The sequence below is a fragment of the Paramisgurnus dabryanus genome, chromosome 5 (genome assembly GCF_030506205.2).
Source record: "Paramisgurnus dabryanus chromosome 5, PD_genome_1.1, whole genome shotgun sequence".
Taxonomy (NCBI): Eukaryota; Metazoa; Chordata; class Actinopteri; order Cypriniformes; family Cobitidae; genus Paramisgurnus; species Paramisgurnus dabryanus.
In genome coordinates, this window is record NC_133341.1 from 2,068,205 (window position 1) to 2,140,293 (window position 72,089).

At 36.0% G+C, this 72,089-nt stretch overlaps 6 long non-coding RNA genes across 6 annotated transcripts; 3 read left to right on the top strand and 3 right to left on the bottom strand.

Moving 5' to 3' along the window:
- The first annotated feature begins 17,227 nt into the window (after nt 1-17,227).
- On the top strand, nt 17,228-19,028 carry LOC135774496 (uncharacterized). The gene is made up of 2 exons (XR_010543700.2): nt 17,228-17,299; nt 17,634-19,028. It is a non-coding gene; the product is annotated as an uncharacterized lncRNA (long non-coding RNA).
- Nucleotides 18,454-20,374, bottom strand: LOC135774495 (uncharacterized). Its single transcript, XR_010543699.1, has 4 exons — nt 20,245-20,374; nt 20,045-20,113; nt 19,835-19,946; nt 18,454-18,974 (listed from the first exon to the last, which is right to left on the bottom strand). It is a non-coding gene; the product is annotated as an uncharacterized lncRNA (long non-coding RNA).
- Nucleotides 20,375-28,343: 7,969 nt separating this feature from the next.
- On the top strand, nt 28,344-29,868 carry LOC135774069 (uncharacterized). Its single transcript, XR_010543623.2, has 4 exons — nt 28,344-28,414; nt 29,077-29,166; nt 29,265-29,342; nt 29,521-29,868. It is a non-coding gene; the product is annotated as an uncharacterized lncRNA (long non-coding RNA).
- A 6,760-nt stretch (nt 29,869-36,628) lies between these two features.
- On the bottom strand, nt 36,629-38,250 carry LOC135774070 (uncharacterized). The gene is made up of 3 exons (XR_010543624.2): nt 38,123-38,250; nt 37,663-37,711; nt 36,629-36,801 (listed from the first exon to the last, which is right to left on the bottom strand). It is a non-coding gene; the product is annotated as an uncharacterized lncRNA (long non-coding RNA).
- Nucleotides 38,251-52,012: 13,762 nt separating this feature from the next.
- On the bottom strand, nt 52,013-58,557 carry LOC135774071 (uncharacterized). Its single transcript, XR_010543625.2, has 4 exons — nt 58,211-58,557; nt 57,899-57,981; nt 57,688-57,742; nt 52,013-52,386 (listed from the first exon to the last, which is right to left on the bottom strand). It is a non-coding gene; the product is annotated as an uncharacterized lncRNA (long non-coding RNA).
- Nucleotides 58,558-61,062: 2,505 nt separating this feature from the next.
- Nucleotides 61,063-64,775, top strand: LOC135774072 (uncharacterized). The gene is made up of 4 exons (XR_010543626.2): nt 61,063-61,149; nt 62,276-62,343; nt 62,727-62,864; nt 64,442-64,775. It is a non-coding gene; the product is annotated as an uncharacterized lncRNA (long non-coding RNA).
- Nucleotides 64,776-72,089: the final 7,314 nt, after the last annotated feature.

Here is a 72,089-nt window from a genome sequence, read left to right on the forward strand (position 1 = left end):
TTAGCTTAAAAGAAGGAAAAAAGAGTCTTGGACCCTGTACATACTAAAGGAACCCAAAAATGAAAATGTTCAAAAACAATTAATATCTCATTATTTGTAATTAAGAAAAAAAAAGACACATGTAAAATCAAATTCAGTCATTTTAAAATTTGTAAAACTTATCATTACTAAAGAATGCAGAAAGAAAGTATATCAATCAAAATAAGTCAGTAATCATGATCAGTAGTAAATATATTGATTAATTAAAGATTAAGATTCAGTGCAGGTAGAGAGATACAACTGTAGTGTAATACAGCAGTAAAAATTCAGAAGTGTAATATATCAGTAATCAAAACATCTAGACAATCTAGTTTTAATAATATAATGGTGATGTGTGTGACTTTAGTGCAACGATTATAATTCCAGTGGCTGCGCAATGATGGACCTTCGTTCTCAGAGGAACCCCTAGCTTTTCCGGTCACCAGGGGCGCTATCTGAGACACTCTTTAGTGCAGTCGTTGAGGTGAAGTTGTGCTCCGATATCTGTGTTTCGTAATACGAGTCTATGTGTATTATATGGTGTATTTCACATCTTTACATTGTCCCCCGTTGTGCAGCCGAGCTAGACAATTTGTCCCCTGGATTTTATATCTAAAAAGACACCAGGACCTACAGTCACCACACAAGAGGGGAAATTAAAGATGAAAACAAAGTTTAAAAACAAAATTTCTCTAACTTCCTGCCTACTCAGGACTAATGATTTGTAACTTATACTGAAAAACAATAAAAGAAATACAATTATAAACTTCCTCCCTTTCTAACCAAACATATCACAAAAAGATGGAAAACAAAGAAACAAAAGAATGTAACATTTTAATCCATAGTTTCATAATTATTGTCAGCTGGTGGTGTGGTGTCAACTAACGATGTAGTATGTATGTTTAGCATTAGGCTGTCAGTACTTTGGCACAGATTTAGTTCTGTTTGCACCTTCATCTTTGCAGCAGCTTTGTCCACCACAGACCTGAGGATAGGTAGAACACAACAGAAGACAAAAAGAAAAAACAGCAAGTGCAAGACAACATGAAATAGCGGTTTTGGTTAGCCAAGCTCCCCAGGAATAAAAGCAAACCATTTATCAATTTTCAAATCAGTACCATCATTAAGTCTTACTTGTTCTATCAGCTTCATTTTATCATCACTATAGTTAATAAATTGATTCTAATTGTAATAGAGATTATTAATTCATTCAGATTTTTTTTGGTTGGGTGTTATCAAAACCAGTGTGAATTCAAATCCAGATTTGAAATTCAGATACAATTTGGTATTCCTCTTGGCTGTTCAATATAATCTATCCAATCATTAAATAATTGGCAATTTGATATGCTCTTTTTACTCTTATGATAAAGGGGTCAGGGCTAAACATACTCATCAGGCTTGTTACCACCCAATTGAGGTACCAACATATTAAGCTAGTCAAAAACAGAAAAACAAATCACTACGGCGAAGCAAAAGATAATCAATCTGTTTTTTTTTTTATGTTCCTAAAGTCAAAACTAAATACTTGGATAAGGCCAGGATAGTGAGCTAGCTAATCTGAACTACAAGATCTCCTGAGTTAAAACCTTCCTAACTTCTGAGAAAGAAAATAACAAACACAGGAAAAAGTCTTCCGGTTCAGCTCACTTACTCACACTTTCTCTGAGCTCGTTTAACTAGACAAATCCAAACTCACTGTTTAATACCAAAAAAATGCAAACATACGAAAGGTTTTCAAACAAATGGGTAGCTCTCCTTTGTAAGGGGCCACAACAGCTCTTAAACAGTCATACCTCAGGCGTCATAGATAATTGGTTTCCGCCCCCTTCCAAATGGACAACCACTACTAGGATAGAGAAAAACCCAAACTACACAAAAATAAAGAGCAGGGGTTTGTAACAAGGTTATATAATTTTCACATTTAAATACTAATGGCCTGGGCTAAGTTAACTAGCACACAAGCATTTTCACTATCTGGGGAGTGTGTATCATAAGGCATTTCTCCCACATATCCAAAAACATTCAGCTACGACAAGGTTTTTTGTTTGTAACAGGAAAAAGTTATAGTCTGGTTTTTACAGGTCTTCCTAGTTAACTGTACTATTGTGAAATTATCTGTGAATATCGTTGTAGCTCACAGATTTAATAACTTCTGACATATCAATTTTGCCAAAACGTATACTGTATTTATCCAAATGTCAAATTGTGATACAATTATTATGGAATTTTTCCCACATTTATTTCCCCTGTTCCATTAGTTCTGTTAAGACAATATCATCTAGTGAGAAATCTTCATCACAATTGGGGCTACAGTTATGTCTCATTGTTATAATATGAATGCTGTAAAATGAAAGTAAGGTACTTAAATTTTGTTGCTTCATCGAATTATGAATGATTGTAGGGATATGCAATCTTTGTTAAATGATCTTCTATCCTATTAAAGCTAAACTTTGTCATGTTTTTTCCTTTGTGGCATAAGAACCTTATTCATGCCTTCTAATTTGCTGGGTCATAATTTCAGTCGTATATGCAATTAATCTTCTCAAATATTTAACCTATGTTTAACAATGTTGTAATTTAGCTCTAGAGGCTTTGTGCCTCCCCCCTCAGATAATTTATTTAATACTTTTATAATCTCTACAGCATGGGTCAAGTGTGGGATAGTAAATTAATAGGTCATCCACATATTGGAATAGCGCATTGTCCAGCACTAGATCTTTTCAAATCTGTTTTTAATAATTAAAAAGGAAATCTTGCAGTAATCTAGAATAAGTGAGTTATTTACCTTCGCATGTAAATGTGAAGTTTCTGCATTTCTCGTCCAGTTAAATACTAAAGAAAGCAGAGCATAAGTCAATTTATTTTAAACATTTTACTTCAGGAGGGATACTCGTTAACAGTGTGTGTGGATCTGGAATTAACTGTGTGCTGGCCAATCTTCAAATACATCATTTATATTTCTCCAATCATGTATAAAAATAAAGCTTTAGCTACAGAAAATATTGGTGTTTTACAATAGCTTGTTGTTTCTACTAAAAACTCCTAATGCCTCAATAGTGCTTCTAACATTCTATTGTTTCCTGTCACAATGGTTACCGTACTCTTGTTCTCTATTTTAATTCTTACGGATTTTGCAATTTTTTGTTAAACTCACATATGTTTTAGCTTTTCCATAAATTAGTCTGAATCAGCTGTTCTATTTCTGATGTTAGGCCTGCCTGTATTTCTGGGATGACTGCCAGAGCATCTCTATCTTATCAGTTGCAACTACTCCTGCCAGAACCATGGTGCACAAAACTTTCTTGTTTCTACTCTCTTCCAAAATGAGCAGTATAGAATTTTACTGCGTTCCCTATTTTATTTTTCATCATATGGCTAAGATCTCAATACTAAATTTATTTGTCTGCAAAATAGTTACATGTGATGTAGAGTGAAAAATCCTTCTTCTTCAAATTGTTTTTTTTATTTATTTTTTTTATCAAGTGTCTATCTGTGAAGCTGTAACTTGGGGCGCTATTCTATATGTGGGGAAATCAGGGGAACTTTCTATCCTTCCTTCTCATTTATTCACTCTTTTTCTAGATCTGTTCTGCATAAGGGGTCATGCATCATAATACAGTAAAAATTCAGACTGTACCTTCTATGTTCATTAATTTGCTCTTTCACAAACTTTTTCCATTTTGTAATTATCATGTATATATTCTATTCTAAATTTTCCTATCCAATATAAGTTTACTTGTGGTGTCATCATTGTAATTTTTCTAATAATTAATGGGTGTGTTTAGAAACTAATATTGCTAAAACTTGTTTGACTTTTGCTTACAGACAGACTGGAGCAGTCAGAGGTGTCATCTGTTTTATTTTATTTATTTTTTTTTTTTTAAATCCTGCTTGTTTTTCAACATTTTCAGTCAGGTGGAGGTGTGTTGTATATTCTGGACTTACGCATGTGTAAGTTGCTCCAGTGTCAGTCATTATAGGTTCAGACTTGCCTTCAACTTCAACCTGCAGAGTCAACAATCTGTCGTCAGCATTTTCAGTTATCAATGGATGTTGGCCCCTCCCGTTAGAATCCTCTGGGCAACCTTAGTAGCTTTGGTCTGGCCCACGCCACAGATTCACTGGACCACACTGTGATTGTTGTTGTCGTTGTGATTGCTGCTGCTGCTATGGGTGGGCCTTACTGTCTCTGGTTTGGCTGCCAGCATTGTTGGTTCAACTGTCCGCCTTGTTGATTCTGCTGTCAGTTTTGTTGATCTTAATTAGAACATGGGTTATTCAGAAATTCACTTCTGAAGTGTCCAGGCTGCCCCAGCATCTTCACAGCCCCAGCATCTATCACGTGATCTTTTTGTTCTGCCCTGTCCTCTGCCTCCTTAGTGTTTCTGTCCATTCCTGCTGTTTTGCTGTTTTGGCTTTGCACAGATAACAATGAGAGTGGCTTGCTGTTCAGCATTTCCCGAGTGGGTTGGGCTGGTGTTGCTATCTGTGTTTGCTGGATGGTGGGGGCAGGTTTGTTGATTAGCACCATTAAAGCTGGTTGTTTCTCCTTCAGAACAGCTTGTGCTTTTTTCTTAGTTTTGCTCACAAAGTCGTCCCGCTGTAACTGTGCCAGCCCCCTCTACATATCTCTCTCTCTGCTGTGGTTGCCTTCAGCTCATTCTTTCGGTGCTGCTTGACTGCATGTGAAACATGATCACAGAACTCCTTGTGTGATTTGCAGTTCAGTTCGACCACATCTTCTAGTTTGGTTTTAACCGGTGGTGGCACAGCTTCCATTATTGCCTTTCTGTACAGTGCAGTTAAAACAAAGTCTTCTTCCGGGTCTTTTTCCAGTTCTCCACACCACCGTTTCAGCTGTTCTTGTATATATGCTGTTGAATTTTCTGTTTCATCAATCAGATCACCTTTCAGCATCTTCGGGTCAATCCGCATGGGGTATTCTCTGTGTATTGTTGTCCACGTGCTCTTCCTGAAGGGGGCAAAGGTCATTTTATCTCTTCTGATGTTGTCAGTTGCAATTCTCAGTCCAGCATCATTCAAAAGTTCATTCAACTTTGTTCCACCGACACACTTTGCCAATAGGGCCTTGATATCTCCTATGGCTGAGACACACCCTGCTGTCTTTTGCTCAAAAGTTTGTATCCATTTTCCGGCTCCTTCATGTATTTCTGGAAGGCGTGCAGCTAGTCCATCAAAATCCTGCGTGGCCCAGGGTTTACATTGTCCTTGTTGTCCGTTTATCAAAATCGGGCACATTGATGTATTTCTGGGTTCTTCAACATAAACATTGTCTCTTGGCATAAATCCATGCAGCTTGCTGTTCTTGTCCAACGTTTACCCAGCATCCAGTCTCAAACTTTAAATCCTTGCACCCTCTCTCTCCATCCTTGAGATACCGGCTGCTTGCTTGAATTTTCCTCTTGCTTGTAGCTTTTACTGGTCTGGTTTCTCCAGCCTGTCTGGTCCCTACTCTACACTTCCTGCCGGTGTTGTATCATTTACTTTTTCTTTATATGTCATTCCTAAATTTGTCCATCCTTAACTTAAGCCTCTGATGTAGGGCTGTGGCTACACTATCATATGCCTTATGTATCTCAGGGGGTGTTAAAACCTTTCCTAATGTTTTGGCTGCATCAGCCTATGTGTTAAGAACTGGGTTGTGGCCTTGGTTTGCTGTCTGTTTTTTTTATTTTTTTTTATTTTTTTTTTATTGGGCTTGTGGGCTCATCTGTGTTTGTGGCGAGTATAGGGGTTTGTAAAAGGGGTTGTGCCTGTGATTGGCCTGGCTCTACTTCTATTCTGCCCTCAAATTGTATGTCACCTGTAATTATTAGTAATTGGCTTTCAGATCCCTCATCCCTAGAGGAGGCCTTTTTTCTTTGTCTGCAACTTTTTATTATCTTCTTTTAGAATCTCTTTATTCTAAATCTATTTACTCTAAATTTTAAAAAGTTAAGTCCCTCCTTTTTTAAATAAATTAAAAACTATTATTTTATTATTATCATTATTATTATTATTATTTTCTCATCTCTTATCTCATATTTTACTCTTAGGGTTTGGAATTTCTATAAATTTTCCACATCCTCACACACTGTTACCTCAAATGTCCCATCCTCTAGCCATTTTGTCCTCAAGTGTTTGGTACGTTTGGTCCATTTGTTTGGAAGTTCTTGTAATCAAATCCGTGCTGATAGGATGTCTGGACTTCAGCCTTTCCAATGATACGGATGCCATGTCTGTAAACACACTTCACCATAATTAGAATTAATTACATAGGTAAATTTGAAAAATGTATTTCTTCAAGGTTCCTCCCTCAAATTCTCCCCCAAATATTCTTATTACACTCTCTCTGTCACAGGCAATCAAAGGCCTACATTCACAATGCACCGGTCTTATTTACCCATATACTCTTATCACGGATTACTTTTAATTATTCATTAATTTATTCATAATATTGTTAATTATTGTTTACTATTATGTAATAACTATTGTATATTCCCTAATACAAAATAAGGGGTGACCAATGAATATATAGACAACTTCACTAACAAATAATATTTCCAAAATATTATTATTTCCAGTTTCAGGCGTACGTGGCCTACTTGATCTCTGAAGGTTTCATGAGCAAACCTTGTCTAAATATTCTATCAACATGAAATTCCACAAAGAATTCTAATTATTACTTGCCAGGTTATCTATGGCCACTTTTTCTCTACTTCTGGTAACTTTTGTACTTCCACTAATTATCTCAGATACCAGTCTATTAATTTATATTACTGCTAAATATTTGCTAAATGCTTTTCCAGAAATTATTGTTAGTATCTCTTATTTCAGTTTGAATTTAAGCATTTCACACTCTTTCTGCTGCTAATAGGGATGTTCTTATCAGTTAATTTTCGCAATGGACAACCGCAGCTTTTTTTTCATACACATTGAGCCCATCCTTTCTCTGCTCTCTTAGTTCTTATCTTTTCACACACACAGTTCTAGCAGGCAAACATTTTCCCACGCTGAATAAGACACAGACATAGAAAAACACTCTCTCATCCATCCAACATTCATATAGAATACACAAACTGATTGCAGTTTTAACACAGTTCACCAAATAAACAATTTGCCTTGATAAAAGCAACACAAAGCAACAAGACAAATTACACATAGATCGTACCAGCGACCACCTGACCTACAGGATTTTATACAGGGTTTTTTCGAGTACCTAGCTCTGGACCCCAAGGCCCGACCTGCCCAAGCAGGGTTTTTTCGAGCACCTAGCTCCGGACCCCAAGGCCCGACCTGCCCAAGCAGGGTTTTTTCGAGCACCAAGCTCCGGACCCCAAGGCCCGACCTGCCCAAGCAGGGTTTTTTCGAGCACCTAGCTCCGGACCCCAAGGCCCGACCTGCCCAAGCAGGGTTTTTTCGAGCACCAAGCTCCGGACCCCAAGGCCCGACACGCCTCTCTTGTGACCTGCCCAAGCAGGGTTTTTTCGAGCACCAAGCTCCGGACCCCAAGGCCCGACACGCCTCTCGCGTGACCTGCCCAAGCAGGGTTTTTTCGAGCACCAAGCTCCGGACCCCAAGGCCCGACACGCCTCTCGCGTGACCTGCCCAAGCAGGGTTTTTTCGAGCACCAAGCTCCGGACCCCAAGGCCCGACACGCCTCTCGCGTGACCTGCCCAAGCAGGGTTTTTTCGAGCACCAAGCTCCGGACCCCAAGGCCCGACACGCCTCTCGCGTGACCTGCCCAAGCAGGGTTTTTTCGAGCACCAAGCTCCGGACCCCAAGGCCCGACACGCCTCTCGCGTGACCTGCCCAAGCAGGGTTTTTTTCGAGCACCAAGCTCCGGACCCCAAGGCCCGACACGCCTCTCGCGTGACCTGCCCAAGCAGGGTTTTTTCGAGCACCAAGCTCCGGACCCCAAGGCCCGACACGCCTCTCGCGTGACCTGCCCAAGCAGGGTTTTTTCGAGCACCAAGCTCGACACCCGCACTCACACACACACCTGTTTGGAATCTGGAACCCTTTTTGCTTTTTCAATTCAATATTTTATCATTATCTTAGTGAAAGCAAATAATTTATATTATAAGTATCAAATTGCTGTGTTCAATTTGGAGAGACCTGGAGTATCAACACCGCTCAGGGCTTACCTTCGGCAGACCACACAAGCACTATACAGAATAAGCAAGTAAATTTATGCTCACCCCTATAGTGGCGCGCCCTTGTGTGACCTGGCCGACCTCTGCCCGTCTGCAGCCCTCCACTCCGTAGCCTCTGTCCAATCACGTCGGGGTCACCAAGTTATGTTGTGGCAAAAAGTCTTAGCTTGTATCTTCATAAGAAAAATACTCAGGAGACAAAGGTTCCAGGTGCCAAACAAAAATTACTTTATTCGCTCGAGCCAACAAAGTGAGACAATCAATACCCCTCAAAGAGGTGCTCAAAGATCATCTGCCCTCCCAACATCTGACTCCATTTTTATACAGTAAGATCAAACACTTCTTATCTGAGATGACGTATATTCTTCTCATTGGTCTCGGTCTGCCACAATTAATTTTATTTGTTTGATGTAGCAAAAGTGCAGCTGCATCCTGCCTCATATCTAAAATGATATATTCTGCTTATTGGTTTTCATGGCCTTGGCCTAGCTTGCACAGATACCTTATTGTTAATGTAGCGAAGTACAGCTGGACGAATTCTCTAATCTAAAATGACGTACTCTTGTTTACCAGTTGTTTCGACCTTGCTTCTCAAGATAATCGTGGCGAGAACAATCGGGGTATAGTCGCAGGATCGCACCTGGACTCTTTTAATTAGGAAACGAAAGTTAACTGAGAAAACGAAAGTTTAACTGGGTGTCTTATAGCCTTGTGTAGAAACAACAGGCCTTAGGCCTAATATAATATTAATACAGCATATGATCAGTAATTTACCCAACAAAAACTACTATATATTCTCTCCATCGTGATGTGTTTTCAAAAACGCGTCAGAAAAATGACTGTTACTTAACGAATACTTTTCATACCATCATGTCATGTCTACATAATGCTTGGAATCTCTTTAAAATGATGTAAGTGAAGTCGTACTTTCTAATACTACATGATTTCACCGTATATGCTGGAAGTGTGGTAATTTTCTTGTGGACTGAATAAAGTCTAAGATTGCCAATTCTGTTTACAACAAAACCCAGCACCATATTTTCATTCTTGACGTGATCTTTATAGGCTACGTATGATTGTTAATTCGACTGGATTGCCACATTGAACTTGAAAGCGCGTTGCGCATATCCGATAGTGCGCGTGCACAGCAAGAGCTTAAACGCCTTCATGATCGCAACTTCGCGTCTTTTTGGTTTAAACGGACAAATGCTCATATGTCAAAATAGCTGTCTTGGTGATTTTCATACTAAACATTTGGTTACTGTACATCTTAAACGAATAAACATTTTATTGCATTCGGTCTTAGCCTAACCTGTTGAAGTCTCTCTGTCATTAAAGTTAATTAAATATCAAAAGAAAAAAGAAAACTTTTGCATCTTCTGTATCTTCGTAAATAAACATCCTTGTGTAGAGCTCTGCTATTTGAAGTAAGTTTAAGGTTTATCATGGAGTTTAGATCTCCTGATCTTTTGCTTCATTAAAGGGATAGTTCACAAAATGAAAATAATTTTTACATCCTTATGTTGTTCTAAACCTGTACGAATTTCTTTTTCTGATGAACACAAAAGAAGATATTTTGATAAATGATGGTATGCACACAGCTGTAACCATTGACTTCCATAGTAGGAATAAAAACAACATGATGGAATTCAATGGATATACCATTAATTGTGTGCTTACCATCATTTATCAAAATATCTTCTTTTGTGTTTATTAAAATAAAATACAGGTTTAGAACAACATAAGGGTGAGTAAATGATGACAGAATTTTCATTTTTGGGTAAATCCCTTTAACAGACAGTAAATCAGATGTAAGAAATACAGTAGAAAGATTTAAAATTCACCCTTATTATGTTTACATCTAATGCGATCAAAAGATTCATTTATGCTTTCTTGATACATGGTTACACGTCATTTTCTTTTATGGACTATGGACCCCCTAAAGTAGCTTTGGCCACCCCCTGGCCACCCCATTAAAAAAATTCTAGTTCCGCCACTGATCCTTACATATGAAATACCCGCACAAAATCATGTAGGTATATTCTTAAAGCGACGTCGGTTTTGTTACACCATAATGTATGAAAAATAAATCAGTATATACTATAAAGATTCACTTTGCTATCATTTCCAACTAATGTTGATTTATTGTGTTGTACGCAAAACATCTGAACTTCAGTCAGCTTTTTGGGGGACTGAGCATTAATTTACTTTTTAAAGATTCCAACATCTAGTTGATTTTGAAAGATTCCGACATCTAATGGATGTTTAACCCTTACCTATACATGTTGCTTGGCTCACTGTAAACCCGGCATGCTTACCGTTATGTTTACCTTTAAATGACAGTGAATAAAATAGCACTTACACATAAAAACAAAAAATGACATCACAGAAAACAGTAACAAACCCACTGCGCAAAGTGACGTCGGAATTACGTCTTTTTCATGTAATTTTTGGACGTCCGAATCCGGTCCATAAAAGGGGTTGTTTTGTAACGCCAGGTGACGTCTTTTTTTGGACGTGTTCTGCACGTCTAAAAATGTTGATAACCGTAGGACCGCCGTGTAAGGAAAAGAGACATGAAAAAAGCGAAAAGACATGATTGCCTCTGCACTTCACCCATCCACCGCACCGAAACCTTTCAGACATTTCCTGCCGGCTGTGGGATTCGAACTCCCGATCTCCGTGTTACAAACAAGTCTCTCTAACCACTCGGCCACATGGCCATATTTTCAGGTCGTATATAAGGCATTCTTATTGCATTCATATCATAAACAATTTAATATGACAATAATATTATGTTAAATTGTTAGTATGGTCATATACTTTTAATATAACGAACTACACATTTAATTACATATTTTTAATGGTACATTTAGATGAATTTTGTACGTAATTCAGAAAGCAGAAAAAAACAGTACTGTAATAATTATATAGACTATTCGTATGTATTAATCATGTTGGTACAATAATGCTGATATTTGTAAATAAACACATTTTTATAGGCCTAATCATGTAATATAGACATAGACCTGTCATAGACGTCCAAATGACGTCCAAAAATTACCCAGTTTAAACGTCAAATGTTGCCCGTAAATATGACGTCCAAATGACGTCCAAAAAATTACCCAGTTTAAACGTCAAATGTTGCCCATAAATATGACGTCCAAATGACGTCCAAAAAATAACCCAGTTTAAACGTCAAATGTTGCCCGTCAATATGACGTCCAAATAGGGTCATGGTGGGACGTCCAAATAGTGGACCTAGTTTGGACGTCGAATACATGTCCAGAATTGGTCATGGACCTACGGACCCAATATAGACATGATCTGCACGTCTATCCGACGTCCTGTGTTTAGTGGGAACCATCTGGTAAATTGTGTGTTGTAGAACAACAAGTGAAATCTATGTGTTAGTTTAGATAAAAAATACCCTGCTTTATTATATACAGCTCCACAAGACAAAACAAAGATCTCACGTAGTCCATCATGTTACACCGGCAGTTTGATTATCGTGACTTCCGTGTCCTTTAGTGCACTAGCGGCATTATGGGAATAGTAGTCATTTTCAAGGCGAATTGAATGCTGTACATGTTAAAGGTGCATTGTGTTACTTTTGAAAAAGATCCTTGACAAAAATGCTAAATAATATACATATCTATATTATCAGTGGTGTATAAGGACCTTACATAATGAACTGAATTGTTTTTATTACCTAAGAACGAGCCATTTTCATGGAAGTCCACGTCATATACAGTAGCCCTAATCGTACAAACTGCTCTACAGAGCATGCTTCACCCCTACGTTGTTTCAGACGATGACATGTCTATCCTGCGATAGCTATCATATGCGTTTTAAAATTGAAGTCTTTTGCAATTTACAATCTCACCACTAGATACCACTAAACTCTACACACACCACCTTTAACTGGCTACTGTTTCCAAGATGCATTACGATCTAAGCCATCGCACTGGGAGAGAGAGTACATCATGAGACATATTATTTGTCATTTTATTAGTTGTTGTTGACACAATTTAATGTAAAGTCTAAGATCTTATTAATTTATAAAAAATAACATCTTAAAGATAACTATTAGGACTCAAACTAAAAACCAGCGTATTAGCTGTGTACATCATGAAACTGATTGTATTTAATGTGTTTTACAAGTTAAGAAAAATTGAAGAGTTCCACATAAGAAGCAAGAAATCCTTTTCCTACGGGTGTGTAGAGCGAAGAGGATAATAGAGAAAATAAAGAAAAATGTGTTTTACCATGAAAGACCTTTCTTACTGACACTTTAATATTCTATAGCTTCATGACTCACACCGCTGACTATGTGATGGGGGGCGTGCGAATTGCTGTGTTTAGAAGGGACGGGTCAGGATTTTTAGGTTTCAAATCAGAGCCTGAAACTTGGAGCTCTTACTACTCAGATACGACGCTCTTGCATGTTCGTATAGCGGCAAATTTGAAGGCTACTTTCAGGAATTCTCCATTAAATTGTTTAAAGCAAAGTTTTTAACATGGCATAGCTCAACTGTGCAGGATTCAAGGAGTTGCAGACGCTATTTTTGAGGAAGGTGCAAGCACGACCGGAAGCTTAACAAAATCAGGGAGAGACTTGTGGACGTACTTTGTGTAAAGTTGTCTACGACGCTGCGGACTCTTGAAAGGAGAGAACAAATGTCACTTGAGCGTGATCACAAACGCAAGATGCCGTACGCGCGCGGTCCTCCAGTTTTTAAAGAAATGCTTTCAGAACACTGCAGGAGTGAGCTTGTTAATCTTTTTTTATGCGGTAATATCTGCAAATGCTGATGTGTGCTTGCTGCAAAATTACTGCGAAACTGATGCCATGCGTGTAACCAACCTCAAGAAAAAAACAGATGTCATGAAAAGTCTGGACAAATCTTTTGATAAGATGGTTCAAGTGTCTGTTAACGCTGATGAACCGATCAATGTGTTCATCAAAAAAGCCCTAGATGCTATGTATGAATGTGATGATGAGGAGGAGTTTGACATTGCTAACATCCTCCTCATGTCTGCATATGTAATAGATGTATGTGTTGCCGTAGCGACAAAGAAGGACCAAATCAATGTGCGTGAAATTGTTGAAATTGCTGCTGACTTTCTGATCGACAAGGGTCTTGGCACATGCATACACTTTCTATTGTATCTAGACAACATCATAACCTTTGGTGATGATTGAAAACAATGCGAGTTCCTGGGACACCTCGTACACCTGAAAACACATTCACTTTTTTCACGACCTACCTTTAAACATTTGAACATGGTCTTTTAATTTTTCTTCACCTTCTTTCCATCTATAGGCTGCTTATTTGATAAGTTCTGGTTTCAGCTCTTAGAAAGTTTGTGATAAACGTTTGTGTGAAATGTTACCACTACATTCGGTCATTTGGACTTGTAAACATCTTGTTCATACAAAGTGTGACACTTGTTATGTTATGTAAAAATAAAGTGACTTGCATCAGTATGAAAAGCTAAATCCGCATGCATGACTTGACACAATTTTGGTGATTTTTACATAGACACGTCAGTTACTTTGCATAACCTATATAACTCTATGAATCCTGTGCTTCAATAACTGAATCATGCCAACATTTTTACTCAAGAATTTTAACTTATCAGGACCATTTTTAAGCACATTACAATATACCTTCATTTATTTACCATTCGTAAAACATGCGTAGTTGCAACACGACCATTCAGTTAGACTTTACATTTCTAGACTGTGTTTTTTCTCAAAGGTTGCTAAATATTTACAGACAACACAATACACCTAAGTGTATCTAAACAATGGCAATCGGGAATACCAACGTTTGCAAACAAGTGTAGTTAAGCATTTTGATTTTTGACATGATTCACAGAAAGCAACAGTGAATCATCAAAACGTTGCTAGTTTTTTAGTTTCCGAAAGTTTAACTTTTTACTTGCAAACAAACCAAGAACGTTATTCATCTGAACACTTTCACCAAAACTATGTCTTTGTTGTATTTATTTAGACAATATTTTGTTTTCATAGTTTTGATCTGTTCATGTTAAATTTCTTCTGTATATCTTCTAAAGACAAATATGGTCATTGTCCTTGGGTTTTTCAGATTTCATAAACCTTTGAAACCTTCTTTGTCTTAATGCCATCAATGTATTTATTACTTATCCGTTATTTGCTATACTGTATGTCATATTTTTGAGTTTACACCATTCATTTTTATAAAAAGTTTCAGAAACTCACATTTACATGGAATTATGATACATTTTACTTTTAATTGTCCCCAGGAGTGAGTGCTGGTTTAACATGAGTAAACTGTAATCATGCCGCAATCCTGAAGGTTTATAAGCCAAACAAGAGTCCTTCAACACCTCACACATCATATTGATTTCGTTTAACTGAAAAACTGTAAAATTATGTACAGACCAGTTCAAATGGTAAAAACAGTAGTAAGAAAACAAATAATGTTTAACTAGTACAATCGTCACTTATAGTTTTGTCATATATTGATGATATGATGTTTTATCTTTCAGGTATTTGTTGAAGTATTTTGGCACAACTGTTTATTCCAATCTTTAAACAGCCATACATGACAAGAGTTTTTTGTTTTTGTCTGAAGCGACATTAAGCATCTTATCTACAACATCGCACTGTAAATTTATAAAAAATTATACAAACCATCCTCAACACAATATACTGAAGATGCTGTAAAGTGTTTAATCACATGGTACTGATATCACATGATACATTTTCAAACAAATTCAAAGTTACATTTCACTATGTTCGCATCACAATTTACAAGCACTTAACAAACATTGTCTGGTTTAGTCTTATTTTTTAAGCGCATTGATACCGTTACACTTAGCATGCACTGCACTTAATGTTGAAAGATTACTCAGTACACGTTGTAATGTTTTAATCACTTGGTACTGATTTTACACGTTTTACATTTTCATAACAATTTATACTCTACTTTTCACCGTCTCCACTGTTTCACAATAACAGATTTAGTAAGTATATACTTCACTATGTTGTGGAGTTGTTTTAGTGCCATTTTTAGAGGTAAGCTGCACATTAACTTGAGTACTGTACTTACTGTGAGTACCGTGTTTTTTGGTATCTGTACTTTACGTTATTATTTTCTAAAGAAAAAAATCCTTTAACAACGGTGTTGTTTAATTGTTGTAGCATTTTTGTACGTAGTTCTCTCAATACATTATGCCTCTGAAGCAACCTACTGAATACACTGACTAGTTTGTAGTCAGTTATCTTTGGAATAACGAGCTTGATGAACGATACACACCCTATAGAAATTAAACAAAAACAAGGTCATTAATAAAGGCATCTCCACTTTTTATTTAAAACTATAAAAGTTACACGATAGAAAAAGTCTTACACTCATTTACATTTGAATGAAAAATATCTTACTGTTCACGTCAATATAATTTAAACAGGTACTTGGGAGTCAAAAGTTGTTACTCTGTATGAGGTTTGAAAGTCAGCGGATGATTTTCGAACACTAATCGGTGATGTCAAAATAGGCAAAGGTGATTATTTGACACAGTGCCTACCAGTGGTCATACTTAATAAAGTCTACTGCAGTTTTCTGAAAAGATTAAACATTTGTTTCATTCTAAATGTTTGTTTGTTTATATCACAGCCTTCAAAACCTAGCCTTTACCCTGTGTAAAGTATGTAAAGTTTAAATTTCTGCTAAAATCTTAAATTGGATATTGTTGGTCTTTCATACCTACAGTTTCTATTATGTTAAGTGCAATGATTTAATTATTTTGCCTGCCAAGTGACTTATGTCAGGTTCAACAATCACAATAGTTACATTGGCACGCAAAACATAGATAGGCTTATTAAGTCAACCCCTTTCATACATGTTTTAATCTTTATCTTGTCAAATAAACACAATATAAAAACCTTTCTTTTATATCATGTTTTTTATTTGAAAAATATTTGTAACTATTAAACAAGTATTTAAATGAACTCAAGTTAGTCCTATAGACCGTTTCATCGGGCGAACTTGCGGTGACGCAATAAGCGTCAGGTCCGAACTTTACTTCCGTTTTCTGTTTATTTAATGTTCTGACTAGTTGCTGATACTGAACCATTAAAGAAATACCTCGTCGAAAATAATGTTTTGGGTTCCTATGTAATCTATGTGTTGTTTATTTTGCTTGTTATATATATAAACTACTTTAAAAGGACTTTGTTGTTATTTATTCTTCGCAGAGTTTACTGGAAGTTATGTGAAGACCACGAAGCCACTTGTTTATGTTGTTACTGCTGAAACCGTCTATACTTGCATGTTAGACCACATAACATTTACATTTCATTATTTAGCAGGAGCAACAGTTGCAATGAAATCAACAAAAGAGCAAAAGTGTTCTGAAATCTATACTCTCAGTTAACTTAACATATTGTAAACCATTTTTATTTATTGATAGGAAAGAATATGTGAGGAAAGAAGAGGTGAAATAGAAATAAGTGCTTAGTATTCCAGGGTCTGGGTACAGTTGAGAGATGTGTCTTTAGTCGGGTTTTGAAGCCGGCAAGCAACTCATGTATGTATGAATAGTGAGTGTAGGTATTGGTTGCGGTTGTCTTAGGCTAACAGCAGAGTTTTGAATTTAATGCGGCAGCTATACCAGGCCAGTGTAAACTGATAATGCTTAGTTCACACTACATGATTTTAAGCCAGATTTAAGCCCGATTTGCAAATCGTTCGCTCGCCGACAGATCAGGGTGTGATCGGGTGCAAATCGCGGGGGATTAGCGGGCGATCGACGTTCGCCAATCTGTTGGTATGAAAGAGCCAACAACGCATCAAAGACGCTCGCAGACGGCTCGCAGACGCGTCGCCGACACCAGAAAAATATCTAGCTTGTTAGATATCTGGAGCTGTCGCGCGACTCGACCTCCTATGATGTCACGACCTACAGCCAATCCGACGAGGGGTTGACGTCACACGGAAAGATGAGCAGCATGACACCAAGAAAACATTGAACTCTGGCATAAATGTCTGTATGACGTTTAACATATATTTACCACAACTGCGCTGAGAAAAAGAAACGGTGGAGAGAAATAGCAAACGCTGTAAAACAGCCAGGTGAGCAAATGTTATTATTACATTATCTTAATGTTATAGGGTAAAATGTAAATTAATTAGTCATATTTCCATATTATAGAAGCTAGCGTAATCCTATTTTGGGATATGTCTGTAAAACATTATAAAGTGTATAATTCTTTTTACTGTAATTCTGTTTATTGTTATATATTGTGTATTAGAGGATATTCAGTTACATTAAAATCTGCCTTTTGTACCAGTCGAAAGAGCTTGTAAACAAAGGAATAAATTCTCATATTTAGTTTGAATAGACAAATAAAATAAAGTGTGGAGGTAAATATTAACTGGAAACATTGCATTTATTTATTGATTTTAGACTTTACTGTTGCACAAGTGGACTCACAAACAACTAGGGATACATTAACTTCATTTGGGAACCATGGCTTTGGAATTGAGGAATATTAAAGACCCAGTTCTCTTATCACATCTCAAAAGAAGCATAATGGTGATGCTATACAACGCCCAGGAGACTGACAGAAGCGGATCAATGTTGTCACCTGAACAACCTACCCTATGCATATATCATGCATGACATGTGCGGTCCGGTCCCGATGTGTTTTTGTTTACAAACTATTGACTTTACTATGTATTACATTTATCAATAAGGTGATTAAACTTGTTGAAGGGTTTAGATTGAATTTCCCAGTGCTGTTTCATGAAATAAATGGTCTATCGAAAGTAATACATTTAATGCAACAAAGTATAAAAGTATAAAACACATTGTCATATTTTACAAAAAACGCCAATATGAATAGTGCTTTATAGCCTTGCATTGTTGTTTGTGCAACTTGAAAACAATGTAGTACATTTGAATGTATATTATGTGGACAGACAAAATATACATTGTTAAAACACGTGCAGTGCACCACATTAACACAATTAAACATTACAAAAATCCCTATGTAGAGCCCTTTTAAGGGCTGGGTGATATATAAATATCGTAATATAATTGTGTGTGATTGGTTGTTAGATTAATCCACATTGAGTAAAAATGCCCAGAGCTTATCATCACAATCCCCATAAATTTTTAGCATGATCAGATATGTTGATGTTTAGCGCCGTAGTATAGAAACATTGTTAATGTTCTGTGAATAATGAGTGTGGATCAAGAAATAAAGTTAGTATAAGGCACTTAATTGCAACATGCAGATTGCCTTTATTTGTTACATTCCTGCACCTTTTGATTTGTATGCAATTAAAATTAATTGAATAATAACACAACAATAAACAGAATACTTAAAACAATGAAAAAGTGAACCACATTGTGTTCTTTACAAATACAGGACTTTAGAACACACAAGAAAACGAATGTCCTAAACTGACAATAACTGGCTTTAATCTGCTGTTTGCAGGGATAACTCTACATCAGTTCCTTTTAAAATGTGTTGAACTTGCCAATAAACACTACACGCTGGTGAGACAAAGTAGTCCCGCATCAGATTGCGTTGCACTTTTGCTGTTGCCATACAATTGCGATGTGAGGTGGTGTTCATCGGTTGAAAAGCACCCGTCCCACGATTCTTCCATTGCCCATCAACCATGTTTTGGTCAGCAGTCTGCTACAGCTGGAGTGGTAGCAAGTACCCCAAAGCAATGTGGAAACTGCCACTTCCTTTCGAAGTCCACGGCTATGCCACTCTCCTTCCGTTGATGGTGTCTAAAACAATAGGACACACCAAATGTCACTGATTAAATTATTATATATTCAAGACTACAGTTTCCAATGGATTTATTTGCATAGTTATATGTAGAACAAACACCTTGGGTCTCATTTATAAAACTGTGTGTAGGATCCTTACTAAAAGTCTATGTATGCACAAAAGCCAAAAATGGCATATGCCAAAAAATATAGACAAAGCAATGTTCCCTTTCTGCAAGTGTGCGTACATTAATTATCTTCTGATCCCACCATGCAAGCCTATTCTCCCATTAAGTTTTTTTTTTTTTTTTAAAGATCACAACATTTGTGTGGTAACTGGCGTACGCATGTTTCCAGAACTGTTTTGTGCATACGCATGCTTTTTAAATGAGACCCCTTCTTACTTAATCCATATAAATAAGTATAAAGATAAACTAGGGACTAAACAACATGTAGAATAACAAATATTAGAATATAAGGTTTGGAAGTAATTTTATATTTATTGCTGTGTTAACATAATTCATGTTTATACACAAAATACTTTAATATACACATAGTGTAAGCTCAGATAAAATTATGAAATTAATGTATACAGGTATGTATAGACATAAAAATAAATATTACTTGTGCTTTTCGGAACTATATCCCTGTTTCTAATAATAGTTTTTACTAAAATACTTTTATCAAAGACAGTCAACTGCTGATGTCCACAATGTTATGGGTGTTCTTTTTTTAAATGAAGTAGTAGATATATATAGATAGATAGATAGATAGATAGATAGATAGCTAGATAGCTAGATAGATAGATAGATAGATAGATAGATAGATAGATAGATAGATAGATAGATAGATAGCTTTATATTTTGTAAAAACCCTACCTTCAAGAAATCGTCCTTTATAACCTGGTACAGAACAGCTATCCAAAACTATTTGTGGGATGGTGCTGGTCCCCCATCCTGGACTTGAACCTGAGGGACTTGAACGTGTCACCTGCATGACACCAAAAAGTTCAAAAACATACCCAGACAGAAAAAAAAACGTAATGACAACATTCAGTTCATATTCGTTTGAAATTAAATCACATAAACCTGTTGCATAGAATCGCAGGGTCAAAGACAAACGCTCTCCAAGTCATGCTTTGCGAAGCCTGTCCTATTCTATTTGAACGATAATTAAATCAAGAAACACAGCTTTTAAACACAGTAGACAACACGTTGATATTTTAAATGTGATCATAGCCAAACATAAGCATGCAGCTATATTTCCTATATAAACAAGCTGTACTCACCTCCAACTCTTAAATCCCTGCTGTCCTCGTGTGGTGTTGATCCACCTCTCCACATACACATCTCTTCATTTTTTTCTTTTGCGGCTTTGCATCGCGCAAACGGTTTGCAGCACGAATTTCTGTCTGAAGTCTATAGACGGTTTCATTGGACGCACGTGATACACGTCTGGATCCGAACCTTACTTCCGGTTTCGTTTTTTTAATGGTCTGACTAGTTACTAAACTGATCTCTTGAACGAATGCCTCGTCAAAAATAACAAATGTTTTGGTTTCCTAGGTAATCTATGTGTTGTTTTTTTGCTTGTTATATAAATAAATTACGTTTAAAGAACTTTGTTGTTATTTATTCTTAGCGGAGTTTACCGGAAGTTACGTGCGGACCGTGACAGCCGCTTGTTTATATTGTTACTGCTGAAACGGTCTATATATACAAACAAAAGTTTTGCGCGTCGTCTTCATTCTTCTTCTGTGGGTTTACTGGTGCGCGTGTTGTTTCGCGTCATTTCCGGTTTGTTTTATCGCGTGATTTTTCGTGACAAAACGTGGTTTGTGGACAAGATAGAATCGCTGGGTGATAGAGTTGTTCTCAACTCGTGTAGTGCGTTACCTCCTGTTGTGGGGCAGTCACGTTATGTCGTGTGGTGTGAACTGATCAACAACGTGAACACTCCTGATTTCACAGAGAGCAAGTCATGTAGTGTGAACCGCACAGTTCGGACCAACGTTTTAAAGTCATGTAGTCTGTACGAGCCTTAAGGAGAGGTGCAACGTGCTCTCTTTGGGTCGTTATGTCACAGCGTGCATTCTTTTGCGAAGCCAAATGTAAATGAGTGTAAGACTTTTTCTATCGTGTAACTTTTATAGTTTAAAATAAAAAGTGGAGATGCCTTTATTTTGTTTAATTTGTGTAATGTGTGTATCGTTCATCAAGCTTGTTATTCCAAAGATAACTAACTTCAAACTAGTCAGTGTATTCAGTAGGTTGCTTCAGAGGCATAATGTATTGAGAGAACTACGTACAAAAATGCTACAACAATTAAACAACACCGTTGTTAAAGGATTTTTTTCTCTAGAAAATAATAAAGTAAAGTACAGATACCAAAAAACACGGTACTCACAGTAAGTACAGTACTCAAGTTAATGTGCAGCTTACCTCTAAAAATGGCACTAAAACAACTCCACAACATAGTGAAGTATATACTTACTAAATCTGTTATTGTGAAACAGTGGAGACGGTGAAAAGTAGAGTATAAATTGTTATGAAAATGTAAAACGTGTAAAATCAGTACCAAGTGATTAAAACATTACAACGTGTACTGAGTAATCTTTCAACATTAAGTGCAGTGCATGCTAAGTGTAACGGTATCAATGCGCTTAAAAAATAAGACTAAACCAGACAATGTTTGTTAAGTGCTTGTAAATTGTGATGCGAACATAGTGAAATGTAACTTTGAATTTGTTTGAAAATGTATCATGTGATATCAGTACCATGTGATTAAACACTTTACAGCATCTTCAGTATATTGTGTTGAGGATGGTTTGTATAATTTTTTATAAATTTACAGTGCGATGTTGTAGATTAGATGCTTAATGTCGCTTCAGACAAAAACAAAAAACTCTTGTCATGTATGGCTGTTTAAAGATTGGAATAAACAGTTGTGCCAAAATACTTCAACAAATACCTGAAAGATAAAACATCATATCATCAATATATGACAAAACTATAAGTGACGATTGTACTAGTTAAACATTATTTGTTTTCTTACTTCTGTTTTTACCATTTGAACTGGTCTGTACATAATTTTACAGTTTTTCAGTTAAACGAAATCAATATGATGTGTGAGGTGTTGAAGGACTCTTGTTTGGCTTATAAACGGCATGATTACAGTTTACTCATGTTAAACCAGCACTCACTCCTGGGGACAATTAAAAGTAAAATGTATCATAATTCCATGTAAATGTGAGTTTCTGAAACTTTCTATAAAAATGAATGGTGTAAACTCAAAAATATGACATACAGTATAGCAAATAACGGATAAGTAATAAATACATTGATGGCATTAAGACAAAGAAGGTTTCAAAGGTTTATGAAATCTGAGAAACCCAAGGACAATGACCATATTTGTCTTTAGAAGATATACAGAAGAAATTTAACATGAACAGATCAAAACTATGAAAACAAAAGATTGTCTAAATAAATACAACAAAGACATAGGTTTGGTGAAAGTGTTCTGGGGCCGTATTCACAAAGAATTTTAAGGCTAAAAGTAGCTCCTAACTGGCGAATTTAGGAGCAACTCCTAAAAATAATGGGCGTGTCACTCCTAACTTTAGGACTCCTAATTTTTTTCACTAAAAGTAATTCACGAAGCATTTTAGCCCTAAAAGTAGCACCTAAGTCTGGGACAGCTTAAAAGAAGTCGAGAGGACTCCTAACTCACTAAGACCTATTCACAAAAGATCTTAAAATGCCTTAGGTGCTGATCCTCCTTAACATGGACAGTTTCACCAACTCAAAAGCATTGCACATAACACTTAAAAGCACACTTTAATGTAAGCATATTGTTTATGACATTTGTTTCATAATTCATTACATTCATGACAAGCAGGAAGTTTTTTACAATTACATGAAACAATAATGAAATTAAATATTTAATATTATAGGCATACCTGTTGCCATGCTAGTATGTTTAAAGGCTGCAATCTCAACCCTCTACTGCGATTGTAATGCATACCACCGCCTCTCGCATTCGTCCGGGGTCCGCGACATAAGCGGGAATGCTGCATTGATCTGCAACAAATCCTCTCCCCAGTGATGCGCGGGTTGATCCGAAATGAGCGGATACATGCGGTCACCGCGGTTACGAGTCATCCAAAAATATATTTTATGATATTCGGGTCGCGTTCCGTCGGGTCATTTGAAATAAAGATGGCAATTAACTATTAAACAATTACTACTTAAAAAAACGGGGCCAGGCCGCCAGGGAGAGGGCGGGTTATTTGAAAACGTTGGTCGGGTGCCAGTTGTTTTGTACATTGACCCGCGCATCACTTTCTCGCATGTCTCAGGCTTAGTTTTGCTTGATATCTCAGTGCCGAATTTCCCTTTTATTACGTGTCTTTTTTCCAGCACCAACTGGGCCAGCAACAGTAACTGATCCTGCATCCATTTGGGCTTTCTTTTTCGTTTTGGCGAGTTCATAATCCACCATCATTTATTTATTACATTATTAGGCAGGCTTCTTTAATATGGGCAACATTTCCTTGCTTTAAGTAGTCTATTTAGGCTAATAGGATGTACATTAATCAAGCAATTGTTAATGCAATGTCGTTTTTTATTATTAGGCAATTGGCGGTTTTCATTTGTATTAGGCTACCTTGATTTAATTTAATTAAATTCACGACTTTTCTTTTATATATGCATTTCGATGGCATTACTATTATTATTTTGTATAGGACACAGACATATTTCGATATTGTAATTCCATGATTTGGTGCGTCTGTGTTATGTTCCGCAAGACAGCCCTGTCATCTAACAACCAATCACCGTGGTCATTGCGAGGCAGCTCGTGCATGAGAATTGACGTCATCCGTAGCAACGAAGACTCACTCTTAGTTTAGGAGTAATCATTTTTCCTTACTAAAAGTAGGTCTGAAAGGCATTGTGAATAACTTTTAAGAGAAAACTCCTAGCTAAAATCTTTTAGTGCGATTTAGGAGTACTCTTAGTGATAAGATAAAATGCTTTGTGAATACGGCCCCAGATGAATAACGTTCTTGGTTTATTTGCAAGTAAAAAGTTAAACTTTCGGAAACTAAAAAACTAGCAACGTTTTGATGATTCACTGTTGCTTTCTGTGAATCATGTCAAAAATCAAAATGCTTAACTACACTTGTTTGCAAACGTCGGTATTCCCGATTGCCATTGTTTAGATACACTTAGGTGTATTGTGTTGTCTGTAAATATTAGCAACCTTTGAGAAAAAACACAGTCTAGAAATGTAAAGTCTAACTGAATGGTAGTGTTGCAACTACGCATGTTTTACGAATGGTAAATATATTGTAATGTGCTTAAAAATGGTCCTGATAAGTTAAAATTCTTGAGTAAAAATGTTGGCATGATTCAGTTATTGAAGCACAGGATTCATAGAGTTATATAGGTTATGCAAAGTAACTGACGTGTCTATGTAAAAATCACCAAAATTGTGTCAAGTCATGCATGCGGATTTAGCTTTTCATACTGATGCAAGTCACTTTTATTTTTACATAACATAACAAGTGTCACACTTTGTATGAACAAGATGTTTACAAGTCCAAATGACCGAATGTAGTGGTAACATTTCACACAAACGTTTATTATGAACTTTCTAAGAGCTGAAACCAGAACTTATCAAATAAGCAGCCTATAGATGGAAAGAAGGTGAAGCAAAATTAAAAGACCATGTTCAAATGTTTAAAGGTAGGTCGTGAAAAAAGTGAATGTGTTTTCAGGTGTACGAGGTGTCCCAGGAACTCGCATTGTTTTCAATCATCACCAAAGGTTATGATGTTGTCTAGATACAATAGAAAGTGTATGCATGTGCCAAGACCCTTGTCGATCAGAAAGTCAGCAGCAATTTCAACAATTTCACGCACATTGATTTGGTCCTTCTTTGTCGCTACGGCAACACATACATCTATTACATATGCAGACATGAGGAGGATGTTAGTGTCACAAGGTGACGATATTTTCAGGGGCGGAACCAAAGTTAAGGAAGTGTTTCCGCCCGGACCGGAAGAGATGGACACCGGAACTTCCGGTAGCGCCGCGAGAGGGAAAATCGGCGAATTGGATGCAGCTGTGTCTAGTTAACAGGAGCGGTTGATGATTGGAGGACACGCTGAGCAGGGCAGTATGTAAGAACAGCTAAAATCACAGTTTGGGGTCGTTGTGTGCAGTGTTGAAGTGCTGCGTTATATCCTCTGGTACGCTGGTTGTGGGCTGTTTATCTCTCTCTCCGGCTGAAGCTTATATGGCTGTGTGGACTTTGTAAACCTTAAGGGTTGAAGAAAGAACGGAAACTTTGGAAACTGGAACACAATAACGAAGAGGAAGCAGAGATAGCGTGAGTGTATATCTGCATGGAAAGTATTGAGATGCATGAAATTGCTGTGTAACCCTGTTAGGGGAAGAGACGCCCTGTGTTGTGTGACCGAGGGCGATCGCTGTGTGAATTAGAACAGAGGACAGTTGGAACAAAGGTTTACAGCATCCGTGAGTATAAAACATTCACTGCATGAAAAGAGCTGTATACGGACAAATACGGGATGGGAAATCTCTGCTAAACTTTAGGTTTGCCAGATTTTCGAGGCAGAGTGCTTGGAAAGGTAATACACCATAGTAAACTCGTTAAACATCCAGAAACCTTACGTTTGTGGATGTATGTAGGAACTGGTGGAAGTTTCCAGGAATCCTTACAGCTGGTTGTGAGGAGGGGTGGGTGTGAGGTGTGAAGGGCTTTTTATATGTTAATGACCCACAGGTAGAGGTGTCTTCTTTGTTTTCAGAGCTGAGTGGGGTGGGGTGGGGGTTAATCATGTCTCTTTAAGACAGCACATACAGTATTGTGGTACATAAAAACTGTGTTTTCTAAATACGTTTACCATTAATATAATTTAATTAGTCTATTTAAGAAACTTAGCATAATTCAAAATATTTTCAATGAACACAATTACCATTTTAATGTGTGAAAATTATGTCTCTGACTCAAGAGAAATGCAACAAATGTTATTTCAGAATATATATTTACAACACTTTGAAAACATGTCTCCAACTGCCCTAGGTCAGAATATTGTGCACGTATCTCTCAATGCTGCATACATCGTTTAAAAGAAGCCATTCAAATGACATCATGTAACACATTTTTGCTAGCTAGGATGTTGATAAATTGGAAACAAAAATATCAATAGACAGGTCCATAATCTAAAAGACAGTCTTTCACATATGAATGCAAAACATGTTGGGTGATACAGACTGACAAACTCGGGTAAACATATCTGCAGATACCTGTCAGCTACTGTACTTTTAATCCAGAGGTGCCCAAAGTTGGCCCACAATAGACCTTTAATTTGGTCCATCATGCCACGTGAGATAAGGAAAAAGAAAACAAAAGTCATTGACGCAGATGCTCGTATTTTTTATTAAACATTTTCTAAAATGTATCATTTTTTTGTTGTATTTTTACATTACAAAATGTAAATTAAAATTAAATGCAAGGGATTAAAGTTATTTTTTTATGTTTCATGCATTCTTGAAGGTGTATAAAATGCATCACGGAAATTTTAACAAGACTGGCAGACTGAAGAGATGGCGGATAGTTCAGACCTTGAAGGGATGCAAGATGCTGTGTTGATTTTTACATCTCTTGAGAAAAAGATGACATAATGTATGTCCTTATAAAACTTCAGACCTGTAAAAAAGACTCTGCTCAGATGTCTTTCTTTAATGATAAGGCTGTACTGAGGTCAGTTTGGCATTGACTCGGGGTGTGGTTTAAACTGAGACTGCGCGAGAGCAGCGGGAGAAGTGGCTTCATATTGCAATTGCAGACCGCAAAGTTTTCCATCTCCGTAACTTTTATAAAAACGGAGCGTTTTTAGATCCTCTGCGTTTTTAGGTCCTTTGTGGATGTATGTAGGAACTGGAATTAATGGACTCGGGTACTATAGGCTAAAAATGAACAGGTTAAAAAGCCTTGGAAAATAAAACTGCATAAGTTATGCATAAACAGAGTAATGTTTGCTTATTTATTTTTAAAATTATAAATTAGGGGTTATCAGGGCAACTTTAATTTTAATATAACACAACAACATTTACTTTTGGCCCACGGCCCTCAGTCAGGTTTGGCCCTTGTAAGGAAAATGTTTGGGCACCAATCAATGTTCTAGTCTATCTGAGGAGGTAACTTTTAGCATATGATAATGCATGCTTGTACAAAGTCAGTCCACATATTAATGTTTGTCTTCAATCAATCAATTTAAATAAAAGAGATGTAGACTTTATAATATAATAAGGGTCAATATATCACAGTGAAAAAAGACATACATGCATTTTTACTTTAACATGAACTAATGCTGAGTTAAGGCATATACTAATCATAAACTATTGAAGAGTCATCATTAACTACAACATGACATGTTTTTCATTGTTAGTTAATGCAATCATTTACAATAAATTAATTAGGCTACATGTCTTAACTCAGTATTAGTTTATATTTACTTATATTTAAGTAAAAATTCATTTAGGTATACGTTAAATGTTTCCAATGATTAGTATGGCAGTTAATCCACTAAACCCAGACATAATTCCTGAGGCATGTTTATACAGAGTTTTGTATTTCATCAAGAAAGTGCTGATTCACAAAGATTTTATATTTAAGAAAATCTGAGCATCATTCAAAATAACTGTTAACATGTTTTTCAACTAAACATGCTTTGTCAACGTAATAAACTTTATAAAAACATTTATTTTAATTTTTTTATTAATTATCAAGTATAAAGAACAATGCATAGTGTGAAAACACGGATTATAAAAAAGTATATTAAGTGCGAGCAGAGGATCAAGAAGAAACAACGCCAAAGGACTTCATTTCCCAGGATGCACCTGCACTCATCTGCCCCCACCCTTCAGGTGCAACCGCTTTACCTATGGGCTTGACGGGAAGATTCAAAATCAAACATGAATCGGGAGAATGTGATAAATGTGGAGAATTAGAAACAGTAATTCATATTATTAATGCGTGTTCTGCATATGAAAGGGAGAGATTTCAGTTAATACAAGAATTACGATGTAGGGGAGTTGAAAATATTTCATTAAAAGTATTGTTAGGAAAAGAGGGTAGGCAATCAAGAATTCAAGAAGTATTATTTAAATATTTGAAAAACATAGGAATAATAAACAGAATTTAGGTTTTAAATAATTTTTTTTTGTTTTTTTTTTGTATTTCTTTCTTCCAAATCTATGCCCACTCCACACTCCAGATCAGTAGGTGGCGGTAATGCACCTTTTCGTTGGTTTGCCAAACCGCCATAAAACACCAGAAGAAGAAGAAGAAGAAGAAGAAGATTCAAAATCACGAACCGTTACTGCATGGACTACTCTCGGTCTCTTTGTTTGCTCATCGACATTACAGTAAGTTTGATTTAATTCATTTGCCTGCATCACGCTGATCGGTTGCCTATTTGTTCATATTATGTTATTTACTATGATTCGTTTTTGTCTTTAAATTCTAACAGTTCTAGTATAAAGCACAAACAGTAAAACTTTAAGGGTATACGTGGTACACAGCGGTAAACATGAGGTTAAAAATACGCGAAGTAACATTCAAACCGGGCTGTTAGAAGAATCAATTTGATGTTTAAATTTTTAAAAACAAAACTTTAAAGAAGCCAAGATGAGACGTTCTTTGCTTAAAACAAACAAAGCAACAGTAACTTGTGTGTTGGAAATGTTAGCAGCTAGCAAGTGTTTCTCTGCTATTTTAAATGATGCAGATGATCTTTTGTTGTTAAAAGCTCATTGCTTTAGTTCTGGTAGATGCTGCTTATTTTTCAAGACTTTGAGAGAACCTAGATGCTAATTGTAACGAAGCTTGGAGTCATAATATATTTTAACGTTATATGTTTGCTGTTCTTCATCTTTTTAAATTTGAAGTCTATTCATGTTTGTGTTTACAGAGGTCATGTACACTGTGGTCAACTTTGTGGTTCAATTTTAAAAATCAAACAGGTTAAATAGTAAACAGATATGTTATGATGTATGTGATTTTTGATTTTTAATTCTGTGTTTGCCAGAGAAATATAATGAAGTAACAGTGGAGGCAAAACATCAGACTGATCCAGACACTGAAGAAATTGATGTCACTGCAATCTGGCCAAAATGATGTAAGTTTAATAATGAAATTATTAAATTAAAGAGGTTAAATGGTTAATAGATGTGTTATGATGTATGTGATTCTATTTTTTTATTCTGTGTTTGATAGACAACTATATTGAACTAGCCTACTGTAATGAAGCTGCAGAACAACAGAGACTCTGAGGACATCAACACAGAAAATGAAGTAAGAAGATGTATATTATGAAGTTCTTTGATCATATATTGTTGTATCTTTGTACAGTTTAATGTAAACTTTCTAAAATGTTCAACTTTAATTATATGTCATTTGATTTGTCGTGTGTATCTGTATATGTGTATTAGTATTATGCCAAATACTTATATGTACTTTTATATTTCCAAAGGGCTCCAAAGAGATGTCTGTCCAGATGAGGGTGCATCAACTTTACCTTTGCTGACAACAGTTAACTTAACTCAAACCATTTAAGGAAATCGGTTGCCTTAACCCATTAAGTTTTAAAAAACATACATTTGAGTACTGTGAACTTAAGTCTTGTGCAATTATGCACTTATATTTAGGTAGTGTGAACTTAAATATAAGTGCATAACTGCATGTGACTCAATTTTTTTAAGTTCACAGTACTCAAATCTATGTGTTTTAAAACTTGAATGGTTTTAAATGTGAGAAATTACAGTGTTACAGTGAGAAATGTTTGAATAATTCCAAGACAGAGCTCTGCTATTGAATCTACACTGCAAAAAATCACTTTCTAATTTAGGATTTTTATCTTGTTTTCAGTAGAAAAACTAAAAATTCTTAAATCAAGATGTATTTTCTTGATGAGCAAAATTACCTAAGAAAATATGTGTAGTTTTTAGACAAAAATATACAATTTAAGTAAATTTGTGCCTAAACAAGCAAAAATATCTTAACAATGGATTGAGAAAATTGTGCTTAAATTAAGTTTTTATGAAAAAAGAAAACGTAAGATTTTTTTCTCACACCATTGGCAGATATTTTTGCTTGTTTTAAGCACAAATTCACTTAATGTGTGTGTGTGTGTGTGTGTGTGTGTGTGTATTTATTTTGTCTAAAACTAGACTTATTTTCTTAGGTCATTTTGTTCATCAAGAAAAAGCATTTTAATTTAAATAATATTTCTACTAAAAACAAGACAATAATACTATGTGAGAGTCATTTTTTGCAGTGTAGGACTGATTTCTTAAAGCAAGATCAATATAGTTGTTGTTTATTTTATTTAGATATTTACTACATTACAGTGGCAGCTGGTGACTTGTTTTTTGTGAGCACTCGATGCGAAGTTTGGCACAACATGTATATAGCCCGTCATTTGTGTGGTTCCCAATTTCAAAATATATGTTCTGCGTGTCGAGTGCGTGTATGTGCATCACGTGTTTTGACTAAACACGTGATGCACATGGTTTACATGAAGCAACAAACACATTTTAAAAACACAAGCAACACACATGACACTCCGAACACTTATTTTGAATTTGCAACTGCCACTGCTACATTACATTGTACTGCTTTGAATGTAGTTTTCATTGTTGCTTTTATTTTGTTTTATTTTACTCTAATATTGCTTTCTCTGTCTGTATATTTATAAGTTTAAATAGTATTGTTTATGTATGCAACTTCTAATATTTATGTGTAATATTATTTTGTGATTGTGACAATTGTGGATTGTTCAGTTTTTTTATTAAATAAACATTTCAAACTCAATTCAAGTTTTTATTTTTTTAAGGTTTTTGGGGGTGTATAGTAGGATATAGTGGGGGGGGGATTGTAGTCCATCTGCATAGCAGGCAAATAACCAATCAAGTCACTAAACTATGAGGGCTTGGGTTGGGCTAAATACAAAGTGTAACCAATCAAATAATCTCAACTGGAAAGTTGTGTCCCAATAGTTGTCAGAGTTTTGGGAGGGAGTTTTAAAAGCAACCAATCAGTGTTGGGATTAAACACCAATGGGGACACTAGAATTGTGCAAAGGTGTGAAATCCCAGTACCTCTGTAGGTGTGAAAATGTCCCCTGACAAAATCTTCAATGGGATTATTTGCCATGGCAACAAATGGCTGCATATACCACAGGAATATCCCCTCAGCAAGATACATCCGAATTGGTATCATTACGGGAGTTTCCTAACTTGGTGGAATTAGAAGTTTACCCTCAGTGGAACTAGTAGATACTTCCGAAAATCAGTGGTGTTTACAGGAGTTTCCTAGTACGGATACACCTCTTTTCATGCGGTGATTGAGTTGAAGGCACACTGTGCAAATAACTTGTTGTTATAGCGATTATCTCTGAGTGAAAGAGGACGGCCCTACCCCTAAATTAGCGTGGTGGGTGAGCCTAAGGAACATTTGCTGGGGCTAGCCACGGCGACACATCTACCGACTGGGCCGTATTAACCATCGCCGAACAGAACCCGGCGAAGTGGAGAAAGGCGGGCGTCCTAAGTGTGCACTGGATTGTGGTGGGTGAGTCTTTGTGCTGTGGAACTTTCACTTTGACGTGGTGCTGTGTATTGCTGTGTATTGCTGTGTGTCTTGTCAGACAAAACCCCCGCCTTCATACGCCTCGTCGAGGGAGAACGAAGAGGCTGACGGTCACAGTGTGGTTATTTAATATATGTTGTGAGCACGCCCCAGGTGGAGAGTAACAGTGTGGTGCCCAGAACGATCCCGGTCCTTGACATCGGAGTGGGTCTAGGAGTGGCGGTGAAGCCTGGAGTAGTACGGTTGTGTGAGTACGATTACGAGTCACTAGTGTGGATCTTGTCATCTGTGTGATACTTACCATTGCAAAAGAGAGAGAGAGAGGGGTAGAAAATCCCGTCTGTCCCGAGGTCTCGTCGAAGGGGCGCCCCTGTCCGGTGTTCGATCGCCTAAGGACGGTGAAGAGAGGGCAGCGCTCGGCCTGGTGAGACAGTACGACGTTTCCCCCTCTCTGCAAACGCTGAGCTTGTCGAGAGGGTCTGTCCCCGACGCCACATGGGAACCGCTTACTCCGGCTGACCTATTGAAGACATCAGTGTCGTAAGTCCGCCATCCCGTGTAACCAAAATTAGTATATTCAGGGATCTACTTGTTAGGAACAAAGAACGTGCTGTGCAAAGTTGGAACGAATGGAACGCCACGAGAGGAACTGTGTGAAACCCGTACATACTGTACGCTGTGTCCAGCAGAGAGGTGAGAGTAAACCAAGTCTAAGTAACTGTGCCTCTGTGTCCCAGCCGCTGTCTGTGGAGAAAGAGAGAGAGAGAGAGAGTGAGCGACACGAAAAGGAACTGTGTGAATCCCGTACTTACTGTACGCTGTGTCTAGCAGAGAGGTGAGAGTAAACCATGTCCAAGTAACTGTGCCTCTGTGTCCCAGCTGCTGCCTGTGGAGGAGAAGAGAGAGGGGGAGAGAGAGAGTGAGCGACACGAAAAGGAACTGTGTGAAACCCGTACTTACTGTACGCTGTGTCCAGCAGAGAGGTGAGAGTAAACCAAGTCCAAGTAACTGTGCCTCTGTGTCCCAGCTGCTGCCTGTGGGGAAAGAGAGAGAGAGAGAGAGAGAGAGAGAGAGAGTGAACGACACGAAAAGGAACCGTGTGAAACCCGTACTTACCGTACGCTGTGGCCGGCAGAGAGGTGAGAGTAAACCAAGTCCAAGTAACTGTGCCTCTGTGTCCCAGCTGCTGCCTGTGGAGGAAGAGAGAGAGAGAGAGAGAGAGTGAGCAACACGACAAGGAACTGTGTGAACCAACCTACTTACTCTGCCGCCTGTGGAGAGGAAAAGAAAGGAGAGAAGAAAAAGGGAAGGAATCTATACTTACCCTACCGTACTCCAAGTGAAGGCGAGAAGAGGTCCTTCACTGCTGGTAGTAGCTGATTCCCGGTGTTCTGCAGCAGCCTGTAGGAAAAGGAGATACCCGTGAGGCAAAGGAACATTGTCATAACCCCCCAGAGCCCGTACGGAGGAAAGACTCCGCAAGGCGAGAAAGGTACGCAGAGGAATACAATAGGCTAAACACTCATCTCGTTTTCATTTCTGCCTCCAGGAGGGAAAGGAGGGCGCCACGGGTAGACAAGACCAGGCAGGAGCCCGAGTCCTACATCCTCGGCCAGCAGTGCCTTGGACCCCTGTTGTCCCCCCCTTTCTTGTTACTCTTCCTGGCCGTGGCCTACCTGGAGGGCAGAGCCGAGAGTACTACTTTTTAAGTGCCCCTTTCCCAACTCCCAAGTTCATTTTAAATATTTAAATAAATAAAGTCTTGTTTTATACTTACCTGTACTCGTTGTTGTCTGGTCATTGGGTTGGCTTTGGGGACCTCCTCGAGGTGGAAATTAGAAAGGGGCGTGGCTTAGCCAAGTAGTAGCCAGCCCCGGGGCGTGACATTAGCAATGTCAAAGTCCTCCTCATCATCACATTCATACATAGCATCTAGGGCTTTTTTGATGAACACATTGATCGGTTCATCGGCGTTAACAGACACTTGAACCATCTAATCAAAAGATTTGTCCAGACTTTTCACGACATCTGTTTTTTTCTTGAGGTTGGTTACACATTTACACATTTACACATTTAATGTAATTGATAAGTGCTTTATTCTTTAAGTTGATGAGTTCTTTCTGAAAGTCTGAAAACTATACTAAACCTAATATACTAATAACCTAAAGTTAAAAGTCTCAGTTTTTAGACGGGTAATGTTTTGTAATATGTGTCTTTTTGTCTTTACTTATGCTGTACTTATTAGTATGATGAAAGCAACGCAATCTGCATTAATGCAGGCCCCTTGTATAAACCCAGTCCTGCTATCGCGGGAGGACTGGACATGCTTTACGAGTTAAAAAACAAAATATCTCGGTCCTCACCCGGGCACTGCCATAACGATTTACGATTCGGAGTGGAAGCATCTCTCAGGAATGCAACTTTAAGGACTACGATCTGTGTAAGTGGCAGAAGACCATATCTTTGTATTGAACAGTTTATTTGAAAAAACATAACTTCTGTTTTGAAAATCAGGTCATCTATACAAAATGCAGAATAGGACATTTAAAAATTACACATCAATTTTTACTCTCTAGAGAAAATCCTACAAAATGTTCATCTTGACAGAATTCATTGTTCTTTATTTTTTTAGATTGTATTTCATCTGCTGCTGTGAGAAACCTTTTTTATTCTGTTGGTACTATTGAAATGGTTTTTTAATCAGTCGAATCCGTGCTTAGTGCTAAGATTTTTAGAGGAAGTTAAATTTAAACATATTTTCTAGTCTTAATTTATTTAATTACAGTTTATTTTCACCATAAATATAGCTTAAGAAACCGGTATGGCTTTTAAAAGAAAAGAAAAAACACTTAATTTCTTTGATCCGTTTACCAAAAAAAATTGTATTTAATGAAACTATTCATCCCCTGATCAAAATAATTTGTAGAGAGGCAGCTTATAATGATGTCACGCATTGCAAAATGGCGCATGTTAAAAGTTAAAGTTTTTTCGTCGCCATAGCGAGATGCTCCACGCTATTTTTCCATTCTCTCACCGGAGTACCGTGCGAGCTGCATGGGCAATCCATGTTTGTGATTTTCGTAACTGTGATTTTCCTGGCTTTTATTATACATATTGGTCCCCACCTTATATAAATTATGATGGGAGCATGGAATGTGTTTTAATGAAGACCACTTGTGTAAACACTGTTTTTATTCTTTTATCGTAGGAGGACATGATTTAACGCGCCCCGAAGATAACCCCGGACGTAAACATGTCAACGCGACGTGGGCGGTCCGGTTAAAAGTTCAATGCTACGTGGGCGGTCGGTTCAAAAGTTCAGAGCAGCGTGGGCGGTCAGTTCAAAAGTTCACGACGTGGGAGGTCCGGTCAAAGGTTAGCCCCTCCCTGGAGGTCAAAGGTTCACGACGTGGGTGGTCCGGTCAAAGGTCACCCCTCCCTCGCAGGTCAAAAGGTCAGCCCCTCCCCTGAGGTCAAAGGTCACCATCAATCATTTTTATGTGACAGTATGTCGCCCATATATACTACTGTCATGCCACCGGGTTGAAGGTTGCTGCTGCCAGCACTTATTCAGCCCCACTTGCGTAATTTGCCGGCTTTAAAAATGTTAGAGCAAGACGCACGGGTTGCTTTTCAAAGCGCTCGCCTGTGAACACGAGTTTAGATTCAGATGCGTCTGTATTTGAGGGCGTTTGCCGCGCGTCTAGATGCGTGACCTGATACGAACGGCCACTTAACACTCTGGGGTCGGCTGCGGCGCGGGCGCCGCAAACTCTTTATTTTTCGATCACTCCCCAAAGAGACTTAGATAACTCTGCTGATTTTTGACATACAGATATGATTTATACATCATTTAAAACGTTAAATTGTCTAGTTTTTTTCTGTCCACTCCCAATAAAAAGAGCATGTTGTGCTTTTCGCAAAATTAAGAAAATAAACATGATGCGCGTTTTGTTCTCTCTCCCTCAGTGAAGTCCTTTCAGAAACACGTCAGAAAAATGAACTGTAACTTAACGAATATTTGTCATATAAACAAAAGATAAATGTCTACATAATGCTTGGAATGTCTGCTTTTGGAAGATGTAAGTGAAATCGAAAACAAATATTGTAATTCGTTGTTAACTGTATTAGAAGAGAGAGATGTACCGTCTTTCTTCTGTTGCTTCATTATCTATAATGAGCCACGCCCCGCTCCATTGAAGAAAAGAGCAGAGATCATCCATATTCATTAGTCAACCCCACAGTCAATGGACATTCCGTCTCTGCAGCCATTCACTGCTGTGTTGAGTTTTAATCCGAGTGCTGGAAACATGACATCTACTTGTTTACTCGTGACTGTAACTACCCTGGTGAAAAAATAGTATGCTAAATATATTTAATTTTGATATACTTAAGTATACTTGCAGTCACACTAATGACCAGTATACTTAAAGTGTGCTATTGATTAGTTTATTTAAAGAGTGCTATTTTGGAACAACTAATTTTGTACTTAATATATTTTAGTTGTATATTAATTGTAACAAAGTACAACTTTAAGTGTATTTAGTGTACTTTTGTGTGCTAAAGTGGAACAACTTTAAGTGTATTTAGTACAATTTAAGTACATGACTGTTTTTGTGCTAAATTCATGCTTGATAAGTGGATTTAGAGTGTGTTTTATTTATGTTAGGAGTACATTACAAATGTATTATGAGTGTCTTGCAAACATACAATCAGTATATCTTAAATAGACTGTTTGCGTACATTCTATATATTTTTGGCCAATCCAAAATTCTAAAAACTGCCCTGGTGAAAAATGAATATGCCAAGTACATTACATTTTGTATACTTTTACATACCTGCAGCTAGATTAGTAATGAGTATACTTCAAGTGCGTTAATAATTAGTTAACTTAAAGAGTGCTATTTTGGGAATAGATTACTTTAGCTGGTAACATAACCAAAATAATTTTTTCCAAATAAATAAAAGCTGATTAAAACAGTCAAAAACAATTCATTTTAAATATATTTAAAATATAGTTTTATTCACAGCATTCAAAGTGTACAGTATTTGCCTAAAAATTGAACAATTACTCATTGAAGAATGTCAAGATGATTGAGTTTACAACGTCTTTCTCTCCCAAATCAACTTTAGTCTGGCAGGTTTTGGTTCAGCCTAAGGAAATCTGAAAAAGAGAGACAATAAGCTCAATTAAAAAGTGTTTAATATTAAAACATTACATTTATTTAAGACTTACTGTATTAAATCTATAGTTTACTGGCAGAGATTGTATAGCAGATATATTTTTACCTAAACTAGAGCTTGACTTAAATGTCATCATATATATTAAGGGGCAGTTTTCCAGACAGGAATTACACTAGTCCTAGACTAAAATAAATGTAAGAGCTGTCCAAACTGAAAACAACTTGCTCTGACATATCTTAAAATACATCAGTGCCCATTGTTTTACATCGTTATGCACATAAGTAATGTTTTTAGTAAGGCATGTTTGTTAAAACTATCCTAATTAAACTAAGGTCTAGTCCTGGATAAAGCTAATCCCTGTCCGGGAAACCACCCCTAAGAGTTTTCATTATAATGACTTGCCTATATGGGCTGCAAAATCCTCCTTACATAAAATACTTCTGCTCCTAAAGAAAGATTTTATTGTATTAAATTTAAATGTAAAAATTGTCAGAAAGAAAATGCAACAAGCAGACAATTGGGTGTTTCCTGGAAAGGGATTATCTTAAAACAGGACTAGGCCTTAGTTTAATTAAGAAATATAACCAGTTTCAAAAAACATGCCTTAATAAAAACATTACCTGTGTGCATTTTGAGGCAAAACAAAGGACACTGGTGTATTTTAAGATATGTCAGTGCAAGTTGTTTTCAGTTTGGACAGCTCTTACATTTATTTTAGTCTAGGACTAGTCTAATCCCTGTCCGGGAAACCGCCTCAATATGTATAACGTTATCTAAACTGAAGCTTGATTTACTACTACGAATGAATTATTATTTATCTTAAGAGTTTAAAATGACTTACCATTAGCTGCAAAGTCCTCCCTACAAATGTCTTTGAAAAACTTTAGCTTCTGAGGAAAGAATGCAGCATCATTAATACTAAATACAGTTAGGTAAAAGCCTTACAACCTCTAAACAGTCAATAAATGGTTAACTTTCACGCTACATTTAAAAAACAGATTTGACTGACGCTACCTTTTTTCATTAACATAATATGCATATAATATACATACACACCAATACATATATTTAACAAAACAATCGGGTGTACTAATTCGATATAACAGGCTGACAGTGCTATCTTTCAAACCTTTAACATTAGCTATAAGCTAAGCTAAGCTACACAGCAGCTTATCACTAATAGCGAGTTAGACACCGCGTTATTGACAACATTTCGCATTCGAAATATGATAGTCTACTGATAAACGTCAGAATGGTCAAACGATAATCAAATATATTAATTTTAAGATATTTTAACGTACCTTGGGACTGAATCCGTCCGTCTTGAACGACTGGTAAAAATCAAAATACGTGCGTCGTGACGTCATCACACACACGTCAGATGCATTATTCAAATCTCAGAATTCACTTTTCTCTGAAATGCATTTACGAAAACTGTTTAAGTTTTGTACAGCTAAAAGCGGTATGCAATTGACTGAAAAACTACAAAAAAAACAAACACTCATATTCCCCTTACGAAAATGAATGTTTTTTTTTTTGTGGTAAAAGTTTAGTAACCATGTTTTTTTTTGGTGTATTGATTATTATTAGCAAAACCACGGTTATTTTGTGGTAAAACACAGTTAATTGGTTTATCCAATGCTTGACTATAGTGAAGTTAAAGTGTACCTTATGTTAATAGTATATTACAAATGTATACATCTACAATATAAAATGTAACTGAACATACTGCTCTCTCGTAATTTTAAGCCCACGTTATTTCTCCATAAAATAATATACATTTGTACACCCCATATACTTTCAAAATGTACTTAAAATATACTGTTTCTAAAGAATACTAAATAATGTATTTTAGAAATATACTGTCAGTGCATTATTATAATGATAACTTTAAGCATACCGATAAAGTATACCTAAAATACATTTTAAAATAAGTTTAAATTTAGTATACTTTAAAAATTACACAAAACTTTAACTTTAAGTATATTTTTCTAAAGTATACTTTTAGAAAATATACTAAAGTATAATTATTTTGAAGTATGTTAAAAGTTTAATTGTAAAAAATACACGCAAATATGTTGTAAGCATACTTTAAATATGTTTAAAGAAAGTACATTCCTTTGTAAGTATATTTGTAATGTACTATTGCAAAGTTAAATATACTTGAAATACAATAAAGTATATTTGTTTTTCACCAGGGTAAAGTTATCTCCAGACGCGAGTGTGACTCGATCGACGTCCAAACGCACACACAAACACACAATACCTCATATTTGAAGCGCTTTGTGGTATCATTATAAAAGATGCGATTGCACACATCACATACTTGTTTACTCGCGCCTAAATCTCCAGACAGACGCGAGTGTGTGTGCTTCGTCAGTGTGACAGGATCGATGTCCGACATATAAATCCTTATTTACTTGCGGATGTGTGTCAGTTTCTCCAGACGCGAGTGTTTTCTTTGTCTTCCGTCAAACAGCTGAGGCGACGGGAACGCACATACACAAACACGCGAGTCAGGAAACTCGACGCGCTTTTTGGTATTCTTATAAAATACGTGATTGCAAACAGTACAATCCTTATTTAGTTGCGTCTAAGCGCATATCTCCGCACAGCAAGTTTATTAAACACAGGATCACTCGCATGTGCACACATTCACTGCTTTCATGATCAACACGTGAGGTAATGGCGGCGGCTGTAAACAAACATTGATAAGTTTATCACGCGTGTCCCTGGTTGTGTTTCTACTATAATGATTACAAAAACACAAATAGGAGTCCAGACAACGATAGGCAGTTGTTCTTTTGAGCTTTTTACTGCACAAAAGTAAACCTCTCGCTGGCCAACCAAACACAAACCCTGTGTTCACTTTATGATGGCCAAACAGTACCTTTACCATGATTAGGCTACTATGGTTTTTAAAAGGTAACTTATACTTGTGATATTAATAGAAAATATATATATAGATAGATAGATAGTGTTGTGGTTTTCTTTTTCCTCCAATGAAACAATCTTCAGTCTTAGGTTTTGATTTCAAGAGATAGACTTTTATTTTCCGGACAAAATAAGAAGCCGAGGCCGCCCTGGTTAATCCCCCCAGAACCAGAGTTCTGGGAGGATTCCCCAAATCAGTCTGAGTCCCTGAGCCAGGCTTGGTAAATATATATGGTCTTTGTCCCCACCCCTCATGGTTACAACAATTATGTTTATTTTCAGGCAAGACCCACATGACATCCCTCAGACCAGTGTCTCTTTTCCTTGACCTATTTGACCCTTGACTATTTGCTAATACTAAAACCCTTTGTGCCCTGAAACATGAATACAGACAGCTGTTCCACACAGATGGCTTTTACAACTCCTAACACAGGTGGCTTTTTAAAACACCTTACACATACGCACCACACAGATGGCTTTTATAAGGCATAGTAAACTACTTCATAATAAAAAGGCATAGTTGGATTATAATGGTAAACTCATGATGCACATTTAAAGATTAAAATAAACTTCTTCATAATCCCCGCTCTGAGGCTTAATTTAGCCTCACTTTTCCTGCTTATTTTAATCCGGAGTGCAGTTTCATAATTCAGCCTTCTCAGTTATTACTAACTTGTGACTAAAGAAAGTCACTATACATTACCAATTACCCAATTATGCCACAGCACTTCGAACTATGGACATTAAGAACAAACTTCTTTCCATTCTCAGTTTGTGTTGAATGTAAAAGTGAAAGAACATAAGTCCTAAACAATTTGTGCGCAGTTGGTTCCGCTCCTGCTATTGGTCATCACCATTATGTAGAATATATAATACAATAAAGTAAAAGTAACCAAAATAAAGACAAAGAAACCCAAAAAGCAAATAAAACAAAAAATGACTAAGCATAAAAACAAAAAGTAAATCATTCATAATACGAAATATTTGTTTCAATACAAATACAGCTTATTCCTCTTCTTCGTCATCATCATCATCATTATCATCGTCGGTACCACAATATTATCTACCAGTTGCAATTCAATACTGTTTTTGTTGATTTCAAATGTTTACATCATCCTAATATTTTAACTTCCATTTGGTTTTCTAACCAGACACCTACACCTCATTTACCCACTAACCTCTAATGAATTCAGTATATGTTATCGTGTATTTCTAATGGCTGCATCTAGTTGTTATCCTAAGATAAATTAATGCCGTATTTGTAAACTTAATAATCTACTTTTTGATTGTAGTACTGTACATAATTTATTTATCCTGTATTTTTATTCTGACAACACTTTATTAACTTCCTTATTTATCTTAATCCTATCCCTTTATCCAATTTGGTATCCATTTAGTTGATCAACAGAATCTACATATAATTTATGATTAATTGTTTTGTTCATCCTTTTATAAGGATTTTAAATAGCCTTTCTTTTGTAATGATTTCCTGTCTCCATCATATTTAAGTACTTTTCTCTCCTTCCTAATGTTAACGAGGTCAAACATTTTCTTTTTCTACCAATCCAAAATAATTCTCCAAACGATATTGTTTGATCTTCAAATATCTTCATTGTATATGTTGCTCTGATTTGATTATAGTCTTCTTCTAATACCATTTCTCTTCTTATTTGTACACCTTAAGCTAGACACTTTGATGTCTTCATAATAGATCTAGAGTTTTTATAGTTGATTTATTCAAAATTCCTATTGAATTTTTCTAAGTCTATAATTCCATAAGGCTTACATTTTCTTGTACTGTATCATTATGAAATCTCTATCCTTCCTTTTTCTTATTTTTAATGTTTTTTTTTAATATACCATTGACACCAATTTCCAAATGGTGGCCTGCAAAATTTTTAAACTCAGATTTTCCCAGATGACCTTAAATATTATCAAGATGAGTTGACCTTAACTTTTTCTCTTAATCCATAAGAATTCTTGTTGAATTTATCACCCTATTTATGTGGACTTGAAGATGTTATTGCATTATTGAAATCTGGTTTAGTTTAGATCATAAAAAGCAACTTTGCAAATATATTTCCTTAACTAAATATTCCCCATTTGTATCATTGTTATCTTTGGGATGTTTCTTATAAAATGTCCACCTTATGTTCTCTGTTCAATGTCTCTGTGTTTTCAGTCTTTCTTTTAGATTCTGTTCCTTTGATATTGTTGCAGATCTTTCACTGGGCCTCGTTTAAGGCAAAAGTCCATCGCCAGGCAGTTTAATTGACTGTAGCCATGCAAATCTTCTGTAGTAATCGGGTTCATTCTTTAATTGACTGTAGCAATGCAAATCTTCTGTAGTAATCAGCTTCGTTCTTTGCAATTCAATTTCTTTTGACAATTTCTCTTTTTCACTTCTTCCTCTCGGTGCTCAAAACTTTGCTCTCCATCCGTCGGTATACTTGAATTGCTTTTACTTTGATTTGGTTTTGATGTTTCTTCTTTCATATCATGGCATTCTTTCTCCTTCTCTCCTTCCTACGAGCTCTGATGCATTGGTTGCTCCTCCCACTTGGACATTCTGGGGTCGCTCTCATCCTTCTGTCTCCCCCAGTTTAGGCCCCTGTGGCCGTGTTTAAGCTTCTCCGATCTGTCGACTCTCAGATAAGCAAGATCATCTTGCACAATGAGGCATGTTGTCTTATCTCCTCCTCCTCCTCCTGCTCCTTTTATTTTCTGTACACAAATAGCTCAATAGATAGACAATTAGTTTCTTTATATAACACTTAACTCCATATTTCCTCAATACACATAGGTCGATCGGCGAATATTTCATGCAGTGTTAAAGGTGTACTTTTGTTAGTTTACATGCTCATTAATACAAGGTAAAACATCAATTCTGTTAAGATTAGTATTTTTACACATTTTCGTTAAGTATGGCTTTGATGATAATTCCTTTTCTATACTTTTTTATCTACCATCCCTTGCAATTATAGATTATAGTCAAATTTTTCTTCGCTCTTATCCGTCAAATCAGTTTTTTAGTTCTTATCACAACTCAGAATCTTCATTCTTATCACAAATCAAATAATAAATTTTCATTCCACTTATCCATGTACATCTATGATAATAATTGACTGAAATTTTTCACTTCTATACAATCTAAAAAGATCTCCTGACACTCTGAGGCCCTTTTTATGTTCCACATCTGTTTGCCCATGCTGGCAAAATCAACTTTTCTCCTGTGAGCCTATTATTCAATGACAACCAATCATTTGATCAACCATTTCGCGTTAATCAACCAGACTAACTTTTCAGCATGTTGCGGTTCATCCATTCTATACCTGTATAATGTTTTTTTTCCTCATAAGTAAATACCTAAATGCAAGTATCTATTTCTTATCCAAATCAGAATTCACAGTAAAAATGTTTATCAAATGGAGAAACACTTGTCAGCAAAGTATGTAGTTTTTGGAACATCAATCTTTTCTTGTCATTAATTGCTCTTAAATCGTAGACTAGATACAAGTTAGATTTATTTGCTTGAAATGCTAAGTTTGTTACAATCATTTGTTATTTCTTTTCCCTATTCTCACAGCTTTTTCTTGTTTACCTATGGTGTTATTTGAATTTATTTATTTTATCTATTTTATTTTATTTTCCTTTCCGCCATAGCTGTTCTATGCCATTTATATTTGCTTTTTAGCTTAGTACCATCATTGGAGTTCTAACTTCCTCTGTAGAATACCAAATTTAAAAACCCCAAATTTTCATTATGCATTTCTTCCTGTCAGATTAATAGGTGTCTGATTTGATTTCAGAAAAGGTAGTCACACCTAACAACATAAGTTCTTAATCAGCCTTTAATTTTGTCTAGCTGATTTTCTCATAAAGATTGTCTGTGTCCCTATAGTATCAAGGTCTTTACTAAACATTGAACGGCTGTTTACTCTTTCCCCTTTTTCACTCAACGGCTTGTATGAAGATGGAAAGTTCAGTGTCCAGTTTTTCTCTTGTCTCCAAGAAAATTATTGTCTTTGAGTCTCCTTCTGGACTCCACTCAGTCTTTTTGGTGTTTCATCCTTGTAATTGTCTCTGACCATATGCAGTGCCCCCTTCACTGCTTGAGTTCAATTATAGTCCCATTCAAATACAATGTGTTCTCAGTCCAGTTTATGAGTTACTCCTCTCTTTGCAACTCCAACACTTTGATGTCCCACACAGTTTTTCATTGTCTGTTTCTTGCCAGCTTTTTAGTCACTTTCTTGAATGTCAAAGGATGAGAGCTTTCAGCCTTTCAAGGTTTACCTTAACCCATTGCAAAATATTGCCTTTCAATTTAAAATAAAATTTATTTTGTGACCACATTCAATTATCAGATGAAGACTCCTCTTCATTTTGTTAAATCTTTTTTCCTTTATATAATTTATCTGTGTCATTCACCTTTTAATACTTTTTCTGTCCTTTTTAATTTTTCATCTTTATTTCCACCTTTAATAACTTGGCCTCTACTCTTTTTTCTCTAATTCTAATTTGTTCTTTCTCTTTCAAAGCTTTGCCTCTGTTTTTCTGCTAGATTTTGTTTGATCTCACAATTCCCTCGAGCTATGGGAGTTGACCTTTACAGGTCAAATCTGGTGACCGTTTGTTTTCCCCTCCCTTTCTTTCTCTCTCTCTCTCTCTCTCTCTCTCTCTCTCTCTCTCTCTCTCTCTCCCTTTGAGCATTTCTTTGTCTGTTAATTATCTCCTCTTATCTTTAATTTAGTTTATATTTTTATTTAGTCATATTTCTTCTCACACAATGCCACATCAAATGTTTCCTCATTTGAACATCCAATTATTCTATTTTCTTATTCCCCACACAACAATTGTTTAATCCTTTTTTTTCCATTAATGTGACTGCCATAATCTTTTCTTTGCAATATAACACACCTTATATTTTATAATTATTTCTCATTTAACCACTTCACAAACTTATTGTTTTTATTTGTCCAATTTATATATTCTCCAAATAATTACTTAAATTTCCAATGTGTCTTTAAAATAAAATGTCCTTTATAATATTTTGTAATGTTTTGTCAAATAGAATCAAATACCATCACCAACATCTGTCCTTTTTTGGACAAGCAATCTTTTCCTTTTGAGCACAATTTTTTATTTTAATCAATCCTTTAAATGAATTATTTAATTTCTAGAAGTAGCTGTATACTTCACTGTAATAACTAATATTTTTGGCTACAATACCTCAGAACCACACTGTCTTCAAATCTAATCTTTAATACCCAGCATTTATAACTGTCTCTTATCCATACCCATATTCACATACTTTCAAACTTTATCCCCTTTTTTATAGTTTTAAACAATCTTCACTCCTGTGACACAACACCTCTCTGTGCTCTCTACAGAGCAACAGAAGAAAGACACACCCACTACTCACTCAGCCCCCACTCTTTCCATCTCAGACATTCACACACAGACTCACTATATTACAGACACGTTACATTCTCACACAAATAAAATAAAATAAAACAACTCTATCTAGACAACCTGGCCAAGTTCATCTTTCCATTACACTTCAGTCGACATGGAAAAGATTCACTTACACAATTTACCAATACGACATGACAAATAAAACAAAAACAATATCTCTCATCAGCCCGGGCCTTTCAAAACAACAAGACAAATAACACATAGATTGTACCTGACCTACAGGATTTAAGTACTCTTCTCTCCGAACCCCAACGTATCTGCCCTGACACGGTAACACTCAGGTTCGTGAAACTTCTCAGGCATTTTCTCAACTTAACATTAAATCTTTATCCAAGCCTCCAACGACAAAAATAAAACTCATTCACACAATAAACCATCATCTGTCCTAGCCCACATTCCTTTTGAAAATGAAACCCTTTGTTCTTATCATTTAATCTAGTAATCTTTAATTTCCCCTTTTTATTCTTAAATTTGGAAGAGCATTTGTGATTTGACCACCCCGAGCTGCTCAGGTGAACAATACAATCTTTAAACAAGCAAAATTGATTGATTAATAGGTGGCCACCTGATTGCATTGCCCATCGAGAAAGTTAGCTGAAGTCTCTGGTTCTGTGCTCTTTTTGATATCCCATCTGGTGTCAATTGTTTGACCAAACCTTAAATTTCAAATGTATGTTTGATAACCTATAAACCAAATTGTTAACCCAACCATTTTTCAGTAATAACCCATTAGCATTTATGTACAACCCTTTATGTATTTAATTGGGCTCTATTTATTTTATTTATTTATTTCCTTAGGGCTCATTCTTCCACACTATAACTCAGTAGTTATTTACCCTACACTCAAAGGATACACTTGCACCCCCCTTAACAACCCGCAGAGACTGCCTAAGGGAAACTCTCTCCCTGCCTGCCAGATGCACGTTCACATTTCTCTCACTAACACACAAACTGCAGCTGCATACATACACACTCAAACACACAGAGTACATATATTTTCATACATAAAACCTTGTATGCCTTAACTCTTGATATCACCTTATATACTCATATCAAATGACCATTACACTTCCATCAACACGGTCGTTAACTAAAACAATAAAATATACCACTTTAAGGCGGTATACTGTCAATTTTGATACACTTTCAACCACACAAAATTGACCTCTGTGCCATCCACTTCCGACCACAAGCACAGACTTCTATGTACCCACAGACATAGGCAACAATTACGCGTTCTCTTCACTTAAAATCTGTTTTCAAGTCGCTGTGATCAACAAAGCCATCCCCCAGTAAGTCAAATAAAGATTCATGCATGCATGCCTTAGTTAGATTGTACCCCTGAAATCAAAACCCAGTTCACATATATGGTTCTTAAATTTAGAAGAGCTTAAATTTCTCACCACTTTGAGCAAATTCTGGCTAAACAACCAAACCTAATTAATAAGCAAAAAGTGCTTACCTTTAGTATATGGCCATGTTGTTTGTGTTGCTCGTCAGGTTCGCCCAGGTTCTGGGAGGATTCCCCAAATCAGTCTGAGTCTCTGAGCCAGGCTTGGTAAATATATATGGTCTTTGTCCCCTCCCCTCATGGTTACAACAATATATTTATTTTCAGGCAAGACCCACATGACATCCCTCAGACCAGTGTCTCTTTTCCTTGACCTATTTGACCCTTGACTATTTGCTAATACTAAAACCCTTTGTGCCCTGAAACATGAATACAGACAGCTGTTCCACACAGATGGCTTTTACAACTCCTAACACAGGTGGCTTTTTAAAACACCTTACACATAAGGCACCACACAGATGGCTTTTATAAGGCATAGTAAACTACTTCATAATAAAAAGGCATAGTTGGATTATAATGGTAAACTCATGATGCACATTTAAAGATTAAAATAAACTTCTTCAATAGATAGATAGATAGATAGATAGATAGATAGATAGATAGATACACACACACACACACACATTATATATATATATAAAAAAATATATAATATATATATATATATATATATATATATATATATATATATATATATATATATATATATATATATATATAATGTGTGTGTGTGTGTGTGTGTGTGTTTACATTATATTGAAAAGTAAACCTTATCATGGTTTTACTACAGAGAAAGTTACATTCCTGTTGAACATCCGCACAAGGCTTATTATGTGGCTCATTATTCAACTCTTTTGTCTCTCAGCTGTCAATCACTGATTATTCAGGGGCTTTCCCGCCTCCACGCATACAGCCTTTCCCAAGCAAAAGTGTCTTAGAAATTGTAAATCAATGTATTGCTTTATGTGATTGAGTAGGCCATATGATTTTCACATCATTTTGAAGAAAAAACTCTAGACTACTAGATCCTATTTTGAAAAGTCTTGGGAAACATGTTTAGAATGAGTTTTGTGGTGTTATATCAGTGACTTAAAAATTTTGCTTTTTCAAAAACCACGCATAAACATTTTTCTCTCAAAAATACAAACATGTATTTACATGTTGATTATATGATATTGTAGCTCAATTTGTGATGAACACAGTGTTATGAGACTTTTGCCATTAATATGTTTTCAAGCAACTAAAAAAAGCACAAATGTCAGTACATGTCAAAACTTCCCCAGGGCCCTAAAAACCCCTTAGACCCCAGAGGGTTAAATGAAAATGAGACAATCGTAATTTTTTAAAATCTAAGTCATAGATGCAATAATGAATGATCTATGAATAGTCATTATTATTCATCGTCTTTTTATAACAAAACACTTATTTGATGCAAAACTCATCAGTTTATTTAAAACGTTTCATATGAATATAATGTTTTCTTAAGTAAAACAAGTCCATTCAATATTTGTTCTTTTATGACACAAGGTATTTGGCAATGTACATGATCCAAGTACTAAAAATTAAGATAAGGATTTTTTATTTTTCCTCCTGTTCCTCTGCATACTTGATAAATCTTGCTTGTGTATTGTATATCAGGAGTTTCTAAACTTTATCAACCCAACAGGTAATCTCAAGACCCATCATTTTTTTTAAATAGAAATATAGGGGAAAACACAAACACATTTGTTCCCTTTTAGTAGCTTTTGAATATGTTTAATTGAATAATATAAAAATACCTTATCATAGGGCTGCAAGATTAGAGCAAAAATCATAATTGTTTACTGTATTTGCATTGATTTGGAAATTATCTATTTAAAAAAATACAATGAATTGCAAGGATGCAGAAAACAGTTCACTATTGCACACTTATGTATAGGCTACTGAGGATTTAACTGTATTATTTTAATATAGTCAGTCATGAACTAAAGTGGGCCGGTCTAAGTCATGAAACTCCAGGGCTGAAAATGAGTCCCACTCCGGCCCTGGGTGGTTTCCATTAGCTTAAGCCAGGACTAGACCTTAGTTTAATTAGGAAATATAATTACACTGTAAAAAAAAAATCTGTAAAAAAACGGTAAATCTCTGGCAGCAAAGTTGCCAGAGAAATTCCGTCAAATTACGGTGTTTTTCAAAATTACATACAAAAACCGTAAAAATACAGAGAATCTTTTACAGTCCTAATTCATTAAATTACAGAATATTACTTGTTATAAAACTGTAGAAAAACAGATAAATTATGTGAAAATACACGAAATACAACTACTTTTCAGGTCAATCCCTGTAAATATACAGCTTTTATTAGTTATTTTATTTAATTGTTCTGTATTTATATAGTAAAATCCTTTTAAAATAACTTAAAAAACTGTATAACGTAATAAGTATGTGAAAATACATGAAAACCATCTACTTTTCAGGTTAATCTCTGTAAATGTACGGCTTTTAATAGTTACTTTATTAAGTTCTCTGTATTTATACAGTAATATTTTTTTAAATACAGTTTATCTTTGTAAAATAATTAAAAAGACCCGTGTAAAAACGTAGCAAGTATGTGAAAATGCACGAAAAACAACTACTTTTCAGGTTAATCTCTGTAAAAGTATGGTTTTTATTAGTCATTTTATTTAAAAGACGTGTATAAAAGCGTAATAAGTATGTGAAAATACATTGTAAAAAAACAGTTTACTCTTAAATATAGCTTATCTTTACAAAACAACTAAGAACAATGTATAAAACCCAATAAGTACATAAAATCAAAGACTAAAATATTACAGAAATATATTTTAACAGAATTATTGGACAATAGAAAAATAATCATAGTATGTTAAAATACCTCAAAAGCTACATACATAATCTGGAAATTAAGGTATTTAGTTGTCGTTATATAAAACAGTCATGTCTACCAACAATAATTTTGTGTTAAAATATAGCTAATCTCATGTATAGTAACTAAGAAATGTTATTTCTTGCAGTAAAATAAAAACTATAAAAATGTAAAGGGTACCTCCTTTAAAACAGAACAGTCATTTAAGTGAATTGTAAACAAAAATGTAATGTTAATTGGACAGTAGAAATACAAGCAAAGTATGAAAAATAGCTACATTATGATAATTAATAAAATAATTGTGTCAAATAAAATTTTTTACTGGCAAAATAAAAACATTTCATTGAGGAAAACATTTCAGGACTTTTCTCCACTCAATGGACTTTAATTGCAACCAAAATGTTGAAGTCCAAATCAATGCAGTTTCATGGGCTGTGCACAGTCGCACCTGAGAAATAGGGTCTTACAGTATCTGAAACGATCTATCATTTTCTAAAATAATAATAATAATAATAATAATAATAATAATAATAATAAACATTTATATACTTTTTAACCACAAATGGTCATCTTGCCTGGCACATTGAAGACCAGTACATTCCGTCATCACGTTGGAAACATTTTAAATAATAATAAAATAAAAAACAAAGATGTTGAAATTGGAGGGAAAATTAGATGGAATTTGCTGCCCTTCCCTGACTTTTTAAATGGAGTACACAGATAAATATATTAGATAAATGACATGACGGGTGACAATTCCAATGTGATGACGTTATGCCTGGCGCATCGCAGACCAGCACAAGCTGAACAATTGTGATAAAAAAAAGTTTATAAAGGTTTTTGTGGGTTTTTTTAGAAAATGACTAAAGAAGATCCTATTCCTCAGCTGGGATTGTGACGTGTACAGCCTCTTGAAACTGCATTAATTTGCTATTGAGGTCCATTGTGTTGAAAAATCCTGAAATGTTTTCCTCAAACTTAAAGCTAGGGTTGGTAATCCTGTTCAGATACATTTTTTATTATACTGGGTGTAATGGTCCTTCTTTCCTGAGAGTAGTCAATACATTATGTGTTCAGAAAACGGAATGAAAACAATCAGACCTCTGTAGCAGCTGGAGGACAGAAAAAACTCCGACCAATCACTGCCATTCGGTGCGTGTGTAAAGAACCAATCAGATGCCTTCATGTCTCGTGGCCCAGCCCCACTGCGCGCGCTGCCCTGCGTGCACTAATCACGTCATCGTTCCCTGAAATATTCAGTCTCACTACACCGAGTAAGCAGGAGTTTGCAGCACCGGCACAATGGAAGATAAAAAGCAGCCAAAACTACCACTGCCAGCTTTGCTGGTAACTGCTCGCCCTAATAAAAAACCTAGAAAAAGAAAATCTGAGGCAGAAAAGGCTGCAACTAAACAGGTACTGGATAAAGCCAGAGGACAAACTCGCGTAAACATCGGTGGAGCATTTGAACGGTGGAGACAACTGAGGGAGCTGAAGGGCCTGAAAAGCGATGCCGAGGTTGCGGTCTTTCTGCTGAACAGGTAATAATTTGTTTTGCTTCGGGTGGATTTGTTATTTCCATTATAAATGTTACGTTAGGCAACCTAGCTATTTTTGTAGCTAGTATTAGCCCAATGCTAACATTAGATTCTCTGTCGGTGTAAATCAGTTGAGTTACAGGTGAATGAGACATGAAGTCGTTTGGTTGATGCCTATAATGTGTTGAAATACTCGGTTTTCCTGTGACCTGCAGCTGACTCCGACTGTGGATGCGCGTTCATGTTTGTGGGGGCGTAGCTTTGGACGGAGTGCTAACGAGAGGCGGTGGAGCTTAGAAGAGGTGCCGTTTTCTAATTTTGCTAGCTCTCAAACATTACCTACCCTAGCTTTAACTTCTTTTACACTAAAGAAAGAAAAGACATGGACATCTTGGATGGCATTGGTGAGTTAAAGGAATAGTCTACTCATTTTCAATATTAAACTATGTTATTACCTTAACTAAGAATTGTTGAATCATCCCTCTATCATCTGTGTGCGTGCACGTAAGTGCTGGAGCGCGCTGCGACACTTTGATAGCATTTAGCTTAGCCCCATTCATTCAATGGTACCATTTAGAGATAAAGTTAGAAGTGACCAAACACATCAACGTTTTTCCTATTTAAGACGAGTAGTTATACAAGCAAGTTTGTTGGTACAAAATAAAATGTAGCGCTTTTCTAAGTGGATTTAAAAGAGGAACTATATTTTATGGCGTAATAGCACTTTTGGGAGTACTTCGACTCTGCGCAGTAACACCCTCCCTCTCCCATTATGAGAGTGAGAAGGGGAGCGAGCTTTTCAGGCGAGTCGAAGTACTCCCAAAAGTGCTATTACGCCATAAAATATAGTTCCTCTTTTAAATCTGCTTAGAAAAGCGCTACTTTTTATTTTGTACCACCAAACTTGGTCGTATAACTACTCGTCTTAAATAGGAAAAACGTTGATGTGTTTGGTCACTTCTAACTTTATCTCTGATTGGTACCATTGAATGAATGGGGCTAAGCTAAATGCTATCGAAGTGTAGCAGCGCGCTCCAGCGCTTACGTGCACGCACACAGATGATAGAGGGATGTATCAACAATTCTTAGTTAAGGTAATAACATAGTTTAATATTGAAAATGAGTAGACTATTCCTTTAATGATCAGGAAATGTTCATTTTGAGGTGAACTAATCCTTTAATAAAGGCCTTCTGAAGCAAATAGATGCATGTGTAAAAACATATAACTTTATAATCTAAATGATCTAGCTTCTGCCAGACGACAGTATGCATTCATATGGTGTCAGAAGAATTGTCCATCTTAGATTACACAGATTTCAGATTAAAAACAGTCTAATATTTCCACACCTGGGTTGCCATGGTCATCCGATGTAGATCCACAAGCACAGGTTTTTCTATAATCTGAAATCACAAAAGGAGGAAATATTTAAAAAAAATTATTAACATTTAGGTTTAGGATTAACTATGAATAACTCTTGCATAGTGCACCTTTAAAGTGTAATGGATTAGTTTAAAGGGACACTCCACTTTTTTTAAAAAATATGCTCATTTTCCGGTTCCCCTAGAGTTAAACATTTGATTCTTACCGTTTTGGAATCCATTCAGCCGATTTCCGGGTCTGGCTTTACCACTTTTAGCATAGCTTAACAATCCATTGAATCTGATTAGTCCATTAGCAATGCATGTTTAAAAAAAAACAAAGAGTTCAAATATTTTTCCTATGTAAAACTTGACTTCTGTAGTTACATCGTGTACTAAGACCAACAGAAAATTAAGTTGTGATTTTCTAACAGATGTGGTTAGCACTATACTCTCATTCTGGTGTAATAATCAACGACTTTGCTGCCGTAACATGGCTGCAGCAGTGATATTACGCAGTGCCCGAAATTAGTGCAAAATCCTTGATTATTACACCAGAATGAGAGTATAGTCCTAACCATATCAGCCTTAAAAAAGCAACTATTAATTTTCCATTGGTCTTAGTAACCTACACAACATAACTTACAGAAGAGTCAAGCTTAGAATAGGAAACATATCGAAACTCTAATTTTTTTAGCGCGATGCTAATGGTGTAATCAGATTAAATGGATTATGCTAAGCTATCCTAAAAGTGGTACAGCCAGACCCAGAGCGTTTAACTCTAGGGGAGCTGGAAAATTAGCATATTTTCAAAAAAGTGGAGTGTCCCTTTATGCATTTTTTTTAATTTCCAAACTCATTATGGAGGAAGCATTGATACCCCTTTTCCACCAAGGGAGAGCTGGTGCTGGTTTGGAGCCAGAGCACTCCCAAAAGTGCTATTACGCCATAAAATATAGTTCCTCTTTTAAATCTGCTTAGAAAAGCGCTACGTTTTATTTTGTACCACCAAACTTGCTCTAAAACTACTCATCTTAAATAGGAAAAACGTTGATGTGTTTGGTCACTTCTAACTTTATCTCTAAATGGTACCTTTGGATAAATGGGGCTAAGCTAAATGCTATCAAAGTGTCGCAGCGCGCTCCAGCGCTTACGTGCACACACACAGATGATAGAGGGATGTATCAACAATTCTTAGTTAAGGTAATAACATAGTTTAATATTGAAAATGAGTAGACTATTCCTTTAAGCATTCTTTAAAATTTCCAAACTCATTAATGGAGGAAACACTTAACCTGTTATTATGATTGATATTAAGGTTTGACCACAATACTGTGGTGAATATATCATTTGATTTAAAGAAAAAAAAAGTTTACTTTAATGATACAAAATAATATAATTATTTGACCACAGGATCACTTAACAGTAGCTACGTTTACATGGACACATTTAGCCTCCTATCATAGTGTTTACATGAACACTTAATGTGATCGGAACGATGTGCATGTTTATATGACACAAGATTTACCTCAGATTTGATCATTTGACATGCGCACATTGCACAAATATAGTTTCACGCTGTTTCAAGATTTGCTTTGTGCCTCACTGATTATAAAGCAGTAGCAAAAACACCCATTCACGTGTGCCCAAAAAGCGTATTTCACTTCACGAGAAAAACACATTACGTTTACACCTGGTATTTAAATCCGTCTCTTTTGTCCACTTTCGACCGCTTCTGTCCTGAATACTGTGAGGGGATGGTCTGTGAGACTGTGGGCGAGTGTCTCTGCTGTCATTCAAACCCGAGCGGGAGTAATTATGAGTTTATATGGACGCAAACTAATATTATGTCGGAGTCCGCTGCTTGTGTTTAAGTAAACATGCTGCACAGTGTTTTGTATATGTATATGTTAGAGCTTTCTCTGAATTTTCAGCGCAATTGATGAAATGGGATCGCGCAACTTTCACACGCTTTCAAAACGAAACTACGGAGATCACCCCAGTGCCGGCGCCAGCCGAGCGCTGATGAGGGGGCGTCTAAAATACCAGAGGGGGCGATCACATGAATGCATATAATTCACCCAGCTAGAAAATACATAGGTTTGGTACAATAAGTTTTAAAGTGTTATAAACAAACATCTCTGTAATACAACCACAAAAACTACAGCTATAGTGAGCAACGTACAGAGAGCTCTGAACAATACAACAACAACAACAAAAAAACGCATACCTAACGTCACATATTAGCACAACACTACTCATTAGAAGTTCAGACCCAGAGGTAGAAATACATTTTACGTAATGGTGGGGGGCAGTGTTGGCAAATAGAGTTGATGGTTTTCAGCCCAAAAACAGTCCAAACGCAACATTTTATCAACATTTTGGTTCAATTTGATCATATAACGTAGTTATTTTAACTGCCACAAGTAATGCACCAAGCTAGCGATTAAGCAGCTAGAGAACCACAATAGCAAAATGGCAATAACTCGTTTACATATACAGCTATGCTGTAGGATAGGCTAATTCAAATTCGTTAATTATAAATTTAACAATGTCTGTTTTTTATCTATTTACTCCTGATAAACAGGTGTGTGAGAGAGAGAGATCGTACAGGCTTACCTTTAACGTTAAATGCAGAACAATAATAGGCTGTTGGTTGTACGTTGACTTGCAAGGATGCTGAAGAACATGAACATCTGAACTTTTCAAAACTGTGTACAGTCTGGCTGAAGTTCATGGTGCCCGAATTTACTTAATGACAGCCGAATATTTGGATCTTTGCACGCACCTGAAATTCTCCGATAATTCATCCACGCCACGGCATTAATTGATGTGTGACAATCCGGAGTCCGGTTTGTAGAACTTCCAATGCTATTTTCCATATATCCATTGCTACAGGGCAGGCCCAGGTCACTCTCACACTCCTGGCTGTAAATTTTTATATAATTTCCCACTTCGACATCTTGATTTCCCTCTGAGACTCAGAACGCGGGCTCATTGTCGGCGTGCCTCAAGCCGTCAACAAACTTGTTCAACTTCAGGCGCGGCTGCAAGAACCAACAACAGCATGACGTCAAAGTACCGCGAGAGCGATTCGAGAAATCATACTAAGTGTCGTTTCGTCTCGCTCTCGCGGCATTTTGACGTCTTCGCCTGATGAATTCGAACAAGCCTATAGGCTATACATGAGTGGGCGTGTGTCACGGTAGAATACATGCACACTTGTTTTTTGTTTTGTTAAATAATTAGACTTTAAAATTCCCTTTAGGAAGACAATACACAAGGCAAACGTGATTTTTAAATAGCGCATTTTATCATTAAAATCCCATTCAACATTAATGGTGATCTGAGGGGGCGGGATAGTGCCAGTGAGGGGGCGACGCCCCCTCACGCCCCCTCGTGGCGCCGGCCCTGGATCACCCCCTTAAGTTGTATCAATGAAAGGCTAAAAATAGAGCTGTTCACCGTATGTTCACGCCAGAAGTAAAAAAAAAAAGACGTAAAACTTGTGTTTAGTATATTAGATTAGATAAATGGGCAGAGAGAAGGCGGTCGCGTGTGGCTGTTCGAACACATTCAACCACATGTGCGTTCCGCAACTCCAAAGAGATCCGATCGAAAGTGGTTCCGACTACCTCTGGATGTGGTTGAAAGTGGTCGAAAGTGGACGAGCTAAAAACGTTTTGAACACCGTTTACACCTGGCATTAACATCGTCCACTTGTGATCCGATCAACGAAAACGCATGTTAATGCCAAGTGTAAACAGCCTCTAAGAAACATCCACTAGAGAAGCAACGTGCATGCACTCGTCAGCCTTGCCCAGGTAAACTGATATTAACTTAGACAATAAAAAATAATAATGAAATGCATGCAAGTAAAGAAAACGGAATACAATATATACATCTCTTATCTTCCTTATAAAACATCACATTAACATTCGTATTAAAGAAGAACTCCAGTCAATTTTAACATTTAGCTCTGTTGTTTGCAGATGTGGAGTGCTGTCCGTACCGAGAACAATGAAAACAATCGCTGTTGCTTACAGTGTTATCCTCCTTTTTAGAATATGCCCCCTGTTTACTGAAACAGGGCCTGGGGCACGTTCAAGTTTAAAACAGTGTGCAACGTTTAGCTACAGTTTCCGGGTTGAACAACATATTTCCTGAAATCGGTGTGCACCGGTATGCAACGCGGTTTGAGATACATTTTCTCTTGTTTGGTGGGTGTGTCATAACTGCAGCAAACACGCGATACTAAAGAGACAGCTCGTACAATGGATTTAAAAAATAACATTTAAAAAGACATAAGGAATGACCTTCTCAGCTACCGTAGTTGCAACTCTTGCATCATTAGAACAGGGTGTTGCAGGGTGCAACGTTTTGTCGGGGCTGAATGCAGCCCTGTTGTAAATGTGCTTTTAGCTTCTTAACACCGTTGAAATGTCATTACAAGTGCCCAGCAATGTGAAGGGATTTATTCTGCTAAGATATGCATAAAAATTATCAGTTGTCGACTCATGCAATCCACAAAAAAACAATTTGCAGTGGTTATGTATGTCCATAAGTTACGGCCTATTTTACTTGCTACATATTCATTACTATAGACATAACCACGGCAATAGCTTTTTTGTGGAATAATTTTTTTTTTTGACATATTGGATCATTCGAATTCAACAATCGATTAATGTGGACTACACTGGAAAACGGGAAGTAAACCGAGGTATGCGAGCTGGCTGAATTAACATCACTTTTATGCATACCTTTCACATATACTGCAGTCATATTTACAGTGTTCACTCAGAAGAAAACACTTTACATTGCTGGGCACTTGTGATAACATTTTCAGGGTGTTAAAGAGGCTAAAAGAACATAACTGGGCCCATTTTAGTCAACTGGGTGCAAATTTTAAAAGAGGATAACACAGTGTAGCCAACAACAATTGCATTAATTGTTCTCTGTACTGACAGCACTCCATTTACAAACAACAAAGCTAAAATGTTAAAATTGACCAAAGGTCTCCTTTAATGCAGTCTAATAGTGTATTATAAGTAACGTTATATAGCAACATTAAATATACTAGATTACATTGAAATATGTTATTAATTCATATTCTTATGATTTAACCTTCTAATGAAACAACTACAATGACATGAGAAACATCCAAATGAAACATTTACTACATTTAGCACCTACCTACATCATGTGCAGGCCTGACCACGTGCGTCACGCACAGCACAAAATATCATTCAAATGGATTCTTAAAACACGATGTACAATGCATGTTTATTAACAGTTAATCAGATCTATTTTCTTTCATAAAAAATAATTAAACAAACAACATACCTGTAAACAGACCAACATCATCAGTGGATCAACGGCTTCTCTCTCACTGTCTGTCCTGAAGACATAGAGCGTACCATTGATTATTATAAGATTATGAAATTCATAATGTGCTTACACTTAAAAACTTCAACACTTCATCACAACCAACACGATCAAATGCTGTTGAGCCCTTGAGCAAAAATAAGCATTTGAACGATAAAACTCAGCATACCAGAGAAACGTCTACGAGAAAAGCACCATCACACGTTGTACATGGAGAAACCCGGGAGATGTTGCACCGATGACGTTCCCACCCTAAACGAAGACCCGAAGAAAAGTTCCCTTAATTCAACGTTATATTCTCTTCCTTGTGAACAATGATATGAACAAAATTGTTTGAGGTTCATTAACCCATTTTAATTATAAAACGGAGTATAACCAGTAAATTCAAGAAAATAATACAATATAGGGAAAAAAACCGATTCAAATAATTCACACCAGTTACAAATGCATACTTTTTATATTGAACTGAAAACACTCTTACCTTCGTTCGAAACGCAGGAGAAAACATATTCCTTATTCCAAAATGCAAATGCAGCTCCATGATATCCGAGGATGGCTCACCTAAGGCAGTGAATCGAAGATATCCGCGCAAACCCGTTGAGGAGACGCATGACATCCGTTTGTGAATTCAAACTTCTAAAACACGTGACCAAATCATTGCTGCTCATTCGACTGTTACGACCTACGACACATTCGACGTTGTGGGCGGGAATTGGCGGCAAATTTGAATCTGTGTCGCACACATACACACACAAACAAGAGATGCATAAAGTGTGCTGTTGAATAAAATTGTGAATGTTAGTTGTATGGAGTTGAAATTAGAATAATGTTATTTTTATTATTCTGTGGAAATATTTTAATCTTTGTCAAAACAAAGTCTGAAAAGGCAACAAAAGTTACAATCACACATATATATACACACACACACACACACACACACACACACACACACACACACACACACACACACACACACACACACACACATACAAAGGTTCTGTTGGGGTTTCTCCTGTAGCCTATGACTGTTGACCCTATACTTCACTACATCATCCACCCTATTTTTCAACATGGACAAATCAATTTCATACAAGATAATTTCATGTATGAGACTTTTCATTAGTCACTAGGTAAACAGCCTGAAAAATAACAAAAGTGTGGTAAACTGTAAAAATTACTTGTGCTTTATGATTATTGTGTGTTTATGATTATGATTACACAAACTGTGTAATCACTTGCTGCACAGGTTAAATTAAAATCTCTGAGAACTGTGGGCAGGATAATTAAGTGTATTAGGGATGCTTTGCCCCATGCATTCATGTCCTGTATAAACTCAGCCCTGGTAGATGGTTTTACACCCCAGAACTTGCCTGAGCTGAAGGTGACCCCTAAAAATGGATGAGTTGTAATATAAACCAGACTGCATTGTTGACAGGGATTTGGTTTTTCATAATGTGGCAAAGAAAAACGTTTGTGTGTAAAATCTGTGCATGTTGGACATTTGCAAGGAAAAACAGATACTAAATGAAGGGATAAAATCTCTATTTGTGAAGAAGTACATCCATCATGGAGAGTATTGTGTAAACATTCTATCTCCAAGCGATGTGGAGATCTTCAGTGTAGAGTTGTATTATAGCCTCAAATAGCTCGGTATCAAAGTTTAATAAGATTGTTCTGTCCTGTAATGCTTATGATGTTTTTCATATGTTTTTTGAATGTCCAAGACTTCCTTTATTTGTAATACTTTATTTGTAAAACTACCCAAAATTGGGGTTTTCATATAACAATACCTTAGTTTATATTAGGATATAAATATAAAAGTTCATGGCAACAACAATGATTCTTGTAATTTTTTATTGGCCAAGCTAAGGCCTAGTCCACACAGACATATTTTTATAACTGGAGTTTTTCCTGCTGCGGTTTAAAGAAAATCCCCTCCACACATGCTCGCTTAAAGAAATCTCTGCCTACATGAACATGGAACAACACGAAATTACACGCTGTCAAGAGCATGCCACACTGGCAGGCGGTGATATTACTCAAATCATAAAGCCACCGTGGCCAATCAGAAGCCTAACACAAGTGACGTTGCAAGGCGGTTTTACTGTCTACACAACAACACTGCACTCGGCGTTTCTTAAAATACACACCCTGGCAGGGGTTTTCAAAAATGTTCAGTTTTAGTGACGTGATACCGCGTGTCTGTGTGGATGAAAGGTGTAAAAAAGTCACGGTTATAAAAATACCCGTGTCCGTGTGAACAAGGCCTAAGTTTGCCATTTTGAAATCCCGCCAGTGCAAAAATGCAGGAAAATAAGGACTAGTCCACATGGACATGGGTATTTCTAACCTGAGTTTTTCCTCCAAACAAATCCTGTTCACACATGCTCAGTTTAAAAGAAATCTCTGTCCACATGAAAAAGCAAAAACACGCTATCAAGCGCTGTCAAGAGCATGCCACACCAGTAGGCGACAATATAACCTCTGATGTCAAATACAGCAGATAATGGTGCACACTCTGACGTCGCAGGGCAAAAACCCTGGTTTAACTGTCTAAATGACAATACTGCATCCATCGTTTTCTTAAAATCCTTACCCTGGCAGGGATTTTCAAAAATGTTTGGTTTTAGTGCCCTGATACTGAATTTTTGCGTGGACAAACGGCCGAACCACGTTTAAAAATGCCACGGCTATAAAAATACTCGGGTCCGTGTGGACTAGGTCTAAGTCTTTAATAGAATCGTGAGTGTCCATTGAGTTTACATATTACAAATACACAGATAATGTTGCTTTGTTTGAATGCAGATGGGGTGTGAGAGAGGCTGACTTTTTAATAATGGTTGTTGTGGATCTTGTATCAAATTTGTCTTAAGCCCTGTTTTCTTTCTCTCTCTCTCTCTCTCTCTCTCTCTCTCTCTCTCTCTCTCTCTCTCTCTCTCTCTCTCTCTCTCTCCTATATAATTTGAAAATTACATTGCTGTAGTTTGCAATGAATTGTGGGAGCATGCTAAATGCAAATTTTACAGTATGTCTGCAATATTGTATTTTTAAAATAGGCTAATATGTAAATGCTACAGGACAACATGTAATGACACTTATTATTTTATTTTATGTATTTATTGAAAATGTCAGCTGTGGTACTAGTTTGGAAATAAAAGCTTTGGCACTTTACAATAACTGCAATAAATGCAGCCTATTAAATGAATTATAAACATGCATGTAGATTCTTTTAATGTACAAATCTTTGTCAAAAATATTTGATAAGAAACACATTTAGACAACATGTGCGTAGCGCAGTACGTGTGATGTCACGACGTCATCAGCAAATTTGCGCGCGGTGCACATGCGCATTGCGAGTATGCGCAGACAGGTGTCTACGGAGTGGAAAGAAGTTGTTGCATCTGATAATTCTTCAATCGTGTAAGTAATATTTTTATTTTGTCACATTGCAAACACAAGACGTTCATCAGAGTTGGGTATTAGCGTTAGTTTCTTTGCTGAATTTATTGGGCGAGTCTATAGCATATAATTTGATGTAATATGCGCGTGTTAGTTTGTTGCACATGGCATGCTGGAAGACAGGGCTCTCAAGTCAAGTCTCACGCATTCACCGTGATACACACGCATTTCAGTCAGTTCACACGCTCACACGCCAAACCTTGTATTTCTCAGGCTGAGAAGTAATAGATAAATTGTCCTGCTTCGAGGTTTTTTGTGTACTCAACTTTACGCAGCGCCGCAAGAACTGACAAAGATGACATCAGAGTACCGCGAGAAATGTTGCGGAAGAGGCTGATTTCAAATCGCTCTCGCGTTACTCTGATGTCATCCATATGTCGTTTCTTGCAGCGCCTCGCCTCATGAAGTCAAGTACCTTGATCAATGACAAGTACAATTCTATAATCTACTCAAAGTGCTCTATTTTCATGTACTAATTTTGTACTTAATATAGCCTACATCTTTTGTTCCTTAGTACATATGAAATATGCTAAAATCTAATTTAAAAATGTATTTAGGTACCACTTGTAATACATTTGAACCCACCCTTACGAAAATTAACCATGGTTTTACTACAGTTAAAACCAAAAAACCATGGTTACTGTAGTTAAACCATGGTAACCACAAAATAACCATGGTTTTGACAACCATGGTTTTCAAAAACCATAGTTAAACCATAGTTAGTGTAGTAAAACCATGGTTTTGCTCATAGTAATCAATAGACCAAAAAACCATGGTTACTACACTTTTACCACAATAAAACCATGGTTAATTTTCGTAAGGGCATCTTTGTATGAAAGATGAGTACAGCTTTACTTAAATTCATTTTGTAATACAAGATTATAGTATGTTAAATGCATTTCACTTCATATTCATGACATCTCAAACACGGAGGAAGATATTTTGAGGAATGTTTGTAACCCAATCTTTAATGAGCCCCATTCACTTCCAAAATAAGAAAAAGAATACTGAGTCCCTTCTAATTGAAGCTGCCATATTTAGTTTTTTTTATGTCCTGTTTATATGAAATATAGTTTAATTTTTTTAGGTAGCAGCAACTGCAGCTTACATGGAATGAGGATTATCGGATTCATCTACACTCACTGATCATCCAAGGTAATTTGGATACAATGAATACAAACTATTTTTTGTTTTCTTTTGTAATGATTAATTTTTTTCTAGTGTTATCTGTTTTTTTGTTGTTGTTTACACAAGGTACATACACTGCAATAAAGAGCTCAAGTAAATAAGTAAATTTACTCTTCGTATAGTCGAATAATCCAAAAAAGATCATTTTAAATTATTTTTTATTCACTTAATTTAGATTGAAGCTAGACAAAATTTCTTGTCATTTTTCTTATCTTATATTCTGCATCTTGATTTAAGAATTTTAATATATTTAGACTGGAAAAAAGACAGAAATACTAAGCTCTTCTTTGCAGTGCATGCCATGAACCATACTGTCACAACCATTATTAATCCAAGTTTAATTTATATAGGTGAATTGATGACCTCAAGCAAATGGATGTTGTTGTCATCTGAAGAGAAGGTTGTCCTGGGCCCATGTTTAGAGGCATTTGGGGCATATCAGACACATATCAGAATCAAGCTGCATGCACACTTGAGTTTATTCAGAGGTAATTCAGAGCATAAACTCTTAACAAATATCTATTGTATACTTGCAAGTTTTTTTGACTTCTAGGTTAAGTTTTTTAGTTAGTGACTTCTTTTTTCAGGGGAGCAAATTCAAAATATGTGTTTGTTGCGTCATGTGAACCATGTGCATCATGTGTATTGTCAAAATGAGTGCCTGCTGAACACGCATCAAAAGGGTTTATGATAAAAGTGCAAACTCTAGAGCAGATACTAATAACTATAACACTACAACCACTGCATTATGGGTTGAAATTAGTCAAAATAACAAATAAATGGACATTTCTCGGCGAACTTGATGCACGTTACAACTGTATTTTACCATGCACAAACAAATGCCATAAGATTTAAATATATGAAATTCAGAATTTAAATGAATGTGTATTGATTTGTACAAATGGAGACATGTATGTGAATAAAAATGTTAATTTTTTTTGTTATGTATTTATATATATCATAATTTGCCCATGCAAAAAAGGAGATGTGCATTTGTGGATCAGGTGACACGCCTGCATTTATCCCGTTCTGTTCATTTGGATTTTGAGATTTCCATTTTGCCGTTTAAAGCATTTTATGAGCCAAATACAAACAACTATCAATGAATGAACCAAACAAATGCGTTTCATTTTGTGTTGGAATTTAATTATGTGCATCAAACAGGATGAATGCACATGCATTGCCTGGTTCACAAATGCACATTAGTGGTTTTGTTTTTGCATGCACAAATTGGGATATTTGTGAATTTCAGTGATTATATTTTTTATTAGTTTATTACAATTTGTGTATGCAAAAACATCAATGTGCATTTGTGAATTAGGCGATGTACATGCATTCATCCTGTTTGGTTAAATACAAACCACGCAACAAAAGTCGCAAAATTTGAATGAACCAAACATGTGAATTTACATGTATCACCTGATTCACAAATGCACATCAGCATTTTTGCATGCACAAATTGTGATATAATGATACAAAATATAATCACTGAAATTCACAAATGTCTCTGTTTGTACAAATCTATGCACATTCATTTGAATATTGAATTTTACGGACACAAAAATGAAATGCATTTGTTTGGTTTATTCATCGATAGTTGTTTATATTTGGCTCATATAATGCTTTACATGGGGAAATGAGTCTCAAAATCCAAATAAACAGAACGGGATAAATGCAGGCGTGTCACCTGAACCACAAATGCACATCTCATTTTTTGCATTTTTATTCACATACATGTCTCCATTTGTATAAATCAATACACATTAATTTAAATTCTGAATTGTATATATTCAAATTTAAGACATTTGTTCGTGGATGGTAAAATACATTTGTACTGTGCATCAAGTTCACCAGTAAATGTGCATCTATTTGTAAATAATTTTCTAATTTCAACCCATACTGCATTGTTATAAACCCAGTATGAATTAAAGGAACTGCCCTGGACAGTTTTTATGTTTGGCAGAACTAAAACTTTAAAATCTTTTTCTAGCAAATTTTATTTTATTGTTTTAGTATATGCTGATTTTTTATAATAAGATCTTCTGGTTGTTGTTTTTTTTAACAGAGAAGTTGTGGGCATCAGTCCGGAAACTGGATCAAAAATTTGCTGCTGGAATGTGAGACAAATAAAGGCATGGAATGAACCCAAATGTATGAACACTGCTACGAAAACTAATGGACTTTGAATGGCTTGCCAGTTAATTCCAATGGAATTGAAGAAGAGACTCTGACAAGATTTTCAAGTTTGTGTTTAATTTAAAAGTTTATCTTCATAGATAAGCAATTTAAAGGTAGGCACAGTTAAAACTATTTCTTGTGTGTTTGTTTAAACTGTAAATTTATGACTGAAGTTTGGTCACTATGTAGTAATGTGTTCCTTTGTGGTTAATTAAATGCTGCAGTGCTAAGTGGTATTCGTTGTTGTATTTCCAAGGCTAAAGCCTTATTTTGTGATCTGCATTGTATTGGAGAGTTTTGGAAACTAATACTTATTATCTTAATGCATTGGAAAGTTTTGGACTATTGAACAATAAATGCATTTGGCTACATCTGTGATTTTCTGTTATTTTAAGTGTTTTAGTTTACATTACATTAAATGATTTACAGCAGTTAAAAAAAATTACAGTAATTTTTTTACAGTGTAGGCTACCATGACACAAGTTGCAGCTCCAAAAACATTTCTTAGTCAAGTTGTATAGCTACAAGCAGCACAAAACCAAAGAAGTGGATTTGATGAAGTCATGTTGTAGTATTGCTGAACAATGTTCACCAGTTAGAGATTGAGGTGGAATGTGAGTTAACAGTGGACGTGGTCTTACTTTGCAGCAAGAGCAAAACCCTAAAAGTTTCAATGCTGAAGAGGGATACATTTAAAACACTATAAATTTACTGATTTATGTAATTTTACTTACATTTCTACAGAAAAATAATCAATAAAACATTTACAGAAATTTTCTGTAAAAATAATTTTTTAATCTGTAAAAATGAACGGCAAATTTCTGTGAAAATTAACGGCAAATGTCTGTGGAAATTAACGGCAAATGTCTGTAAAAATTAACGGCAAATGTCTGTGGAAATTAACGGCAAATGTCTGTGGAAATTAACGGCAAATGTCTGGAAATTAACGGCAAATTTCTGTGAAAATTAACGGCAAATGTCTGTGGAAATTAACGGCAAATGTCTGAATATTAACGGCAAATGTTTGTAAAAATTAACGGCAAATGTTTGTGAAAATTAACGGCAAATTTCTGTGGAAATTAACGGCAAATTTCTGTGGAAATTAACGGCAAATGTCTGTGAAAATGAACGGCAAATGTCTGTGAAAATTAACGGCAAATTTCTGTGAAAATTAACGGCAAATGTCTGTGGAAATTAACGGCAAATGTCTGAATATTAACGGCAAATGTCTGTGGAAATTAACGGCAAATTTTTGTGGAAATTAACGGCAAATGTCTGAAAATTAACGGCAAATGTCTGTGAAAATTAACGGCAAATGTTTGTGAAAATTAACGGCAAATTTCTGTGGAAATTAACGGCAAATGTCTGAAAATTAACGGCAAATGTCTGTGAAAATTAACGGCAAATGTTTGTGAAAATTAACGGCAAATGTCTGTGAAAATACATTTTTGATCTGTAAAAATAGTATGAATTGCCTTTAAAAAACATAATTTTGATGTGATTGTTAATTACAAGGAAATACTGTCATTTTAATGGTAAATCTTTAAATAACAGAAAGCATTTTACTGTTTAATGAAAAAATTGGAAAATTCTGTAAAAATATACAGAATATTACCTGTAAAAAAAACGTTTTTTTTTACAGTGTAGTTTAAACAAACATGCCTTACTAAAAACATTACTTGTGTGCATTTTGAGGCCAAACTAAGGACACTGGTGTATTTTAAGATATGTCAGTGCAAGATTTTTTCAGTTTGGACAGCTCTTATATTTATTTTAGTCTAGGACTAGTCTAATCCCTGTCTGGGAAACTGCGCCTATATGTCTTGCAACAGAACAGATAATATGTGAAAATAGCATTCAGTTGTGTTAAAATACAATAAAACAAACAATAACTGTCAGATCAGACAGAGAGTAGAAAACAGATTATCCAACAGATTAAATAGCTAATCAAAAAAAGAACAATGTATTAATAATAAAAAATAGTCGTTAGAGTAGTCGACTAAGCGGAAAAATAATCGCTAGATTAGTCGACAGAAGAAATAGTCGTTAGTTGCAGCTCTATTGTAGAGTGCCCTTTCTTATAGGCATGTTGATAAAGTGAATTCAACCCATTTTTAGAAAAATACAAATTAATTTGATCATATACTATTTTCTCCGTAATCTTACTCAAAATTGGCAGAATACTTATAGGTCTACTATTTTTCCCAGAAAAATGTTCCTTGTTCTTTTTTGACAAAGGCACAATTTTAGCTTTTTTCCAATTAACAGGAAAAACAAATTTTTCTAAACTTAAATTAATAATATAACATATAGGCCTAAAAATCACATCAGCAACCATCTTTAATAACTTGACATCCAATTCATCAAAACCAGGAGGTTTATTTTCATTGACTTCAATATATTTTCTACTCTAGTAATACTAACGCTATCAAATTTAAATGTACATGATTTATTAAACATAATTGTTTCCTTAATAGTCTTAAAAAAAAGATCTGAGTATACCTGTGAAATCATATCTTTTTGTAAGTCCTGAACTTTATTTTTAAAATAATCACCTAAATAATTAGCTATGTCAACAGGTTTAGTCAAAAACATATCACCTACATCTAAGAATGTCAGTACAGATCTATCGCTACGCCCTGTTAATTGGTTTAATGTATTCCATAATTTATTACTGTCTGATTTTATTTCGTCAAATTTATATTCATAATAAATCTTCTTTTTAGTTCTATTTAATTTTGTAACAAAATTTCTTAATTGCTTATACTTTTCCCATAATTTATTATCCCCTGATAAGCTTGCCTCTGACTTTAATTTATCTCTTTTCATCGTATATTCTTTAAGTTCAGCATCTAACCACGGAGAAGAAATATTTCTTACAGTCATCCGTCTTAATGGAGCATGTTTGTCAACAATTGGCATCAATAAATTTGTAAAAACCTCCAAAGCCAGATCAGGATCTACTTCCCTAAATAATTTTGACCAGTCAATATTTCTAATATCAGCACAATAACTAGCCTCATTAAAATATTTAAAAATCTGTTTAATTATTATCTTCTGACCTGGTTTTGGAATTTTAGTTTTTCTGTTAATTACAATTAAATTATGATCACTTAAGCCTACACAAATTGAAATTGCTTTTGAACACAAATCCGTTAAAAGTAAATCTATGCATGTTTCCGTTTTTGTCCCATCAGCATTATAAAAAATTATTGTTGGCTTTGTAACCCTTTGTGACAGATTACAAGTATCAGCTATAGCCTGCAATTTATTTTTTAATGAACAACTATTCAAACTCCAATTAATATTTAGGTCACCTAGAAAATAAATCTCCATATCTAAATCACCAACTATGTCCAACATATAACAGATTCGATCTAAACAAACTATAGGTGCATTGGGTGGCCTATAGCCAGAGGTGGAAAGTAACGAATTACATTTACTCACGTTACTGTAATTGAGTAGTTTTTTTGTGTACTTTTACTTTTTTGAGTAGTTTTTAAAATCTGTACTTTTACTTTTACTTAAGTATGTTTTGTTTAAAGTATTTTACTTCGCTACATTTTAAATCATATCCGTTACTGAGTAAAAAAATATTTAAAAAAGCAAGGTGATAAAGACGCGCAACGGATGATTGATGGGCAGGGGAATGCGCAAAAAGAACCATGGAGACGGACGAGACAGGCGCGCGCTAATGCAGACCCGCATCAGTTCAAATCTTTTGAAAGAAACCCCTATGGGGTGTGAAAGCTGAACTTCCTTTGCTAACTAAGCAGACAGTCGTGTCAATCGTCGCGTCCCTTGTCGTGTGCTGACTTCGTGACATATGCCGTTAAGAATTTACGTCGTCACCCCTCTCGCCTAAAAATACGTGATGTCTGTGTCGTCTGCATTTTTTTCCCTAATTTAGTAAAGTTTTTTGTCTTTATTTGTTATTGTTCTTTGTGTTTTTAGCTATGTTTTTTAACAGTTAACTATGGATTTTTATTTTATTGATGTTAATTTGATCACTTTTGTTGTCCTATGTTTTAAGTTAAAAGCTCTAATAAAACACACATAGTTATGTTAAATGGAAGCCAGCTATTGTTGGTCATTAAAACCGTTAGGCTACTTCATTAAGCACAAACATAAAAAGATCATTCTTTACTTTTTTAATTTGTAGATTTAGCGTCAAAGTTATGATAAAAAACGATAATTAAGACAATTTATGATTGTTACTGTAATTGATAAAGACTAAGATTTATATCAAATCCCTAAACGTTAATATATAACAAGAAAAACACTGAAATTATTTTATTATTTGGAAGAGAAATACCTGCTCGCTTACTTTAACTTTGATCATCTCTGTATTCACTTTAGGTAGCCTACAGATGGTTAGCTATATCCTTTGTTTCAGAAATCTATTTTCTATCATTTTAAAGTGATCACCGTCCGTAATATTAAACCAGAGACAATCGGGTGAAATATATATTTTTAATGTCATCACCGGAATAAAAAAACGGCTTACCTGTTTTGTAGCTCAACTTTTGACAAGATAACCACCATTTTTAAATACATTTTAAAATGTATACGTGTCGAAAAATTCAAGTTTTTTATGTTTAGTTTTATGAACTCCTAAATATGACACGCAGAGCACATAGCGCGTTCGGCTAAATTACATGTGGCAGCACCATGCGTGCAACTGCGCAACATTTATACAACGAAAAGAAATCCAAAATTTACAGACTTAAACCAGATCACAATTTGCCTTTATAATAAAAAATTAAGTCAGAAGTAACGAGATGCAGAACAAATGTGTTCAAAATGCCTGAAGTGCAGGGGAACAAAACACTAGCCACAAAATTACATCAGATAACTTGGAGTGAGCCTAAATAAAATAAAAATCAAGAAATTATTAAAATAACGAAAGTATAGCCAGAATTTCCGGATTTGCGATTATTTATTAATCTAAAAAAAACTTCTGATATGGAGATGTAGCCATGGGCTTCGGAAGCAAATGAAAAGTGGGTGGGTCTGACCTAAGGTTCGAGCTGCCTTTAAGAACACCAAGCTAAGTTCGTTTACCGTTAATTATTAAGACTAAATGGGCAGGCAAACTCGTGAAACAATGAAAGTAAAATAATCCGCTATAATATGGTTTTACGTCTATAGAAAATATACTATAAATAAAGCAGTTATTAATTTGCCTAATGCATGGTTGTTTGACATTTACTTCTGTTTAAAACGTTAGGCCTATACATTTGGCAAATGAGGTTTTTCAGCACTATGTTCGAACAGCAACTCAGCGTCCACTCACCCCCGCGAATTATGTTTAAAAGCTGAAACGGGTCCGCGGTGTAAAAAAAGCAAAGGTTAGGGATCCCTGCTCTAATGGAATGGTTTTTGACTAACAGTGCTTTGATAAGTGAACAGACAAATGCGCTAAATTAGAGAAAAAGTAAACACTTTATGCTACACCAAAGTTTGGGGACTGAAGGATCTAACTGCCCTCTAGCTGCAATAATTTTGAAATGCCATTTATTGGTGAAGTTTATTGATTTATAAAATAAAAAAATATTTAATCAGCATAACATGTCGGGACGAAACATGGTTTATACCTTGGGTAATCTTTGGCCTGGAAATATAATTTTTACCCTAAAATTAAATAGTCCAAGATCATTAATGCTGCTCTGTTAGATCTGCGTTATGAACATACTACTACAGCATTCTATAATCATAGTCCTAAATGAAGATATATTTGTAATGCCGACTCCATGGTGATCATTTACGATCTGAAAACCTTCCTTAGGGCACAATAGAAGTGCAGCTAGCTATAATAGCAATCCTTTACAGACGCTTATACACACGTACGTAATCCACACGTACGTTATTCTATGGAAGGCCGTGGAGTTCAAAAACGCGCGAAATCTTACACGTAAACAACACGTAAACAACGTGTTGTTTGCGCGTAGAATACGCGTTGTTTGCGCGTAGAATACGTGTTGTTTGCGCGTAGAATACGCGTCGATTTTTCACACGTAAACAACACGTATTCTACGCGTATTCTACGCGTTGTTTACGCGTTGTTTACGTGTGAAAATTCACGCGATTTTGGCCCTCGTGGCAACATGACCAGTTTCAACGAGTGAGCCTGATGAGTTCCTATTGGCTGCTGGGCAGTTGGGTTAAACCATTACTGTAGGCTTAGGGGGTTCCCGTCCATTTCTAGGCTATGACACCAAAATGCAAGTAAAATGCTAAGGATCAACTTATTTCATTGTGCTTTTTCCTTCTTACATGTTGGCTATAATGTAAAATACTGCAAATAAAATAACAGATTGTCTATACTTACACAAATTGCCCACCTTGTTGGCAAGCACTATGTACATTAACTAAAACAACACTCACTTCTCTTATCAGGCTCAGTGTTGTGTGGTTGGTGACACCCGCATTTGGTGCGGTAGACCCGGGTTCGATTCCACCTTTTGCCAAGCAAGTTTTATTTTTGCTTTTGCTATCCCTGATCAGATTCCAAAAGCATATATATATATATATATATATATATATATATATATATATATATATATATATATATATATATATATATATATATATATATATACAGAGGTGGGTCTGTACTCAAGTAAAAGTACAAGTATCAATCTAATTATTTACTTGAGTAAGAGTAAAAAAGTATTAGATGAAAAAACTACTCAAGTAGTTAGTTACTCGTTACTTCCGATCTGATAAAGAAGTAGCGCAAAAGCACTGAATTTCAGACTACTTGGAGGGTTTTCACAAACCTCTCCTTAAAAGTCTCATTGTTCTGCTTATATACAAGTAAAGCAGCCTTTCTCAGTCCTGCAATGGGACATTAACATCACATAACGTGTCATTTGAGAAAAAATCTCAAACACACACACGCACGCACGCACACACACACACACACAGATTTTTTCTGATGGTTAACTCTGTATTTATTTTCATGTTCACAACAAAAACTTGTCAGCATCTGCCCATAAACAATGTATTTTCTACACATTAGTTAGGTGTCAGGATTTGTGTACAAATGCAAGACGTCCTTACATTTTGGTGTTCAGTGGGGAAATTACACGGAAATGTGCAGATGAACGTGCTGTTTGTATGGTTTAACTTACACTAGGTTTTGTCATCGCTTGCACAAGAGTACATATGGCAAAAAAACTCGGACAGTGTGTGAAATGACCATTAATAGTGTACAAATAGACAATACTGTGACACTTACTTCAGGTTGGATCTTTTAATTCCTGTACGTTGAGATGTCAGCTCGTTTACTGAACAAAGCATGCATCGCATTATGAAACTATTCTTTTTGACCTCTTGGAGTGAAAACATAGACCGAACTTGAAGCCGCCATGCATGATCTGCCTCCGATATCTCGCACAATGCACACGCGCCCTCATCTGCTTCTCCTGTCATCTACGCGCGGTCGCGCGCGCGCTACAGGGTGACGCAGCCTGTCTCGCGAATCTTTCGAACACGCCCTATAAACTTTTAAAAAAATATATATTCATTAA